The sequence below is a fragment of the Lygodium microphyllum genome, chromosome 16 (assembly GCF_053477565.2).
Source record: "Lygodium microphyllum isolate KBCC chromosome 16, Lygodium_microphyllum_v1.1.10, whole genome shotgun sequence".
NCBI classification, from domain to species: Eukaryota; Viridiplantae; Streptophyta; class Polypodiopsida; order Schizaeales; family Lygodiaceae; genus Lygodium; species Lygodium microphyllum.
In genome coordinates this window covers 95,624,780-95,696,868 of record NC_141150.1, presented here as the reverse complement: position 1 = coordinate 95,696,868, position 72,089 = coordinate 95,624,780, and the positions used below count along the sequence as shown (strand labels likewise).

Genomic DNA, 72,089 nt, shown 5'->3' with positions numbered 1-72,089 from the left:
TTATAAGCTTGAATAGGGGGATATATGTCTTACAAGCTTCATAAATATGACTGCACATACACACATATGCATATGTTCAATTCTATAAAAGAATGAGTATGCACCACATATATACACGTATGCATATATTAAATTCTATAAAAGCATGAGTATACACAAAATTACATATCAACACATATACATTGGGACACTCCATCATTTTCATATAGATACACAATTTCAAAGAAATGTATCGATGCTTATGTATGTGCACATATGTATCACGCATTTGCACATGCACGCGCGTGCGCACACACACAAAGGCATGGAACAAACACATAGGGTAATACAAAAGTAAATGCATAGATCACACAAGCTGCATACCATTGATATACATTAACTTTTTTACATGTGCTCCTTTTTAAATGGTAACTTTTACATACACTCATTACATTACAAAATACATTGTTATCTTTTTTATATGTGCTCCTTTTCAAATGGTAAATATCACATATATTATAAAATACATTCTAAGAATGTTAAGAGTAGATCCACTAACATTATTCACCACCTCCCACATCAAGAGAATAGGAAGTATCTATAGTAATAAATTTATCTAAATAGAATTCACAATTTTGTAAGTAATAAATATTCAAAACTCTAGTAGTAAAGCAATTGATTGTGTGTGTGTGTGTGTGTGTGTGTGTTTTTTAAAAAGTATGTCAAAAGAAAATGTGCATAGTTTTCAAGTAGAGCTACATAAGGAGGATAAGAAGGTGTTATGGTTTCTCCCTTGATTCATGCTAAAGGTGTTGAAGGATGTGCTATAATATAAATGCCTAGATGGATGTCTGAGAAGCATGAAGAGAACCTTGATTCATGCTAAAGGTGGTGAAGGATATGCTATAATATGAATGCCTAGATGGATCTCTAAGAAACATGAAGAGAACCTTGACACTAAGGTAATACTTACCTTCAACTTTGATGCATCAAGCCCAAATCACGAGGAGGTCAGTCATAAATATATGTATGTATCACGCGGGTTCAACATAAGGGATTTTTAAAATACAATTTTTACACATTTTTTACATACAAAAGAGTCCAATATAAAGGGGTTACTTACAGATTGAATAGAAAAGGGTTATGTTTTATTAAGGAAAATTTCACAGATAAGGATATTTATAAATAGGGCTTGAACATACGTGATATAGAGGGTATACATATAGTGAACTACTCGGGGCCTAAACACATAAGTTTATAAGAGCGCGTGCGCGCGCACACACATACACACACACCCCAATTGTGAGTAGATTGTGTGTGCATTTGTGCTGGGGTGGCGGGAGGGGTGTGTGTGTGTGTTTCTATGTGTATGAGATACAAATCTTTGATTGGAGTGAGAGAGCATGATCCATTGAGAGCTTCGGGTTTAAGAGAGCATAGTGGATGCATCTCCCATGCACGAATTAATGCTATTGCAAATTTATTAAACAACCAAGGATAAATTTAAATCTATTTTCCATTACTTGGTCATGATTTTAAATGCCATATTAAGCATCATAAGAGGTCTCCAACTAGTGAGCTAACTCCATTAAATGACTTTATATTAACTTCATAAGACCTTTGTTAAGCTCCTTTAGAAACTCCCCTCCAATTCTTATTTTATGGAGTAGTATGCATAAATCCTCACTACAACAAAAAGGCCTCTTAGACGCACTTCTAGATGCAATGTTTCAATTGAGAGAAAATGTTACGGGCGTGTCTACCCGCCCGTCTATTTGTGTGTCTACAAACTCGTGTCTATAGTCGCATGTATGAAGAAATTTACACGCAGAAATAGATGCGCATATACACGCGTGAATACAAGCGTATAAAAAAACCAAAATTGTAATTTATTTAATTTCTTTTGTGTGTCTACCAGCGCGTCTACATGGCAAATTAGAGGGACATATAGACACGCCCATAGACGCGCTCACTACAACAAAAAGGCTCCATAGACGCACTTGTAGAAGAAATATTTGAATTGTGAAAAAAAAATGTCAGGTGTGTTTATTAACGCGTCTATTTCTATGTCTACAAAATCGCGTCTAAAAGCGCGCTTATGATCAGAGTTATGCACACACTTAGACGCGTGTATAAACGCACTGCTTAAATATATAATCATATTTATAAAAAAGTGGATATATTCATATTGTGCGTCTATACACGCGTGTATCTTCGCGTCTAAAACCGTGTTTACTCTGAAAGTTTTTGACGAGAATAGACGCGCATTTATCCTGCAATTTAGACGCGCTGATAGACGTGCAAAACAGAGGTATGAAAAAAAAACCAGAGAGCATGTGGCTTTGCAAGCCACATGCTCTCTGCTTTTTTTCTCCCCATCAACATCAAATTGTATGCTTAGGGAAAATAAAGAAAGACTATTTCGAAGATTGGATACTGAAAACAAAACAATATATGTAGCACACGAAATTTCATATATATAGATGAAACATTTTTACATTATGAGTTCTAGTGCTTGTGACGTCATGGTCGCAAGCACTAGCTAAAAGAAATATATATCAAAAATGAAAATTACAAGCCAAGGGGAGGCATGCATGGATGGGGCTCCTCTATATCTCCTCAGAAGAGGCATCATCATCGCTACCACCACCGCTGCCTGTGCCGCTGCCATTGCCGCCACCGCTACTGCTAGTCCCCCTTTCGCTATCCTCAACTGCATCAGGGTTCGCCTACACAAAGGATTAAGGTATATAAATACCATTACAAACAATAAATTAGAGTTATCTATACTTTTCATGTAAAAAATAAAACATACCTCTTCTGGTGGTGGAATCCTCATGGCGCAATTATATTGCTCCTCCATGATGAGTCCCTCCTCGTAGAAATGTTGCCAAGTGGACACCCGGTTATGACCTCGATGGTAGCCTACCTCTCTAGGAGTAGACATCCTACCAACGATATGGAACTACAAAACAATTAGAACATGCAACGTATTAAAACACACTACATAATGAAGTGAAACAAATTACAAAATTTAAATTTTTTTAAAAAAATCAAATAATACTTACAAACTCAACCTCCCATGACTCCCTGCCACCCGATCCATAATGCGACGATCCCATGGTTGCCATTTGGATACGTCGCGCCTCTACATGCTGGCGACTTGTCATTTTCTCCGTTGCTCTCTTCTTGGCCTCTTTCCACTCCTTGCGGTGGCAATTGGGTGGTTGGCCATATCTAGGGTGCCCCTGCTCTTATCTCCGCAATGACTCCTTGGCGCGCGTCATAAGGTGAGACCTCTTGTTATGAAGCGCGTCTCTCACCTTTGACCGTCCCCAATCATCTGAGAATCGTGAATTCTCGAGATTAGGGTACCTTTTATGTACTGCCCGGCAACACCTCTTGCCACAAACCATTTTTTTGGTGCTTGAAGGGAATCATACAATCTTTGTATGTGGCATGCACGACACTCCTCAAGTAGGATATCACTTCCCTCCCCTCAAAGTCATGCAAGATACCACCAACAGTAGTGATAGAGTAGTACATTTGTGGAGGCTCACCTCTCTCATTTTTCGGTGAGGGTGATCGAGAGCCACCACCTAGGCAACCCCCACAAAGCCCTCGACCTCCTCATCCTCCCGCTCCACTCTCCCTCCTCCCTCGACGTGCACTACCCTCTATCTCACTCGATACACGTGCCTCTACAGATGTACGTGCTTCGGCCGATCCATGTACCTCAGCTGATCCCTGTATAGGCAAAGATGTGATAGGTGTCCCAGACATCACACTGAAAACCTCATCTGTAGTGGGAGGGCGACCAAGATAATTGGTCATCTCCCCCATGAATTGCTCCTTGTTGAATGGGGTGCTGGAGGATCCAGAATTCCACATCTACACAAGAAAAATCATATTACCTTGTGTAGATAAAACATATTACACACAGCGTCTATACCTGCGTCTCTGTGCGCGTCTATACCTGCGTCTCTATGGGCGTCTATCAACGCGTGTATCCTCGCGTGTATACTGCAGAGCACACGCGCCCCTAGAGAAACATTTTTCGTGTCTATATCTGCGTCTACACTGAGATGTAGATGCACTATCAGACACGCTCGGTCGGCTGATTTTAGCAGATGACTGCCATTATTGATTTACAAAATGCAATACATAATGGAATCACAAATCCTAAATACACAGACAGAGCAGAGAGAGGAAGAGAGAAACAAAGAGAAAGAGAGAGAGAGAGAGAGAGAGAGAGAGAGAGAGAGAGACTCACCTTGGGTATTTGGTGTGGCGGGTGGTGGTGCTTCTTCCTTCTCCTTGGTAAGTTACCCTCTCTTGATGCTTGCTTACTTGCTTGCTGCTTCTTCTTGTTCTCCTCTCTCTTGTTCTCTCTTTCTTCCTCTCCTTGGCTTTCCTTTTTCCCTTCTTGTGTGTTTGAAATGAAAGAAGAGGTGAGTCATGAGGAGGTGAGGCATGAAGAGACTGCATGTTCGCTAAACTCAAGCTTCAGAACTGCAAAAAATGTAGGAAAGGAAAGGCGTAGTTTGAAAAGAAATGATTTAAGTATGATTTGAATTTTGACGTGTGTGTCTATTTTTGCGTGTATAAGTACGTCTATTTGCTTGGATATATAGACGCAAAATTTGCGTCTATTTACACGCACGTTTACATGCGCTTATAGACACTGTGATATACGCGCCTGACTTTGCGCGTCTAACATGCGCGTCTATACCTCGTTTCTGTTGTAGTGGCTTTTACAAGCGCCCATAGACTCAAAGGCAAAACAAAAAAATCTCTTTTTTTAAAAAAAGATATCTAATTTCTTTTTTTAAATTTGAATTATGTAGTATGTGTACTCTGTAATTTTAGATGCATTTATAAACACGTGTTTTCTGCAATTTAGATACGCAGATAGACGCACAAAACAGAACTAGGAAAAAAAACCAGAGAGCATGTGCTCTCTGGTTTTTTTTTCCCCCCTCCCATACATCAAATTGTGCATTTGGGAAAAACACAATGGATCTGAAAGCACGAGAATTAAAAACAAAAATCCATGTATTCATTATAGATAAAACGCATTTACATGGGGAGTTTAAGTGCTTGCGACCTAAAGCGTGGCCACAAGCAGTAGGCTCAAAGATGGATAATAGATATACAAGAAAACAAGGCCATAGAGAAGGTATGGTGCTCCTCTACGAATCTGAAGAAGAAACATCTTCGCTAGCACCACCATGGTTATAGCATCACTATCCCTCTCCTCGCTATGCTCCACATCGGGGTTCACCTACACACACAAAAGATCAAGGTTGCTTACGTACAATTGCAAAGGAAAAGTTATAATTAGCTATACTTTTAATAGGAAAGTAAGAAAAACATACCTCCTCTGGCTGTCGAATCCTCATAGCCCGGTTGTATTGGTCCTCAGTGATGAGACCCTCCTCATAGAAGTGAAGCCATGTGGCTACGCAGTTATGGCCTTGATGGTAACCTACCTCTCTAGGAGTAGGTATCCTACCAACGATAGTAGTCTGCAAAACAATTATGATATATACAAACAATTATGAGACACAATGTATTAGAACAAATTATATAAAGAATTGAAAGAAATATAGTTTTTAAAAAACTAAAAATCAAAATATACTTACAAACTCTGCCTCCCACGACTCTCTGCCGCCCGATCCATAATGTGACGATCCCATGGTTTCCATTTGGATGCGTCACGCCTCTCCGTGTTGGCGACTCTTTGCTTTCTTTGCTGCTTTCTTCTTGACTTTTTTCCACTCTATGCGGTGGCACATAGGTGGTTGGCTATAGGCTCCACGCCCCTTCTCATGTCTCTGCAGTGACTCCCTGGCACATGTCATGAGATGGGATCTTTTGTTCTGAAGCAAATCCCTCACTTTTGTGCATCCCCAATCATCTGAGAATTGCTGACCCTCAGGATTTAGGTACCTCCTATGGACTACCCTCAACACCTCCTGCCACAAGCCGCTTTTCTGATTCTTAAAGTAAACGAAACAATCTTTACACATCGCATGCATGATGCTCCTCATGTACGCCATTACATCCCTTCCTTCATCATCATGGAAGATACCACCAGTATCTGTAACTCTATAATATTGGCGTATAGGCTCCTCTACGTGATCTTCTAGTGAGGGTGATCACTCGCCACCTCCTAGGCAACCCCCACACAAGCCTCGTTCTCCCCCTCGACTCTCCCTCCTCCCTTTCTGTCGACTACCCTCTGCCTTACTGGATGCATGTGCTTCTACAAATGCACGTGCGTCGACTAACACTTGTGCTTCAGCCGATGCATGTACAGGTGCTGAACATGGAGTACCTGCAATTGGAGTTTGGACATTTGGTGTTTGGGAAGCAGTGCCAAGCAAAGATGTCAGAGGCGTTCCAGACATGATGCTGAATACCTCATCTGCTGTGGGAGAGTGGCCAAGGTGTCTGGTCATCTCTCCCATGAAGTCTTTCTTACTAGGAAAACCTCCAAAAAATGCATTGACCCCTTTGTCGAACAAGCCCAATGTATCATTCATGCGATCCAAATCTCGGTCATTGCTAGATGAACCAAGATGCGGCATCTGCAAAAAAAACACAGAAAAAAGAAAAATTCGTACAATTTCAAAAATAAATATTTTTTTTATCAGAGCTGGTTAGCATGTATATAATCGCGTCTAAAATGCAGGATAGACGCGCTCTCAGACGCATCCCTGAAGTTAACCCTCTAATCAGAGCACGTGTATATCCGCATCTGAGATGCAGCATAGACGCGCTATCAGATACGATTCTAGAGTCAATGCTTCTGGGCACGCGTGTATCCTCACGTGTGGAATGCAGAATACACACACCTAGAGACGCGACTATGAAGTCAAAGCTTCTGGGCAGGGCGCGTGTATTCTCGCATCTCACATGCAGGATATACGTGCCTGGAGACGGGACTCTGAAGTTAAAGCTTCTTCTGTGCAAAGCGCATGTATTCTCGTATCTCAGACGCAGAATACACGCCCGATGAGACGTGGCCGCAAACGCAATGATAGCAAACATAGCTTTGCGTCTATCCCTGCGTCTGTACTGAAATGTAGACGCACTGGCAAACACGCTCCGTCGGCTGATTTCAGTCCGACGACTGCCATTCATGATTTATTTGTGCTATACAAAATGCAATCATAGATCCTAATACACAAAGAGAGAGAGAGAGAGAGAGAGAGAGAGAGAGAAAGAGGACTCACCTTGGGTGTTTGGTGTAGCGGGTGGTGGCACTTCTTCCTTCTTCTTCTTCCTCTCCTTGATGAGATACTCTCCCTTGATGCTTGCTTGTTGCTTGTTGTCTCCTCCCTTTGCTTCTTCTTCCTCTTGTTCTCCTCTCTCTTGTTCTCTCTTTTTTCCTCTCCTTGGCTTTCCTTTTTCCCCTCTTTTCTCTTTGAAGTGAAAGAAGAGGTGAGTCATGAGGAGGTGAGGCATGAAGAGACTGCATGTCGGCTAAACTTGAGCTTCAGAACGTGCAAAAAACATAGGAAAGGAAAGGCGCAGTTTGAAAAGAAATGATTCAAGTATCTTTTGAATTTTGACATTTGTGTCTATTTTCGCATATATATGCGCGTCTAAGTTTACGTAAATGCGCGTATAGAGGCGAAGTTAGATGCGCAAATAGACGCAGATTTAGATGCATAGGTAAATGTAGATATAGACGCGCATTTAGCTTTTATCATATATTTTTATTTTTAAGATAAGTTTTGATAGTAAGTTCTTATCATAAGTTTTTATGTATTTATGATAAGTTTTGTGTATTTAAAATTGAGATCTTAGAATAATTAATACGCCAGCTTGAAGTTTTTATGTAAACATATGAATAACAAATTTGATGTTGTCATAAATTAGGTTTAATCATGTCATCATCATCACCTAGTGCGGTGCATGCTGATGAGTCAACGAGCACATCCTCAAGTGAGGATGAAACATTACGTCTTCATAATCGAGATGCATGGCTATGACAAAAAATTAAATGCATGTGTGATCATTGTAGAGGGTGTATTTTTCGAGCACGTCGAATTGCAATATCACACCTCAGCTTGTACAGAGAATGGGACTGAGAAAAATCACCAGTATTCATTGTTTTTTTTTTACCACTAAGATTGCTATTCTATGTTACACAATATATATCAGCGTACATGAAACTCCCTTTTGTGGTTGAGCAAGATGTGGTGCCACATCCTCAGATGCTCCCTCCTGGGCGTCGAGAGGCTGAAAAACGTCGACGCGAGGACGCAAAGTCTTCAAGAAGAGTAGAGACTCATGACCATGATAGTAGCCCTCGTGAAATGTCCCATCAAGTCGTAGAGGATGAGATTTTGGACAACATGGTACACCATCTATTTTCGCAACCGGTTCAGGGAGAAGGTCACTCTACGAAGCCAGATGATCCACTATACATAGCATCATCTACTCCGTTGTATGAAGGTTTTACGTACTCCGTTCTTCGTGCATCCCTCGAGATACTTAACTTGCAAACAATTTATGGATGGAGTAATGTCAGTTTGGATGCATTATTGAAGTAGGTATCAATTCAGTTTGGCTTATGAATCATAATATTAATTGTTCCATTTTGAAATCAGACAGAAATATGTGTTGGTGGTTTTTTAACTCAATTTTAAAAATATATGTAGGTTATTATCACAAATGCTTCCAAAAGGAAACAAATTGCCAACTAAGAGAGAGCAAGCAAGACATTACTTGGCATCTCTGGGAGGCCTCGATTATGTCAAGATCCATGCATGTGTCAATGATTGTGTCTTATTTCATGGGATTCATGAGTTTGCACGAGAGTGTCCTATTTGTGGTGAATCAAGATATGAAGTGGAGATGAAGTCAATGGATGTGCCTCATAAGGTTGTGCGACATTTTCCGATTGTTCCATGTATAAAACTTATGTTCAAGTGTAAGTCTTTTGGAAAGCTCATATCATGGCATGCTAGTCATCGTTCAAGTGATGGAAAATGGAGGATGATCCTTGCAGACACACTGGCATGGCAACATATAGATAATTTGTGGCCCGTTTTCAAAGAAGAGCCAAGAAATTTGAGATTTGGTTTAGGTATGGATGGAATCAATCCATTTGGTATCAAAAGCACATCATACAGTGTATGGCCAGTGGTATTGGTAAACTATAATATTCCTCCATCCGTGGCAATTAAAAAGGGACATGTAATGTTGTCCCTTCTGATTCTTGGAAATCACAAGGTAAAAAACATAGACATTTACTTAGAGCCTTTGATTGAAGAGTTAGAAATGTTATGGGAAGGTATTGAGGTGCAAGATACAAGCGCATCTGCATCCTCTAGAGATTTCACGTTGAAGGCCATGTTGTTGTGGACCATGCATGACTTTCTAGGATACGGAGAGTGTTCAGGTACATGTATATAACTCTATATTTGAAATTCAAGACTTGAATCAATTGCATTTTATTAATTCACTTGTTTGTTCAGGTTTAACCATATCAGGATATCATGCATGTCCTATTTGCGGTCTCTCTCTAGTTTCCTCTAGACCGGCACGTTTAAAGAAGGTTATCTACGACAATCATCATCAATTTCTTCCTATTGACCATCCCAAATATGTTCTCCCTACTAATGGAATGACTCCACAATCTCTAACCATTCGAGATTGGAAGGAGAGATGGATTAACGCGGACAGCCACCCTCCACTTGGCATGAGTCGGTAAGAAGTGCATTTCTCTCGATTAACTTTAAAGTATTTAGCATGATGAATTGTTTACATAACATATTGTTTGTTTGTTAGGTTCTCTATATTTTTTCGTCTTTCCTATTGGACTGAACTCAAGATCAATCACCTGTTGGACCCCATGCACATATTCAAAAATGTTGTATCTACATTGTGGGATCACTTGATAGGGGCTCGTGATTCAGTTAATGTAAGGGAGGATTTACGTAACATTGGTCGCATGAGATGAGCATGGCCACGCATTGGACCCAGAGGAAAGTTTGAGCTACCCCATGCAACTTGGATGTTGTCAAAGAACAAGGGAAAAATAGTGAAGGAACCAATATGTAGTTTTTGAACACCCACAGGATGTATGAGATGTCTCAAGGGAGCCTTCATAAAGAAAAAGAAAAGAGGTGTGGAGCAACTATCTGGTTTGAAGTCCCACGATTGGCACAAAATGATTCAAGTAAGGGTATCTCTAACCATGAATATAGTAATTAGTGGAGCAACTATGTGTAAACTTTGGGGTATGATGACTTTTCCTCAACTAATCATTTGATCTATGAATATTGTTTACATTCAATTCATACTTCCTACTAGCATATCCCATTGTGTATCCAAAGATGTATGTGATATCATTTACAAGATGGGAGAGCTTGTGAGGTGTGTATACATTGTATTTTTTCATTATATATCTTGAATTTCTACACAAAAATAAACAACTATCAAATACTTCCTGACAGATACGTGCGCTCGAAGGAAATTGATCCAAACACATTGCAAGATGCTCGAGTATTATCTATTGAGGTGGTTTGTTTGGTGGAGGAAATTTTTCCTCGATCCATTTTGACTACTCAATTACATTTACTTGTACATTTGATTGATGAGATTGCACTTTGTGGGGCAGTTCATGCAAGGTGGATGTTTTTTCTTGAGTGCTTCATGAAAACCTTGAAAGATTTTGTGAGGCAAAAAGCACGGCCTGAGGAAAGCATGGCTGAGGGTTGGTTAGTACAATCATCCCTTGTTTATATCTCTGAATATCTTAGTGAAGTGGACCCCTCTCAACCACGACTATGGAAAGATGATGAAGACTTTAGAATGACCTCTAGAATACCTCAAGGAAAAGGAATGAGTAAAGTGGTAACAAAAGAAGAACTTCGTAAGTTAAATAGTTTTTGTGTGCTCAATAGTGATGTAATGAGCAAATGGGTGATACTATATAATGAAGCAAGGGCAATAAGAAAAAGTGAAAGACAAGAATTTCGCACCAGATATGGACGTAATGTCTCATTTCCAGATCATCTGAATGCGCTCCCACGTCATATTGATATATATTGGTTACATGAGGAAATGGAGAGAATGGAAAAAGAGGAGGAAATTAATATATCTCAAGAAGAGTGGGAATACGCACGAGGTTCCTTATCAAAGGTGAGACATACTATCAATTAATTTGTTTCTATAAGTTATATTTTATATAAAAAATTGACATGTTTGATCTTAATCTTTTACTACTAGTGCACATTATTCAATGCTATTTGGTGTGAGGGTAAACATCTTCGAACTCAACGTATAGATAAAAAGAGAAATACCCAAGATTGTGGTGTCCTTGCTCACTTCGAGGATGCCAATGTTACCATGGAAGGTTATTGTGGCTTGATCCAAGATCTTCTGAAGCTTGACTTCAAACGATTCTTTATATATGTACTGGATGTGAAGTGGTTTAAAGAAGTGGTAACAAATGGTGAGCATTGTACAATCAGATGTCATCCAAGTGGTTTTGTAATCATTGACTCTACAAAATTTCACCAAAACAAGAATGACACATTAGTACTACCTCAACAATGCGAGCAGGTATATATGCAAAAGCTAATTTTTTTATATGTATACATGTGATACATATACACAATATAATAAGTATTTAAGTTCCTTGCTTTTGTTTTTCAAATACAGGTTGTGTATTATCCAATGGTAAACAATAAGTGATGGTGGTATGTCATCCCTATATCTAATCGTTCAAAACCAATATATGGTAATATTACCGACATAGAGATAGCAGATGACAATCCAATAATTAATGATGATGTACATGATGACACCATAATGGATGATATGCGTGATATAGTACAAGATGAATCTCGCTAGGATGATTGATGATATTGATGAAGTTATTGAGCAATATAGCAACACATCTGATAATGGGATAGACTTATTTGTTTCATTACCTCTTGGTAACATAGACCTAGAAGTAGATAGTTTAGCAAGGGCTGATCTCATTGAAGATGAGATGGATCATTCACTGTAACATACTTAATTTGCTTAATGATTCAATGTGTATTCTTAATTCTATGGAAAATATCATGCGCACACATGCATACTCAAGAATCAATAGTCAAGTTTAAAGCTAAATTGAATTTTCCATAATAAAAAGGAAGTATTTTTTATCATCTTCAAGTAGAGAAATTACGAGATACATGCAATGCTTGCTACTAATTATATAATAAGGTTTTAGTCGCTTTTTGCTAATTACTTATATCAGGCTTTTGTCAACTGGAGGAACTGCCATTCATTAGAGAGCAATGCAAAAATAATTATTAACTCTTGTTTTTTTATTATATTAAGTCCAATTTCATGTGGTTAAATAATTATGCATCTGAAGATGCGTCTATATTCGCGTCTATTTACCCGGATATATAGACGTAAAATTCGTGTCTATTTACACGCTCTTTTACACGCACATTCAGACGCAATGATAGACGCGCCCGACTTTGCGCGTCTAACGTGCACGTCTATGTCTCATTTCTGTTGTAGTGCCCTTACTCTCCATCTCCTTCTCCCTCTCTCATTTCCCTATTATGTGTAATGTCTCCCTCTCCCTCTCCCTCTCATTTCCTCTCCCTCCCTCTCCCTCTCCCTCCCTCTTCCTCTCTCATTTCCTCCCCCTCCTTCTCCCATTTTCTCCCTCTCTCATTTCCTCTCCCTCCCTCTCTCTCTCCCTCTCTCTCTCTCTCATTTCCTCTCCCTCTCTCAATACACACAAATTATACCAAAAATAAGTAAAAGAGAGAGAAAACTCGCTCTCCCTCTCTCATTTCCTCTCCCTCTTTTTCTCTCTCATTTCCTCTCCCTCTCTCAATACATACAAATTATACCTCATTTCCTCCCCCTCCCTCTCCCTCTCCCTCTCTTTCTCTCTCATTTCCTCTCCCTCTCTCAATACACACGAATTATACCAAAAACAAGTAAAAGAGAGGGTGAAAACTCCCTCTCTCTCTCTCTCATTTTCTTTCCCTTTCCCTCTCCCTCTCCCTCTCTTTCTCTCTCTCTCCCTCCCTCTCCCTCTCTCATTTCCTCTCCCTCCCTCTCCCTCTCTTTCCCTCTCATTTCCTCTCCTTCTCTCAATACACACAAATTATACCTCATTTTCTCTCCCTCTCCCTCTCCCTCTCCCTCTCCCTCTCTTTCTCTCTCATTTCCTCTCCGTCTCTCAATACACACGAATTATACCAAAAATAAGTAAAAGAGAGAGAGAAAACTCCCTTTCCCTCTCTCATTTCCTCTCCCTCCCCCTCTCTTTCTCTCCCTCCCTCTCTCTCTCCCTCCCTCTCCCATTTCCTCCCTCTCTCATTTCCTCTCCCTCCCTCTCCCTCTCCCTCTCTTTCTCTCTCATTTCCTCTCCCTCTCTCAATACACACGAATTATACCAAAAACAAGTAAAACAAAGAGAGAAAACACAAAAGCAAAGCAAGAATGTACAATGCACTCACTATAAAGGCTCGAAGAAGGGTTTGACGGCTTCTCTTCGCGACGGCGACTCCTTTTCACCCTCCGTACACCTCCTCCTCTTCTTTGCGAACGGCGGTGGCGGTGGCGGTGGTGGTGGCGGTGAGAAGCCTTCTTTCTCCTTCTTTCTCTCCCTCTTAGCAAGATGCTCGCTCTCCCTCTCGCTTTGATCCCTTTCGCTCTCTCTTTTGTGAATGTGCAAAAAATGACGTGCTCGGGTTTCGGCCCTCGTTTTTTTTCTTTGGGACGTACCGTCGCTATTACCGTCGCAAATGCGATGCTAATAGCGATGCCGCTATTTCTTGTCGCTAATGGGCGTCACTATATCCTCATATCCTTGTAGTGAGTGTTGAGAAACACTCTATTGTTAAGTTAGCACCCATATTCTATGGACCTTTCAAAATAATTCACAAGATCAATGACAATGCATTCAAATTAGAACCACCCCCACATTGAAAAATCCATAATACTTTTCATATGAGTTTGTTACGACCTTTTAGAGGCCAATTACATGTCCAACCAATACCTTTGAATTGTAAGATGTACTTGAACAAATTAGTCACACTTGCATCACTCCATCGATACTTTGTCTGTATATCTAGGAATGCAAGGATTATCCTTAAGCAAGGTACTCGACACCCATTGTTTAATGGTATGCAGGTCTCCTCTCTTAATGGATTGAGTGACCCCATCCATGGGTAGTAATGCATTGATCATAGCCTTCATCTCAGGCTCCAACATTTGAGGAAGGCCCAAACTATCCTAAATGTCTTTTACTATCAATAGTGCAATTGGTGGACTACCCTCTAATGAGTTTATTGGCTCGAGTGCTCCTTTCATTATACGGCTAGGAACTCTTCTTATAGGCTATAAAAGATGCATTGCTTGAGATGGATCAGCACCTCTGTATGGACATTTGTAGAGCATATTTAATATTATTGAATTATATTTCAACTAGAGTTTGATTGCAAAGAATTAACAATACACACTTTGCTCACCGTTAACTCAAACTGCAAGATCACTTGAACATTGATTTTTGATTAAAACTCATCGATGCATCACGCGTGATTTATAGAAAAGTGACATTTTCATCAAATTGTAAGCTTTCATTGAGTATATGTATATGGGGCATGTTGATTGACATATACATCTTGATTTCAACCATCGTGGCTCTCATCATTATCTATTTTCTCTATGTCATGGGCGAACAATACACTTCTCTCTCCTTCTCTCTCACCCCCTTTCTCTCCATCTTTGTTTCTCTACCTCCCCACCCCTTTCTCTTTGTTTATCTTCCCCTCTCTCATTCTCTCTGTGCCCATCCCTTTCTCTTGGCTTCTCTCCCCTTCTCTTATTCTCTCTCTCTCTCTCCTCTCCCCTCTTTCTTTCTCTCTCTCCCCTCTCTCCTTCCCTTCCTCTCTTTGTCTCTCTCTCTCTCTCTCTCTCTCAATGCATCTCTTCACAAACAAGATGATAAAGAGAAGAGAAAAAATACAAAAACAAAGAGAGAAGAAACAATGCACTTACCTCAAGGGCTTGAAGAGGAAACCCTTCACTTTCTCTAATAGCAACACAAATAGCAACGTAAATTGCGATGGTTTTTGTGATGCTTTCAGCGACACTGCTTATTTTCATTAGAAATTATCATAGATACGTCTTCGTGCCCTTGTAGTGGTAGTTGGTTCTCAATCTTATAGTTGATCTCATGCGCCTAAACAACTCAGGCATAATCTAGTTCCATTGAATCAACATGAGTTCTCAGAGTTACTACCATATGAGTCTACTAATCCTCAGCACTATTTTTCTCTGGCTACATGCATGCAAATAGAACTTGCTGGGCAGAAGGGCTATAGATGTGGTCGATGGTATCAGATTAAGTAGGTACAAACTATGCATGCATTTGACACCCTATTCTTCACCCTCGTGCGTGCATGAGAGCCTCTTCTCCTTCACATTCCAAAACCAAGAGTTTTGTCATAGGTTTCACAAGGAGAATGGATCATTAAATAAAAAATTCTAGATAGTGTAAAGCTACAATTTATCTCCATACGATAAGAATAAAAGTTAATATTTCATGACTGGTTGTATATTATATGTTTAGAAATGGATATATAGATGTGGTATTGGTTTCTATTTTTCACAAATTTGATGCTCATAGATGTGTTTTAAACAAAGTTGTAATGTTTTGAAAACTAATTTTTATTAAGAACGCATATAGTCTCCTAAAGAAGAAGGATGTCAATGCTAATTGTTATTACATGGTGCCACCTCGACTTATCTATAAAGGGCCATCGAGATGCTTTGTCTTGTGTTCATGTGACTAATCCAACTCAAGCAAGCAATGATGGGTGTGAGTGGCCAATTTTTAGCATATCAAATGTAGCGAGATCCATTTGTAAAATGCGAATTGACTTTAATCCAGAGTATATAAAATGTTGTTAATATATAATTAGCACTATTAAAGAAATCGATATTTACTAGCTAGAGAGAAAGCCATATTTCGTGAGATTTTATTTATTGTAGAGGCGTTCCTCGTATGAAAAGGTAAATTGGAACGAAGGAGTGAGGACCAAGACCACGACTTGTTCTAGTACAGCAAGGGTCACCATGTGGGGTACCTTACTCACTATTGAATCCTTACACGTTGAACACGATTCTTACTCGCTTGGCCATAGTAACATGTTTTAGAGTGGAGCCAAACGGTTGAGAAGCTCTCGTATTGATAAAGATGAACACCGGCAATTACACATAGAAATGAATGTCTCCACTGCCAGCCGGCTAGAGATTCTTACACTCCTTCGTTACGATTAAAAATGGTTGGCAGCTTCGCTTCATGACAATCAAATGCTAAATGCTAACCAGCTTAATAGACTGCCGGTGGCTTATTAACTGTAACATAATAATCGTCCTACACAACCATAATATGAAAGTCTTGACATCCGATGATTTCACCGGACATTGATCTATGCGCTGCCGCCAGTGTGTCATAAATTGAGAATTTGGATGAATGTGCTGCCGGCCTTTATTAATAACCTAACGAAGCCGCATAGTGCACGGTGCGGCCGGCAAGCCGCTGCATGCACGCTTCAATGGAACTGTTCTGAGCCGTGGAAGGTCTGGCCGAACTGCCAGCTGCTAGGGACGACATCCTGGAAGACGAGGGACCTGCCGTCTTCGATGGTGACGCGGAAGGACAGGGATTGGCCGGTGAGGACCGTGTTGCACTGCCAGTTCTGGCCCCAGTTCCTGGTCATGGGTATCCAGCCGCTACGATCGCCCTTGACGGAGACGCCCACCACGTTCCCGCTGCCAGCCACGTTCGTGAGCAGGACCAGGTTGAAGTAGGGGTTGCCATTGATGGTGAACCTGACGCCTCCTTGGCGGACGCACGGCACTCTGCAGCAGATACAGACGATACAATACAAACTGATGGACATGCGAGTATTCCAGATAATTGAAATGATCATAATTAATTGGCTGCCTTATGTATATTCCAAAATTTCCTGGTGGCGGCTGGACTTTAACAGGAAATTATGTTATCGATAACGCAGCATGCAGCTGGTATAAGAAGTACTTTATAGCATATTCTCATCAGAAAGTCCGTACCTCCTATACTGAACGGGTACGATCCCTGCCTTGTACCGAGCTATCTTCTCGAAGGCCGGCTGTGAGAGATCGAAGTGATGGAGCGGGGGGTTGCACCAGCCGCCGTTATCGTTGGCAAGGGCATAATTGGGCGGGCACAAGTTGGTGGCCGTTACGAACAGACGTGGGCGACCTGGCAGGCACCACTGCGGATCATTGTGGCAGACGAGCTCAAAACACGCCCCGCAGCTGTCACCGCCGTTGAACATCGCAGTGCTTAGCGCTGCTGTGTCCAGCGCGTAACCTTGCTTGTGCAGGTCCCCGTAGCCACAGGCTCCCCCTGCACAGATACATGAGAATTGACAACAAAACGTGTGCACGTTATACGTGCATACGCACAATCGTTATATATATTAAGCCACAGACAATTCCATCACCCTGCGAATACGTATTTGCGTCGCAGGTACACAGGCATGCATGAATGCTCGTAAATGAATACTTGTTCTACATGAGCTAGCGAACGGCTCCGCGGTCATGACCACGACAATACTATTCTACTTAAATCAACTGTCGATGAGATAGTTTATACCCATGGTGCCCGATCCGTCCGACCCTCCATAGAATGTGGCGTGCCCTTCCTGCCAGGGTCCCGCGTCCTCATGAGCTTGATCTAGTATGCCAGGCAGCGGTGCGCCGATAGAGTTGCCCGGCCTTAATAACGACAAGAAGAGCAATTCGAGAAGTAACGAATGTACAGGCGAGAGCGTCATCGATCTTAGTCTTCGCCTCGGGCGATCAGTCAGCTCCCTGCGCAGCAAGACAAAGACCACGTGGAACTTATAAACCGAAACAAAAAACGCAGAATACTTCTTATACTACCGTCGACTGATCAGGCGTACTCCCGCGCACATGGTATATTCTATATTGATGGTGATGGATGATTGACTGCGGGATGACGAATTGCGTGCTGGATCAGCTGCCGTGATCAGTGCTTCATAAGCTTTATATCACTTCATCCGGAATCGCGAAAGTCCGCAAATTCCCATATTGCTGTGATATATCACCTTATCCGGATTCGCGAAAGTCCGCAAATTCCCATATTGATCACAATAGTAAACTGGCACGGTCGGCCCATGTCTGCCGGAAATCTCCACGCTTAAAGGAGAAAGGAGGAAGCAACAATATAGTTAGAAGAGGTGCTAAACACAGAGCTTAGTTTACGCATGGCTGATACAATATCTCAATTAGACGTTATGATATGATTATTGGCATTGCCTATGGAGCGGTGGTAAGGTGGTGCAGGTCCTAGCAAAATTACCGAGTGCTAACTTCAATTCAGTTCTCCATTTAATATTAAATATATATGGGCTCACTTAGTGTTAAATGTGTCTTTCTTTTTTAGAAAAAAGTTTATTTTAGAATATTTAAGAAAAAGGGTGTACACAGACACACAAAAGCCCAATGCTCTTGCGCGCAATTGTTCACCCTTGGTTAGTTCCAATTGTGTTGGATCAATGAATCTTATTCTTGCAAGTGAGTGAGACGTACACATCCTATGTTTTTGGAAATGTGTTGTTATTGTTGTTGTGTATGTATGTACATTTTCTTTTACATGTGTCTTTTGTCATTCAATTTTTATGTGAATTATTACTATGTATGTTTGTACATTTTATTATGGAGTTGATATATATGAGAGAGAGATAGAGAGATAGTATATACATGTGTGTTTGTATGTATAAGAGTGAGATTGAGAGACTAATGTATATTTTATGCTTTCAAGTGAGTACACATCTCGTATTGTTGAAAATGTTTTATTCTTATTGTTGTCGTGTATGTGTGCATATTTGTTTCAAATGTATGTTCCATTAACAAGTTTTTATGTGAATTATCATCCTATTGTAATTATAGGTTTTAAATTTGTATATTATTATCCATTTTGAAATTTGATTAATCATTCTTAAACTTTAACGTTGTTTGGACGTGTCCTTTTTCATATTAAAATGACCCTTATATTGCACATGCCCTCAAGAGTTGCTCTATACACTTTGTTGTTATAATATATGTTATTTATTGTTTATCTTGATACATTCTCTCCCACTTCTTTCTGAGATGCCTTCTTGATACATCTCCTTTAATAGTGAACCAAAATTTGAGTGCACACATAGCACCATCAAGTCTCCCCCTCAAGAAATAATGAACTTATATGGGCATGGCAATTGTGGTTCTACTTCACAAAGGAAACATAGGACTATTAACTCATAATACCAATCCAATGCTTGCCCCAAAAGATTCACTTTGCAACCAAGAAAGGGTGACAATTGACTAACACCGCACTTGGTTCAATGAGAGTGAGAAGGAAGGGGGAGTAGAATATCAAGCCCTTGCCCATACATCATAGTATCGCACCTGCCCTCTTAAAACAATATTAAGCCAATTATCTATTCAATCGAATTGTAGGGTCATATACAAACATCTCTATTTAGTATTTTTGAAAAACTATCCAATTTATCAAGTCCACTCAGGTGCGCTAGGCCATCAATTATCGAGACGAATGCTTTCTCAATGGATTTTTAAAAGCTATCTAATGAAGCAACACTACAAGGGAATGAGATAACCATGATGGCCAGTTATGAAGGAACATATCAGCGTCACTATTAGCGTCCCTATTTCCATTGTCACTCTGAGAAAACAACATCGAGAATCCGAGTACGACATTTATCAAAAGCATTTGTGAAAGAAAACAAAAGTGAGAGCGAGACACAAGGAACTTTTAATCATTCCCTACATAGAAAAAAGAAACACTACAAGAGAAAGGCCCTATAGACATGCAATGTACACGCAAAATAGCAGGCACGTTTATTAGCGCGTCTATTCACGCTAGTATATAGAACACGTATATATACCCGCGTTTTTAAACACGCTTATAGATGCGAAAATAAACGCACATATTTTTCATTTCTCATAAAGTCCCTAAATATGACCAAACATCTTAACAGCTAGTATTTTTTTGAATACATTACCAACTTTACTTCTTTCTGAGTATTACAAATGTACATCCAATCATTCAAAGCTAATTATATATGTTACAATGAAAGATCAATCTCATCTTCAATGAGATCGGCCCTTGCTAGACTAGCTACCTCTAGGTCTATGTTACCAATAGGCAATGAAACAAATAAGTCTATCCCACAGCTGTCATATGTATTGCTATGCTCAATTTCTTCATCATCATCTGCAACCATATTGTTATCCTCTTCTGCGCTTCCTTGAACATCCTCGCGGGGATCATCTTGCACTGCATCATGTATATCATCGATCATGGCATCATCATGTGCATCATCATTGATTGTTGGATTGTCATCAACTATCTCTATGTTGGTAGCATTTCCATATATTGGTTTTGAACGATTAGATATGGGAATGACATGCCACCATCGGTTATTGTTTACCATTGGGTGATACACAACCTGCATTTAAAAAATAAAAAATAAGCAACTTAGATATTTATTGTATTTTGAGAATGTATCAAGAAGTAATATATATGAAAATAAATAGCTTCTAATATACCTGCTCGCATTGTTGAGGTAGTATGAATGTGTCATTCTTGCCTTGGTGAAATTTTGTAGAGTCAATCACTACAAAACCACTTGGATGACGTCTAATTGTGCAATGCTCACCCGTTGTTACTACTTCTTTAAACCACTTCATATCTAGTACATATATAAAAAATCACCTAAAGTTAAGCTTCAAAATATCTTGGATCAAGCCACAATAACCTTCCATGGTGCCATTGGTATCTTGGAAGTTTGCAAGGATACCACAATCCTGGGTATTTCTCTTATCATCTATACTTTGAGTTCTAAAATGTTTGCCTTCACACAAAATAGCATTGAACAATGTGCACTAGTAGTACATTGTTGAGATCATATTAATGATTTAGTTAAAGATGAAACATGTGAAATTACTATATTATATATAACTAAAGATAATTTAATTATAAGTATGTCTCACCTTTGATAAGCAACCTTGTGCGTATTCTCACTCCCCTTGTGATATATCCATCGCCTCCTCTTTTTCCATCTTCTCCATTTCTTCATGTAGCCAATCTATATCGATATGACATGGAAGCACACTTAAATGTTCTGGATATGGGACATTACGTCCATGTCTAGTACGAAATTCTTATCTTTCGCTTACTCTTCTTGCCCTTGCTTCTTTATATAGTGTCACCCATTTGCTCATTACTTCACTGTTAAGCACACAAAATACATTTAACTTACGAAGTTCCTCTTTCATTAGCACTTTGCTCCTTCCTTTTCCTTGAGGTATTATAGAGGTCATCCTCAAATCTTCATCATCTTTCCATAGTCATGGTAAAGAGGGATCCACTTTAGTAAGATATTCAGAGATTTGTACAAGGGATGATTGCACTAACCAACTCTCAACCATGCTTCCCTCGGGCCGTGCATTTTGCCTTACAAAATCTTTTAGGGTTTTCATAAAGCACTCTAGAAAAAACATCCACCTTGCATGAACCACCCCACAAATTGCGATCTCATCAATCAGATGTACGAGGAAGTGTACTTAAGTAGTCAAAATCGAGTGAGGAAAAGTTTCCTCCACCAAACAAACCACCTCAATGGACAATACTCGAGCCTCTTGCAACGTATTTGGATCGATTTTCTTCAAACTCACAAATCTACCAACATGCAATTGAGAACGATGATTAGTTTTATCCATAAATTCAAGCGGGTTTACTACGTGATATACGTAATATGTAAACTAAAAAATAAGTATAAAGTATACATACCTTGGGAGCTCACTCATCTTGTAAATGATATCACGCACATCTTTCGAAACACAATGGGATATGCTAGTAGGAAGGATGAACTGTATGTAAATATTCATACATTGTTAATTAGTCTAGATAGTTAGTCCAGTAATTAATATATTCATAGCTATGAAAATCCTTACCTGAATCATTTTGTGCCAATCGTGAGACTTCAAACCAGATAGTTGCACATCTCTTTTCTTTTTCTTTATGAAGGCTCCCTTGAGGCATCTCATAGATGCGCACTGTACATGCGAAAAAGCGGGCGCGTTTATAAGCGCGTATATCAACACGTCTATTTACGCTAGTATACAGAACGCATCTATATATCCACGTTTATAAATGCGCCTATAGATGCGAAAATAAACGCACATATTTTTCATTTCTCATAAAGTCCCTAAATATGACCAAACCTCTTAACAGCTAGTATTTGTTTGAATACATTACCAAATTTACTTCTTTCTGAGTATTACAAATATACATCCAATCATTCAAAGCTAATTATATATATGTGATTTCATGCCCTATATACATCCAATCATGTCCTATAAAAATGTGATTGGATAGGGCATGATTGGATGCATATATGAAATAATTACACCTGGATCATAAGGACATGATATACATGTATAGGATCATAAGGACATGATATACATGTATATACGACATGATATACATGTATAGAGCATACATGTATAGGACATGATATACATTATCAACTTTAGTTCTTTCTGAGTATTACAAATATACATCCAATCATTCAAAGCTAATTATATATATGTGATTTCATGCCCTATATACATCCAATCATTCCCTATACAAATGTGATTGGATAGGGCATGATTGGATGTATATACGACATAATTATCAGAGAAGTGATTGATACATGCACATGTTGCATCTATTGTGCACTTAACCTAGCCATGCCTAACTTATAGATCAAAGGTTGACTTATGCATGTGCAATAGAGAGAGAGAGAGAGAGAGAGAGAGAGAGAGAGAGAGAGAGGGAAGGAGGGAGGGAGGGAAAGACATAGAGAGAGACAGAGAGGGAGAGAGAGAGAGAGAGAGAGAGAGAGAGAAGTGATCGATACATGCACATGTCGCATCTGTTGTGCACTTAACCTAGCCATGCATAAACTTATAGATCAAAGGTTAGTTGGTGATTTAAGAGAGTATCCTAACTTTTTAGGGTAGTCCCTTGAATCTCATTAGTCTCAACAACTATGCAGCACAATCAATACAATCAAAGCAAAAGCGACATGCATGCCAATTCATAGCGTGAGTAGAATGATGCAAATAAATTGACTTATGCATGTGCAATATATATATATATACATATATATATATATATATATATATATATATACATATATATATATATATATATAGAGAGAGAGAGAGAGAACTGATCAATACACTCGCATGTCTCATTTGTTGTGCACTTAACCTAGCCATGCATAAACTTATAGATCAAAGCTTAATCGGTGATTCAAGGGAGTACCATCACTTTTTAGGGTAGTCCCTTGATTATCATTATTCTCAAGGAATATACATCACAATCAATACAATCAAAGCAAAAGCAAGACATGCATGCCAATTCATAGCATGAGTAGATTGATGTAAATCAGTTGGCTTGTGCATGTGCAAGCTATTCCAATCATGTCAAGGTGCACTTATAGCTCACATATAATTTTAGATAAGGTGAACCACATGTAGCCAATGTGCACATGTCCTCTTTTCATAATCTTTAGCAAGTGTGTCCACTTGTTGGTGACTAAAATAGATCACTGTAAGGATACTTTGCAATACCAACAAGCCAACTACAAATCTCTTATCTATGAAATGTATAAGTAAATTAACTTGGTTAATTTGATGAGGTCAAGTTTTACTTCCATGGATAGTGTGGCTAGCTATCTACTTCAAGGTTATGGGAACTTGCAGAAGTCAATGGAGCATCCTAAAAATGACGATACTCTAATTACTATATCAAGTCACTTCATGTACATATCTTTGATTGATTGATGGATAATATGCCTTTCTCTATCTCTTTTGTATATACCTTCATTGCATTATCTCTCTCTAGCTAAAAACCATTTGTGCTTTATCCACCTATTGATACTTACATGCAATTGCAAGTGGGATGGTCTAGTAAGTCACCTCATATGTGCCAATTGACTTTAAGGTGCCAGTCTTGATTGCTTTGCGTGCATCTAATCATCTATGTGGCATGTATGCATGTATAGGGCATGATTTGATGTATAATTGTATGCATGTATAGGGCATTATTGGATGTATATACAACATAATTACACCTGGATCATAAGGACAAATGTGATTTCATTTGGTATATATGTCATATTCCCTAAATGCATGCATTGATACTTACAACATGGAGGCAAACATTTTGATATTGAAAGACTAGGAAAGTCATGTCATGTTGATCCAAAAACAACCAAAAGCTAGCATCTAATCAGTTTAATTGTTACTGCGCATCTGTCAGTGCATATAATAAGTATTATTTGTGCATATACACGCGCAATTACACGTGCTTACAGACGCGCTACGCAAATATTTAAAAAATTTAAAAAAATTGTGGCTTTCTTTTCAAACCAATGCTTTCCTGCATTTTTTGCGCCTTTTTTGCGCGTTTTCTGCAGTTCGAGCTCGACATCACTAATCATGTCTATTTATCTATCACTTCATGAAGACAATGAGGGAAGGAGATAAGAGTAAAAAGAGGACAGAAGGAAGGAAGAGCCAAAGAGTAAAGAACAAGAGCCAAACAGCAAGGAAGAGAAGAAGATTCAAGCAACTTACCAAGGGAAGGGAGAAGGAGGACAAGGAGCTTGCAACCTAGCCGCCACCCGTCGGAACAAGCAAAGAATGTGAGTTCTTCTTCTCTCTCTCAATCTTGTTTTCTTTCTCTATCTATTTGTCTCTCTCTCTCTCTCTCTCTCTCTCTCTCTACATGCTATAGATTGTCATCTATGGAGGTTTTTTTGCGCGTTTTTTAGCCAAGTTTGAAAAAAATGGTCCGACTGTGCGCGTCTGTTAGCGCGTCTAGACGACAATGTAGATGCAGGTATAGATGCGGAAATAGACACGCTGACAGACGCACACAGAGACGCAGATATAGACGTAGCATGTAATATGTTTTATCTACACAGGGTAATATGATTTTTCTTGTCTAGATGTGGAATCCTGGATTTTTTAGCACTGATCCTGAGTTGGAACGCATGAACAACACCTTAGCAGAGTTTTCTAGAGGTGTTAGTAGCTTTTTTGGAGGCTTTCCAAACAAGGAGCAATTCATGGGGGAGATGACCAATTATCTTGGTCGCCCTCCCACTGCAGAGGAGGTTTTCAGCGTGATGTCTGGGACACCTATCACATATTTCCCTAGCACTGCCGCACAAACACAAAACCTTGGCATACCTCTACTAACAGGTACTCCACGCACTATGCATACACACAGATCAGCTGATGCACAGGGATCAGCTGAAGTACATGGATCAACCGAAGCATGTGCATCTACAGAAGCACATGCATCGAGTGAGGTAGAGGGTAGTGCCCATCGAGGGAGGAGGGAGAGTCGTACGGAAGGATGAGGAGGTCGAGGGCTTTGTGGGGGTTGCCTAGGAGGTGGCTCTCGATCACCCTCACTAGAAAATGAGAGAGGTGAGCCTCCACAAATGTACTACTCTGTCACTGATGCTGGTGGTATCTTGCATGACTCTGAGGGGAGGGAAGTGATAGCCTACTTGAGGAGTGTCGTGCATGCCACATACAAAGATTGCATGATTCCCTTCAAGCACCAAAAAAATAGTTTGTGGCAAGACACTACAACAGAAACGAGGCATAGACGCGCATGTCAGACGCGCAAAGTCGGGCGCATCTATCACAGCGTCTATAAGTGTGTGTAAACGTGAGTGTAAATAGACGTGAATTTTGCGTCTATATATCCCCGCAAATAGATGCAATATAGACGTGCAAGCAGAAGCACAATTATTTAACCACCTAAAAATAGCAATTCAAATAACTAAAAAACCAAAGTTAATATTTATTTAACCACCTGAAATTGATTCTTGAGCATGCACATGTGCGCATGATAAAAACCATAGAATTAAGAATACACATTGAATCATTGAATTAAAAATATCGAGTTAATAATTAAGTTTTCATTGCTCTCTAATAAATGGCAGTTCCTCCAGTTGACAAGCCTGATATAAGTAATTAGCGGTAAGCGACAGAAACCTTACAATTAGTAGCAAGCATTGCAATATGTATCTCATAATTTCTCTACGTACTTGAAGATGATAAAAGATACTTCCTTTTTATTATGGAAAATTCAATTTAGCTTTAAAATTGACTATTGATTCTTGAGTATGCACGTGTGCGCATGATAAAAACCATAGAATTAGGAATACACATTGAATCAATAAGCAAATTACCTCATCGCTCTCTCTTTTTCTCTCTCCTCTCTCTCTCTCATTTCCTTTTCTCTCTCCTCTCCCTCTCATTTCTCTCCCTCCCTCTCTCTTTTTCTCTCTCCTCTCTCTCTCATTCCTCTCCCTCCCTTGCCCTCTCTCATTCCTTTTTCTCTCTCCTCTCTCTCTCATTCCTTTTTCTCTCTCCTCTTCCTCTCTCATTTCCTTTTCTCTCTCCTCTCCCTCTCCTTCTCTCTCTCTTTTTTCTCTCTCCTCTCTCTCTCATTCCTCTCCCTTCCTTGCCCTCTCTCATTCCTTTTTCTCTCTCCTCTCCCTCTCTCATTGGCATGGGAGGTTGGAATACACAAGGAGGGAGATTGGAATACACAAGGCTTACAATGCAAAGTCAAAACACTACAGGGTAGAGGAGTCTGTAAAAAGACAGCTATCAATCAGGTGACACTTTTTGGGTACTGGCATGGGCTAACAATATAAGCAACTTGGATCAAGACCATTTCACAAGTGATCTGGACAACCGGACTGGCATTAGGTCCAAGGATAATGATTAAAATGCAGATCATTCATTAGTTTTTAAGCCACAATAAGGTTGCATCTAACGTTGCAGCATCAGCCTCAGATTTTTGCAAATCCTCAACCACCAGCAAATCAATAGTGGCTCCGCCCACATCAACCACAACAAACTTTTCTCCTTCTCTGATGGATAGGAATCTAGCATTTTGGAGACAATGCAAAGATGCAGCCTCTGGCTCCAGAACTACTCTTAATAGATGAGGGCTAGCATCCTCTGAGCATGTTCTGCTTGACACTCCCTTGACCATACCAGCTTCCTGAGCACATTTCCTCATCTTTTGCTTGGCAGCTTCTGCCCATATTACTGGCGCAGAAAGACACCATTGAATATCCTTCATCATCAATTGCCCACCATACCTGTCCCTCAGGTAATGCAAGATAAATTGTGATACTTTCTTGAGGTAGTCAACGATGAGAGACTCAATTGAAAGGCCTTGAGGAAGAGCCTTGGATTTGGATTGACCTTTGTAAGGAGCTTGTTCTGCTAGATATAACTTGAAACCACTCATGAAAGTACTTCCACAAGGAAGCGATTGCGTGCATGCAACAATCGTCTTGATGGCAATCTGGTTTGTGTTTTGCAGTAGGGCACAGAGGAGGCCTCGTGCTATAGGGGCCAGTCGCGGTTGATGTTGTGCACAGATGTGGATGTCGTGCAGGGGCCATACCCTCTTTTGCTCTATTTGCCTATTATGTTTAACATCTTATCTCTTTTTCTCTCTCCTCTCATTCTCTCTTTTTTTCTCTCTCCTCTTCCTCTCTCATTTCCTTTGGCTCTCTTCCTCTCCTTCTCTCATTTCTTCTCCCTCCCCCTCTCTCTCCTTTCCATATTATGTTTTCTTCTCTCCCCCTCTCCCTCTCCCTCTCCCTCTCTCATTCCATGTCTATTTCCGCGTCTATCTTCGCGTCTATAATCGCGTCTACCTGAACAATAGACGCACATATACACGCAAAAATAGACGCACACGTCAAAATTCAAATCATACTTAAATCATTTCTTTTCAAACTACGCCTTTCCTTTCCTGTGTTTTTTGCGGTTCTGAAGCTTGAGTTTAGCCGACATGCAGTCTCTTCATGCATCACCTAGTCTCTTCATGCCTCACCTCCTCATGACTCACCTCTTCTTTCATTTCAAACACACAAGAAGGGAAAAGGAAAGCCAAGGAGAGGAAGAAAGAGAGAACAAGAGAGAGGAGAACAAGAAGAAGCAGCAAGCAAGCATCAAGGGAGGATAACTTACCAAGGAGAGGAAGAAGGAGAAGGAAGAAGCGCCACCACCCGCCACACCAAACACCCAAGGTGAGTTTCTCTCTCTCTCTCTCTCTCTCTCTCTCTCTCTCTCTCTCTCTCTCTCTCTTTGTTTCTCTCTTCCTCTCTCTGCTCTGTCTGTGTATTTAGGATTTGTGATTCCATTATGTATTGCATTTTGTAAATCATCAATGGCGGTCGTCGGCCTAAAATCAACCGACCGAGCGCGTCTGATAGCGCGTCTACATCTCAGTGTAGACGCAGATATAGACACGAAAAATGTTTCTCTGAGAGTGCATCTTTGAGCGCGTGTGCTCTGCAGTGTACACGCGATGATACACGTGTTGACAGACGCCCACAGAGACACAGGTATAGACGCGCACAGAGACGCAGGTATAGACGCTGTATGTAATATGTTTTATCTACACAGTGTAATATGATTTTTCTTATGTAGATGTGGAATCCTGGATTCTCCAGCACCCCATTCAACAAGGAGCAATTCATGGGGGAGATGACCAATTATCTTGGTCGCCCTCCCACTGCAGATGAGGTTTTCAGTGTGATGTGTGGGACACCTATCACATCTTTGTCTACACAGGGATCAGCTGAGGTACATGGATCGGCCAAAGCACGTACATCTACAGAAGAACGTGTATCGAGTGAGGTAGAGGGTAGTGCACATCGAGGGAGGAGGGAGAGTGGAGCGGGAGGACGAGGAGGTCGAGGGCTTTGTGGGGGTTGCCTAGATGGTGGCTCTCGATCACCCTCACCGGAAAATGAGAGAGGTGAGCCTCCACAAATATACTACTCTATCACTGATGTTGGAGGTATCTTGCATGACTTTGAGGGGAGGGAAGTGATAGCCTACTTGAGGAGTGTCATGCATGCCACATACAAAGATTGCATGATTTCCTTCAAGCACCAAAAAAATGGTTTGTGGCAAGAGGTGCTGCGGGCAGTACATAAAAGGTACCCTAATCTCGAGAATTCACGATTCTCAGATGATTGGGGACGGTCAAAGGTGAGAGACGCGCTTCATAACAAGAGGTATCACCTTATGACGCGCGCCAAGGAGTCATTGCGGAGACAAGAGCAGGGGCGCCCTGGATATGGCCAACCACCCAATTGCCACCGCAAGGAGTGGAAAGAGGCCAAGAAGAGAGCAACGGAGAAAATGACAAGTCGCCAACATGCAGAGACGCGACGTATCCAGATGGCAACCATGGGATCGTCGCATTATGGATCGGGTGGCAAGGAGTCATGGGAGGCTGACTTTGTAAGTATTATTTGATTTCTTTTTTTAAATTAAATTTTGTAATTTGTTTCACTTCATTATGTAGTGTGTTTTAATACGTTGTATGTTCAAATTGTTTTGTAGTATCATATCGTTGGTAGGATGCCTACTCCTAGAGAGGTAGGCTATCATCGAGGTCATAACCGGGCGTCCATTGGCAGCATTTCTACGAGGAGGGACTCATCATGGAGGAGCAATATAATCGCGCCATGAGGATTCCACCACCAGAAGAGGTATGTTTTATTTTTTATATGAAAAGTATAGATAACTCTAATTTATTGTTTGTAATGGTATTTATATACCTTAATCCTTTGTGTAGGCGAACCCTGATGCAGTTGAGGATAGCAAAGGGGAGACTAGCAGTAGCGGTGGCTGCAACGGCAGCAGCACGGGCAGCGGTGGTGGTAGCGATGATGATACCTCTTCTGAGGAGATATAGAGGAGCCCCATGCATGCATGCCTCCCCTTGGCTTGTAATTTTCATTTTTGATATGTATTACTTTCAGCTAGTTCTTGCGACCATGACGTCACAAGCACTAGAACTCATAATGTAAAAATATTTCATCTATATATATGAAATTTCATGTGCTACATACATTGTTTTGTTTTTAGTATCCAATCTTTGAAATAATCTTTCTCTGTTTTCCCTAACCATACAATTTGATGTTGATGGGGGGGGAAAAAAACCAGAGAGCATGTGGCTTGCAAAGCCACATGCTCTCTGATTTTTTTTCCATACCTCTTTTTTGCGTGTCTATCAGCGCATCTAAATTGCAGGATAAATGCGCGTCTATTTTCATCAAAAACTTTCAGAGTAAACGCGGTTTTAGACGCGTAGATACACGCTTGTATAGACGCACAATATGAATATGCCCACTTTTTAAAAATATGATTATATATTTACGTAGCGCATTTATACGTGCGTCTATAGGCGCGTCTAAGTGTGCGTGTAACTCTGATCATAAGCGCGCTTTTAGACGCGATTTTGTAGATGCGTTAATAAATGCACCTGATATTTTTTTCACAATTCAAATATTGCGTCTACAAGCGCGTCTATGAACCCTTTTTGTTGTAGTGAGAGGTGCTGCGGGTAGTATATAGAAGGTATCCTAATCCCGAGAATTCACAATTCTCAGATGATTGGGGACGGTCAAAGGTGAGAGACACGCTTCATAACAAGGGGTCTCACCTTATGATGCGCGCCAAGGAGTCACTACGGAGACAAGAGCAGGGGCGCCCTGGATATGGCCAATCACCCAATTGCCACCGCAGGGAGTGGAAAGAGGCCAAGAAGAGAGCAGTAAAGAAAATAACAAGTCGCCAGCATGCAGAGACGTGACGTATCCAGATGGCAACCATGGGATCGTCGCATTATGGATCGGGTGGCAAGGAGTCATGGCAGGTTGAGTTTGTAAGTATTATTTGATTTCTTCTTTTAAATTAAATTTTGTAATTTGTTTCACTTCATTATGTAGTGTGTTCTAATATTTTGTATGTTCAAATTGTTTTGTACTATCATATCGTTGGTAAGATGCCTACTCCTAGAGAGGTAGGCTACCATCGAGGTCATAACCGGGCATCCACTTCGCATTATTTCTACGAGGAGGGACTCATCACGGAGAAGCAATATAATCGTGCCATAAGGATTCCACAACCAGAAGAGGTATGTTTTATTTTTTACATGAAAAGTATAGATAACTCTAATTTATTGTTTGTAATGGTATTTATATACCTTAATCCTTTGTGTAGATGAACCCTGATGCAGTAGAGGATAGTGAAGGGGGGACTAGCAATAGCGGTGGCGGCAATAGCAGCGGCACAGGTAGCGATGATGGTAGCGATAATGATGCCTCTTCTGAGGAGATGTTGAGGAGCCCCATGCATGCATGCCTCCCCTTGGCTTGTAGTTTTCATTTTTGATATGTATTACTTTCAGCTGTGCTTGCGACCATGACCATGCTTGAGGTCACAAGCACTAGAACTCATCATGTAAAAATGTTTCATTTATATATATGAAATTTTGTGTTTTACATACATTGTTTTGTTTTTAGTACAAAAATCTTCGAAATAATCTTTCTATGTTTTCCCTAAGCATACAATTTGATATTGATGGGGGGAAGTTTTTTTTTCACACCTCTATTTTGCACGTCTATCAGCGCGTCTAAATTGCAAGATAAACGCACATCTATTATCGTCAAAAACTTGTAGAGTAAACACTTTTTTAGATGCGTAGATACACGCGTGTATAGACGCACAATATGAATATATTCAATTTTTTATAAATATGATTATATATTTGCGTAGCACATCAATATGCACGTCTATATGGGCATGTAACTCTGACTATAAGCGCGCTTTTAGACGCGAAATTGTAGACGCAGCAGTAGACGCGGTAATAAATGCACCCGACATTTTTTATCACAGTTGAAATATTGCATCTACAAGCATGTCTATGGAGCCTTTTTGTTATAATGGTAGTGGTAGTGGTAGTGGTAGTGGTAGTGGTAGTGGTAGTGGTAGTGGTGGTGGTAGTGATAGTGGTAGCGGTAGCAGTAGTGGTAGTTATTGTTTAATTTCTTATTTTCTTATTTCTTGTTGTTGTGGTAGTCATAGTAGTGGTAGTGGTAGTGGTAGTGATAGTAGTAGTTATTGTTTAATTTCTTCTCTTCTAGTTTGTCGTTGTTGTGGTAGCCCTAGTCGTGGTCATTCTTGGGATATGATATTTATTTTTTATAGTTACTTGGTTCAGGCCTCTATAATCGATGCAAAGGCAAAGTGTACCATTCTTCTTCTTTTGGAATAGGACTAGAGCTCCCTAAGGAGAAGTGCTTGGCCGTATGTACCCTTGGTCCAATAGTTGTTTCAGTTGTTCCTTTAACACAATAGCTTCATGAATGAACATCTTGTAGGGCCTTCTTGCGACCAGTGCAGCTCCTAGTGTTAGCTTAATCTCATGATCCACTTCCCTTGGTGGTTGTAATTCAATCACCTCTTTTGGAAACACATCCACATACTCTGTTAGCCAAGATGGTTTTTCATTGGTGTCAGCTACCTATTCTGGTTTGTTTAGCGTGATCAGGTAGATGGGTAATCCTTTTCTTATTCCTTAAACTATTTGCATCACCTTAGCTAGCTGGATTTTTGGTTTACCTGCTTCTCCCTGTGTTGTCACCTACTCACCTTTAGGATTACAAAAGGAGACTTGTCCTTTTCCACAATGAATGTGGGCATCATTGGGGATTAGCCAATCCATCCCGAGTAGGCACTCATGGACTCCTAGACTCATTACCCTAAATTTAACATATGTGGGCTCGTCTCCGAGTAGGAATTCCACAGTAGTTTGTCTAGTGCAAGTGATTTCTCACCCATTTTCTAGTTCAAAAAGCAAGGTAGGTGCAGCTATAGTGGCTATTCCTAACCTTCTAGCACAAGCTGGTGAAATCAAGAAATGTGTAAAATCCTTTGTTTAATGTGATCAGGTAGATGGGTAATCCTTTCCTTATTCCTTGAACTATTCGCATCACCTTAGCTAGCAGGATTTTTGGTTTACTTGCTTCTCCCTGTGTTGTCACCTGCTCACCTTTAGGATTACAAAAGGAGACGACCTTTTCCACAATGAATGTGGGCATCATTGGGGATTAGCCAATCCATCTCGAGTAAACACTCATGGACTCCTAGCCTCATTACCCTAAATTTAACATATGTGGGCTCGTCTCCGAGTAGGAATTCCACCTTAGCAGTTTGTCTAGTGCAAGTGATTTCTCACCCATTTTCTAGTTCAACAATCAAGGTAGGTGCAGCTATAGTGGCTATTCCTAACCTTCTAGCACTAGCATCACATTGGATGGTAAAATCCATTGAAAAGTTGGGGCATACGAGGATGGGGGCTGAAGTGAGAAAGTCTTTTAGCTATTGAAAATTACAATCAGCCAAAACATCCCTAGGAAAGCCTTTTTTTTCAGCCTGTTTGTTAATGGGGCTGCAATTGTGGCATAATGGCGAGTAAATCTCCGATAAAAAGAGGAGAGGCCAAGAAAACCATGCAAGGAGGTAGTGGTAGTGGGGGTGGGCCAATCCCAGACACATTGCACTTTCTTAGGAGGATCAACTTGGATGCCTTTTTCACTAACAATGTGTCCCAAGTACTCAACCTCTGTTTGCATGAAGACACATTTACTTTCTTTGGCAAATAACCGGTGCTCTCTTAGTACATCAAAAATTTATCTGACATGCTTCAAATGCTCATGCAATGACTTGCTATAAATGAGTATATCATCAAAGAATACCAACACAAACTGGAAAAGCTATGGCTGCAATATTTTGTTCATTAAGCTTTGAAACGTGGCAGGTGCATTAGTGAGCCCAAATGGCATGACAAGGAAATGGTACAAGCCACAGTCAATCCGAAAAGCTTTTTTGACTTCAACCCACCCTCATTCTGATTTGGTGGTAACGGGATCGCAAATCAATCTTGGTGAAGTAGCGTGCTCCCTTGAGTTCATCAAGCAAGTCATCAATTCGAGGGATGGGATATCTATTTTTTACGGTGATCTTATTGAGATCACAATAGTCAATGCACAACCGAAAGAATCTGTCCTTTTTCTTAACCAATAGAACCAGGGAGGCATAAGGCGAATAGCTAGGCTCTATGAATCCCATTTCAATGAGCTCCTTGACTTGCTTAGCTACTTCCTCTCTCACACATTTAGAGAGACGATATGGGGGTTTATTGATGGGCTTGGCATGGGGCTCCAAGTCAATCGGGTGATCCACCAATCTCTGAGAAGGGAGGGTGGTGGGGGGCTAAAATAGGTCCTCATATTCAGCCAAAAGCACTTTTAGTGCCGCATTTTGCTTTCCCAAGGTGGTGTGCTGGTCATCATTATCCTTATGCAAATGCAAGACAAAGATTTGGAAGCATTTCTTGAATTCCTTTTTCAGTTGTCTTGCAGTTATAAGCTGAAAATCTGCAATTTCTTTGATTCCCTCCAAATGTACAAGTTGCCCATGCATTACAAACTCCATATACAACTGAGAGAAGTCCATAGAGATTTTTCCCAAGTGTTGAAGCCAATCACATCCCAAAACAACATCCACGGGGCCCATATAAAGGGTAATTAAGTCCACCTTTGCTGTATAATTTTCGGCTAGCATAAGAGACACTTGTGTGCATACATGGGAGCTCACTTTCTCATTTCCATTGGCCACTGGAACCCTAAGAGGTTGTTGTAATTTAGTAGGAACAAATGTCAAACTGCCAAGAGTCGATTTATTCACAAAACTGTGCGTTCTGCCACTATCTATGAGAATGTATACACTCTTGCCATCAATGTTACCATGTACTCGTTGGGTGTTGAGGCTCCTAGAGCTGGTCCATGCATCCGGTGAGTCATAAAACTGATCGGTTTTAGTATCCTCTTCATATTCAACATTTTCAGCAAGTGTCATCATGGGAGAGTTGTCATGCAAGTCCTCTTCCAACTTGTCCCTATCTTCTAGCACATACATGCTATTAAACTTGATAATGGCATTCTTAAAGGGGCATTTGGATGCATGATCAGTTGTGTACTTATCCCCGTGTTTAAAGTACAAGCCTTTAGCCTTGCGATCCTTGACAACTTTAGGAGGAATGAATTTTTGACCGTTAGGACTCAAGCCATTCTGTGTCTTATTTTCAGCATACTTTGGGTCACTTTTGGAGGGGGTGTTGTCCCAAAACTGCCATATTTCCTTTCAGCATTAAAAGTGGGGTAAGTGGGGATTTTGGGGCTGCCATTCCCTGCATTGTTGCTACAATAATTACCGGCATATGGGGGTTGCCTGAAAGGGTACCTTTGCTATCCTGCAATGGGCTGCATGCCCTCATTGAGATGGTATTTTCGACCATAGCGTTCAGCCAATTCTATGGCTGCAAACAGGGTGGGTGGCTTTTGAGCCATTACATCAGCTAAGAGATGTGCATCTAGCCCATAAATGTATTTATGCAATTTGGTCTCATCACTGATTGCCTCAACATACATGGATAGGTTTATAAACTGGTTGGTGTACTCACTCACGGTGAGATTTCACTGATCAAACTGATACCATTGCCTAGCCAAGCATTCTTTTTCTAACCAGGAGACAAAAACTTGGATCATATGCATCTTGAACTCTTCCTAATCACAAAACTGCTGATTTTCTCTTTGAACGAATCTCCACCATGTGTGGGCAAAACCTTCTAAATGAAGGGAGGCAAAAATAATATTTGCCTCATCGATACAGGGGTAGATGAGAAAATAGGCTTCCAATTTAGAGGTCCATTCCTCTAATTCAGCTAGGGATGAGGACTGCCCATTAAATTTAGTAAACACAATCTTGTCATGCAGTTCTTTTGGGCCTTGCTATCCATGAATGCCATGTGCTACATGCTGCCCATACATGCCTTGATGTCCAATCCCTAGCTGTCCAAAATTTCCATGGGGACCATTCTCTCCATGCATTACATGAGGACCAAATTGCACATTAGGACCTTGCTGTCCAAAATGGCCATGCTGCCCAAAACTGCCATGTGCATGCTGCCCATTGCCATGTGCATGCTGCCCATTGTAATATGCATGCTTCCCATTGCCATATGCATGCTGCCCATTGTCATGTGCATGCTGCCCATGTACTCCTTGCATTCCATGCTGCCCAAGATTTTCTTTGGAGCCATTCCCATGAGTGTGCATATAGCTTCTGTTACAGGGGAGTTGTGGTGCCAAGGATGGGCTTGAAGGATTCGTAACGGGGGAGGGAAGGAAGGGTTCATCATATCAGGTGGAAGTATCACCCATCTCATAAGTGCTATGGGGAATGCCATGGGTACCACCAAGACCTTGTGGGCTACGCTCGGTCTCCAAGGGGGGAGGGCAGTTAGCCTCACGTGGAGGGACATACTCTTTGGTCAATCCGAGGGGGGGAAATGGTGGGGATGAGGGCACCCATGTGCTCTATGAGTAAGTCCATCTTGGCCATCATTTCTAAATGACGGTGATCTTGGCGGGTTTCCATCTCCCTATGGCATTGTTCCATCTCTCGATGTCATTCAGCATGATGGGTCTCATGTTGGCATAGGGTATGGTTGAGCATAGATAATCGGTCCATCTTGGGGGCACCCTCTTCAAACATGTCATCATAATACTCCTGGGCTGAGCTAGGATCGTTCATTAAGGCACGGGAGTCCCTTATTTCACGTTGGAAGTCCTCATGGGCCTTTGCTTTATCCTTGTGGCCTGCCATCCCAAGTGCAGTCCACTAGACCCCTTGTTATAGAAATGACAATATCTTGAGCTAGGAAGCTCTGATTGCCAAATTTTTTTATTCAAATTAAAGCCCTTGATACCATATACGAGGCTATATAAAAATATATGTGACAGCAAATGATCAGGGCTTTGCTGTAATCACTTTTTGTGGGATGACTGTGTAGGACTGCTGCCTGTCCTAGAGTACCTTTGAGCACAAATTTGAGCTTATCTCCCAAACCATAGGGAGGAATGGGGATATTTTTAGTTCAAATCAAAGGGGAGAATTACCTCTTTGAATTGAGCTATAAGGCCCGCACTCGATCATACAAGAATACTTTCCTGTAATATACTTTTGTGGGCTAACTATGTAGGACTACTGCCTGTCCCATAGTACCTCTTAGCACAAAACTAAGCATATCTCCCAAACGGTAGGGTAGAATGGGGAGTTTTTTAGTTTAAATCAAAGGGGGGATGCCCTCTTAGAATCAAGCTATAGAGCCTGTGCTTGGTCACACAAGAAGGCTTTGTTGTAATCAACTTTTGCAGGCTGACTGTGTGGGACTAACTGTCTGCAATACCCTGCAAAGACTCCCTCAAGGAGCATACCTTATCCCAATGGTGAGGAGCTTATTCCAAGACATCAAGGGCCTCAATGGTGGTTCTCAATGCCACATAGATCCATACATCCTTTTCATGTATAGTTCTATTTCTGAGATCATTTCCATGACTGCATACCTCACCCTTCTTACATGCATCCACCATACATTTCCAAGTGATACATGACATTACCAATGCATGTAGAGGGCTATAGACTCAAATGATCAGGGCTCGGGCTATTCCATCAAATATACCTGCACTTGCAATAATCTTTGGGCTCCGGATCACCGGGAGGTGGGCAAAGTTCCCCCCGGGCCGGGTTGTGCACCCCTTCAGGGTCTTTGATGGCAAGGGGGGGTCACCCCTCTTTTGTCTTGCCACCTCGCCTGGCATCCGGCTTTTCCTCACCCGGAATATATATGACAGGCAGTTATTATTAAGCAACCAGCATGATATGCATTTACAAATTGAGGATTGGGCCTTTCATGATATGCATGATCAATAAGGAAATGGGATGGGGAAGGGGTTACCTCTGCAATTCAGTGATTCACTGATTGCATGACTTACCCTTCTTACAAATTTTTTATCAATAGGAATCAAACAAGAGCACGGTTAAGGATTAGAGTAAAATATTGATCAATGGGAAAGAAATTGAAGATTATCCAGCTATGCATGCATTCCCAGGGTGTGGGCTGAGGGTGGGAATCCCATTGGCAATCTCAACCCACGCATTTCTTCCATCTCTCTCATCAAGTGGCTGAGCTCAACAATTGGATGTAAAAGAGAGAGGAAGAACTGATTGACATATCTTGTTCAAGCCTGAAGAAGAGTTATTGGCTGCCTCCTTCAAGAGCTTTGTGTTTGCCCATCTTCTTGCTACCCATGGTTGTATGGGGGGTCTTCAATGTCGTATATCTTCATTTTTTGAAGCTTGTGGCTGCTCCCAAGGCTCCAGTGTCGTATTGCTGCGCATTCGAGGTGTGAAAACCACCCAAAAGTTGTGCGTGTGATTTGATACTTTGTACATACTTAGTTGTGATGTTTGCTCTTTCATTCTATGCTGAAGACGGAGAAAAACAGGGAGTTTTGGTAGACTGGTAACTCGAGATGCAATCTCATGTGCTACACTTATTTCAAGATATGTCAATTATGGGCTTTGTGAGGAAGTACTAAACTAATTCCAAGAGATGCAAGTCGAAGTACATTGGTGGATATGTATGGCAAATGTGGCTTGCTTGTAAAAGCACAATATGTGTTTGACAAGCTTCCTTTCCGGAATGTGGTCTCTTGGAGTGCACTAATTGAAGGTTATACACAACACGGGCATGGTGAAGAAGCACTGAAGCGTTTTGAGTGGATGAAACTTGATGGGGTATCTCCAAATGCAGTAACCTTTCGTTGCATTTTGAAAGCTTGTGGCAGCATAGGAGCCACAGAAAAGGTTGGGGAAATTCATACTGAGATTGCTATGAAGGGGTTGCTAGAAAAAGATGTGGCTGTTGGCACGGCATTGGTTGATGTATATGTCAAATGTGGCTTGCTTGTAAGAGCACAAGATGTGTTTGACAAGCTTCCACTTCGTAATGTAGTGTTGTGGAGTGTATTAATTGCAGGCTATAGCCAATATGGACATGGTAGCCAAGCACTTAAATGTTTTGAGTGAATGCAACTAGAGGGTGTCTCTCCGGACGGTGTCACCTTTGTTAGCATCTTGAAAGCTTGTGCTAGCATAGGAGCTAAAGAAAAGGGCCACTAATCCTGTCGAAAGGGAAAGAAAAGGGTGGCTAAAAACAAGGGAGGGAAAAAGCAGATTAAAAAGAAAAGCAGGGAAGATTCGACAGATTACGAAAAGGAAGAAAGGCGATGCTAATTGGGGGAGAAGGGAAGGAAACACGGAGAAACAGGCATTCGGGGATCTCGGTAATCAGAGGGAAGGAGAGGACGTCCTCGGAGATCCAGAGACATAGACGGAGAAGGGCTAAAGTTGACGAAGGAGGGACGAAGCCGAACGGACAAATAAGATGACGATAAGATGAGGGAAGGCAGGTATATACAACGTGCTGGAGATCAGCAACAAAGGGGAGAGAGAAGTAGCTAAGAAGCTCTGACAACGTGCTGTAGATGGTGACGAGAGAGGAGACAATGCAGCTGGTGACGAGGGAAAAGACGATGGGAAAAAAGGGAGCGATGAAGACTGGGACTTGAGTGACTCTGGGAGGGAGAGAGCAGCCCAGATAGAATCGCCAATTGAGCCAAAGCAAGTGCAGGAATTTTGACATATCGATTCCATTGCAATATCACAAAGGCTTCCGTCATTCCATAAGGATTGAATTCAGCTATTGATGCCACAGTGAGCAAGACACCTGATATCGATGATCTAAATTTGTATTACAGTTCGTGCATACAGCACCGATGTCACGGCCTCAAGGTTTCATTCTAAATAGGTGGGCAAAACGCTGACTCAGAAGAAGTGGAGAGCTGTTATTAACAGGTTTTTGATACGGATACAAGGGGGAGGAATGTGCTATAGGAAATTGAAACTGTCGACAGGTCACAGAGTTCTTGTGTCTTTATGGCCTTCAGAACAGTCTACGATTGCGGAGTTTGCAGGACTGGATGATCTTCCGCGTCAGAAGGTGGAAAAGCTTATTTGTGTATGTAGTTCATATACTCAATGTGTGATGTGGAGCGAGAGGTAGCACAGTTATGCGCTTATTGTGGTGTTAGAATGGGAGAATATTTCTGTGTCAAATGCAATTTCTGGGACGATGACGTCTCGAAAGGGCAGTTTCATTGTGATAGCTGTGGAACAAGGGATGCGGTTTGCACTTAAGGGCCGTAACTTATGTATTTGGAGGTGCCAGCGAGGATGTGTAGAGTTGAACTCGGAGTCCATGAGGAATTCATCATCAGGCTGCAATGACTGACCTTTTGAGGTGGATGTTTGCATCAGAAGGTGGTGAATCAAGCTGATTAGGGACGTGTCCATCCCTGTTATATTTATAAGCGTAATAAAACAACTATTATGCAGAGAAGGGAAACTTTAGTGGCAATAAGCTCCTTGAAAACAATCATATGTGTAGACGGATTTGGTACTGAAACAGAAGCAGGAAAGATTCTCAAGGATGTAAAAGTCAGAATGCAGAATTACATGACTGGTTAGGTGGGAAAAGTTTAAATATATGAGACTGAAATTACGGTGTCTTGCAGAAAAGATGACATGACACATGCAGGAAATTCTGTTAAGAAGAACAACTCTCTTATGCATTGCAATCTATGGACTGCATGGTCCATGAGAACTTTCAAGAGGGAGTTTTACCCAACAAAGCCATCTTCAGTGGTGCCTGTCATAGAACAGGTGGTTTCTAAAAGTTGTATTTTCTCACCTGATCATCATCACAGGAGACAATTGCAGTCATATCAAGCTTGGAACTAAAACTAAGTATTACTGGGCATGATTGTTAAAATATTCTTTTGCTCAATGCACATTAAGCCAGAGTTGCTGTTGCTGATTTGTATTTATTCACTTGATTGAACTTCCATCTTGAAATTAATCAAGGACCTCTGTGGTTGCGACTTTGTTTTCACAAACCCCTCGACATATTTGGTGAACCCGACATGAAAGCGTCGCAGAAATTTCAGGATGGGAGATACTTCACCTCTATTTCAGCTTCTTCTACAATTCCAGCTGCGCCTACTTCAGCTCCATCAATGGCTGCTGCATCAAGTACTTCAACAGAGGATCTAAAGCAGATTTTGCAGAATATGTCCATGTATATGCAGCTCCAAAATCAGCAAACACAATTGTATATGCAGCAGCAGCAACAATTGCATCAACAGTAGTTGTCTCAGCAAAGGCAACTCTATTCGGAGCAGGAGAATGCAAACAGTGCGAGTAAGGCTATTGAAGCAGTTGAGAATGAGAAGAAGCTATTTGACGGGAGTAATGTTTCAGCATATTTGAAGACATATGAGATCAAGATGTGGTTTTTTGGAGTTCCTGCTGGACTTATGAGTAAGTACTTCCTTCGTCTTGTCACACCCGCTTTGAGGACAAAAGTGACTGATCTTTTTATTCAAAATACACATTGGCAAGATTTTAAGAAGGCCTTGAAAGAAGAATACTTCCTTGAGGACTTTGGTATGGCTACTCGGCGGTCATTCCGAGAGTGGGTCACAAACAAAGGTCTAGCTGCTTCGGAGTTGATTCGAGAATTTGAGGAGAGGTATACTCAGCTTGATGCCATTGAACAAAGAGCATTGGATGTTGAAAAAGTTGAGCTTTTCTTGCAAGCTGCAGATCCTACTCTTCAAGAAGAATTGGGTGAGCTTCTTGAGGATCGCACGAAGCCTATGGGTCTTAAAACGGATTGGCAGGATGCTCAGGATGCAGTCTCGACTTTGACCAAGAGGAGGATATGGAAGTCTCGCCTACAGAATGGTTCCATGACACCTACACCATCATCTGCTCCTATGCCTACTTCTATCCCTGTTATTTCTTCTCCTTGGTCTATGCCAGTTCCTACTGTTTCCACTCCACCTATTCCTCCTGTTCCACGACCGATGCCTACACCTTCTGCTCCAAAACCATCCGCTCCATCGGTGCCTACCTCTCTTGATGACATAATCAAAGGCATAACAGATTTGACACTGGAGTCAGTCAAAGCGGAGTTGGTGGGAAAGTTGAAGGAGCAGTTTGCTTCGACTGCGCCTACTACTTCTTCTAGTGCTCCTACTGCACCTAGGAGTGCTCCTAGTGCACCTAGGAGAGATCGGAGATGTATTTGGTGCGATAGTACGGACCATCAGCATTGCAGGGATTGTGAATCTTTTCAGGATGCAAGGAGGAAGAATTTGGTATATTGGGGGCAAGGTGGTAAGATTTGGTTGACTGAGACAGGAGCTCCACTTGCTACCAACTTTGGTAAAGGTGGAATGAAGAAGTTAGTGGATGACATGGCTGCGCGTACTTCTTATGTGACAGCTAGAGGTGATGCTTCTGCATATGGAGTCCAGATTGAGAAGGGATCAGAGACTCAGTCAACACTATGGACTTATGCTATGGAGACTACAAACAAGGGGAAAATTCAGCAAACTAATTTGACTAGTGCAGGCTCTAGCATCAGATCAGAGACAGGTTGGGACTCGCCTGTTGACAGGTACTCTATTTATGCTTATTTGGCTAAGTCTCATGGTGCAGATGTATTTGTTGAGGAGAAGCGTAAGAGAGATGATGAAAATCCAAGTGCAGCTAAGAAGACTAGAGGGGGTGAGTTTGTTACTCCACCTACTGCAGGACCGTCTTCAAGACCAGGGCCAGATCGACAAATGGAGGATGCTCAAAAGAGAGAAAAGAGGTAAGAGCCTAGAGAGAGAAAGCAGCCAGGGTTTAGATTGATGTCCGATATTGAGACATCTACAGACATGAAGAAAATCTTTAATGATAAGATACTTAGCAGTGAGGTGACTTTCACTATTTCTGAGATTTTGGGCATCTCAAAAAGAGAGTTTCAGGATCAGTTTCAGGAGGTTTTGAAGAGGAAAAGACATGCATTGTCTACCACTGATACACAGGGAGTTTTGATTGGGGAGTTGGATGAGGATGAGGATGAGGTTATGGTTGAAAATGCTTCTGTTTTTCCGCAGGTAGAGAAGAGGGTTCAGCCTATGCATTATGCTGAAATTGATGAGCCTGTCATGATACCGCGTAGTCACTTTTCGCGGAGCCATTGGGCTAGGGCAACTACAGAGACGATGGTAAAGATTGGAGAGAAACAGGTGCCTTATGTTGCATTGGTGGATCATGGTTCAGAGATTAATCTCATAGTTCGTGGAGTTTATGAGAGTAATAGATGGCCTATGGATGTAGAGCATGGGTGGCATATGAGAGCCGCCAATAACACTGCAGGTGATTTGTATGCTGCCTGTCCTAGTGTCAGGGTTTCTATTGGTGATGTAGAGGAGGATTTTCATTTCTTTGTGCAGGATTCATGCTCTTATCCCATAATTCTTGGTCAGCCATTCATCACATAGATGCGCATGGAAACAAAGGTCATGGATGATGGATCTGCTTATGCACGGATTCGCAGTAAAGATGGTATGAGAGTAGTTCAGTTTATGACTATGTGTGTGAACCATGTTAGAAATAGGGATACTCTCAGAGATGCACCTTTGCCCACTGTGAGAGATTCGGGTTTTCATTAGGTACCGCCGTTTCGCGAGACGACGGTGGTACAGAGCAGAGGAGATTGGAGTTCTCGCCTCCTGGCAACAGTGTTTTCTCCTCCGGTTTTGTTGGGATTTCAGCAAACAGTTCAATGAGTTATCAGAAGACTTCTTGGTTGCCTAGAGCTGCCAGGCAGTATATATGCAGGAAGGAGAAAAATTTGAAAAATGTAGGAATTTTGGAGGATGATGAGCACATAGATGGGATGTATGACAGTGTGATTTGTGCAGATACGATGACAGAGATGGGAGATATGCTGAAAACTGATATGCAGAATGGTCACAGTAATGTATTAGTGCAGTCCATGGACATGTTTCATGAAATTGCAGATTTTATGTCACAGATTGAGTCAGAGGCTGAGGTAACTCAGCAAAGAGTATTGAGTGCTGAAGAAATTCAGCAAACAGAGTTTCCAGCTGGTTATGATCAGCTTTCAGAGAGACAGAGGGCTGAAAACTTTCAGCCAACAGAGTTTACTGCTGAAATATTTCAGCATTCAGAGTTTGGGGCTGTTTCTATGCAGTCCATAGAGCAGAGGGCTGAGAATATTCAGTCATTGGTGTGCAGAATTGCTGATTTACAGCAAGATTTGTGTAATGCAGAAGAGCATAATGAAGCCAGGGTTGACACGAAATACAAAACTATGGATAAGAAGGTGAAGTCGGTTGCTGTACCGCTTCCACCTGACAGTGATCAGCAAATAGAGAGGGCTGCTAAACAGCAAATTTTGAGGAATCCGGAGCATATTGGTCATAAATTTTCAGCAGAGACTCTTGCTGAATTGAAAATTGGAAATGGTGATTTCTTGCTACCCATAGAGAAGCAATGCTTTCAGGAGATGCTTGAGCGTCATGGAAGGGGATTTGCTTTTTTCCCGCATGAGATTGGATGTGTGAATCCTGATATTGTTGCTCCTATGGTCATTTTTACTATTCCTCATATTCCATGGAATCTCCGACCTATTCCAGTGCCTAAGGCACACCTGCCAAAGCTGATTTATTTATTGAATGAGAAAATCAGGATGGGAATTCTTGAGCCTTCATCTACACCATACTCAAACAGGTGGTTTACAGTTCCAAAGAAGAATGGTACTCTCCGATTTATTCAAGACATGCAGCCAGTGAACAGAGTTACTATCAGGAATGTTGATATAGGTCCAGTTGTGGATGAGTTTGCAGAGGCATTTGCTGGACGTGCCATCTATTCTTTAGGTGATTTGTATTCAGGATATGATCAGTTTCAGCTGGCTTTGGAAAGCAGGGACATAACCACCATGAGAACTCCTATTGGGCTTGTTAGGATGTGTACCTTGCCTCAAGGAGCCACTAATTCTGTTGCGCATATGATGAATGCCATGAATAAGGTCCTTCGTGATTACATACCTCAGCTTACCATGCCTTTCTTGGATGATGTGCCCATTAAGGGGTGTGCAGAAGAAGAGAAGAATGAGAGTCTAAATGAGCAGGGATGCAGATACTTTGTGTCTGATCATATTTCAGCATGTGAGAAGATTTTGGCCAAGTTAGAAGAAGTGAACTTGACACTTTCAGGGCAAAAATCTGTTTTTGGAGTGAATGAGGTTGTCATTGTTGGGCATATGTGTGGATATTATGGCAGGAAACCCTCACCTGATAAGGTGAATGCTATAGGCAACATTGGGGAGTATTGTTCTACCACTTCAGAGGTACGGAGATTTATTGGAGCTTGTGTGTTTTATATGATTTGGATACCTCATTTTGCACACATAGCAGATTGTTTGTATGAGCTGCTTCGAAAGGGGCAAAAATTCTATTGGGTTGAGAGCCACACTAGAGCCATGAGGAAATTGAAGAAGTTATTGCAAAATGCTCCTACTCTCAGGAAAGCGGATTATAATTGTGGAAAGCCTGTTGTATTGACAGTTGACACTAGTCCAATTGGCATAGGTTGGGCTGTGGGTCAAGATGATGCAGATGGAAATAGGTATGCTATTCGGTTTGGGGCGAAAGTCCTAAACGAAAGACAGAGGAGATATCCGCAAATCAAAAGGGAGCTACTGGGAATTGTCACGGCTCTCAAATGTGACAAGGAGTACTTTATTGGAGCTTCAGTTGTGGTAGAGACAGATTGCTTGCCATTGATTGGTATGATCACGAGTTGCTCTACTCTGGATATAGCTATGTTGAGATGGATTGCATACATCAAGTCATTAAATCTGGAATTTAAACACATAGCAGGGAAGGATAATCCACTGGCAGATATGTTGTCTAGAGCCAGATATGATGATGAGGAGACTCTACTTGCAGAAGAGGATGATGCAGAAATTTCAGCCACTATGGTTGATCATGTTTGTCATGTCTATGATATTGTGGCTTTCACAGAAGAACTCTATGTTGGAGATTGGTTGCAGATTGGCAGGCACCTTAGTACACTAAGCAAAAGAGATGAATGGACAGATGAAGAGTTCAAGAAGATCAGAAGGAAAGCCTATGGTTATTTTCTCAAGGACGGATTTCTTTGGAAGCATCCGAAGAAAAGAGGCGGATTACCTTTGCGGGTTGTCTGCGATAGAGAGACACAGTTACAGGTGATGAGGGAGTTTCATGAGAGTCCTTGGGCTGGTCATAGAGGAGTTTGGGCTACTTATGAGAAAATCAAGGAGAAATATTGGTGGAAAGGCATGTATAGAGATGTTTCTCACTTTGTTGAGACTTGCAGAGACTGCCAGATGTATTCAGTAGTGCGTCATCGAGATGAGCTTCATCCGACCTATCCACTATGCATTCATTATAAGTGGGTAGTTGATTTGGTTACCATGCCTATGGGTCTATGGCAGATGAGATACATTGTCTTGGCTAGAGAGGATCTTACCAATCATGTTGAGGGCAGATCTTTGAGAACGAAGACCACTAGTGCAGTGTGTAAGTTCTTATTGGAGGAAATTTTCTACAGGTATGGTTGTGTGGGTAAGATCACTGCGGATCGTGGTGAATTGGATGCAGATGAAGCTAGGGAGTTTTTCTCTCAGCTAGGAATCAAGTTGGCTCTAACTACAGCATATAATCCAGAGGGAAATGGGAAGAGTGAAAGAGGGCATCCGCCGATAGTGAAAGCATTAGCCAAAGCATGCCGAGGACGGATTGGAGAATGGCCGAGACTTCTACCATTTGCTTTGTGGGCTGATCGTACGACTCATAGTGTTACCACAGAATATATGCCTGCAGAGTTGATGTATGGTCAGAAACCGGTTATGCCGACTGAGACTTGTGCTTTAACTTGGTCAGTTTTACCTTGGCAGGAGGATTTGACGAGAGAGGAGCTCTTAGCTCTTTGGATTCGACAGTTGGAGAGGAGACCAGAGGATATTCAGCTAGCTATTGACAGGTTGAAGGTTGCTAGACTAAGGAATAAGGACAGGTTTGACAGCAGGCATCGCTTGCGGCCTAGAGCAATAGAAGAGGGAGATTGGGTATTGGTCTTTGATAGCAGCCTTGAAAATCAGCATACTGCACTTCGGAAGATGGTGAAAAGATGGTTTGGGCCGTACATAGTCAGGCATGTCTTTGATAATGCAACATATGAGCTGACAGAATTGGATGGGACAGTGCTTAGAGTGCCTATTGCTGGAAAAAGAATCAAGCTTTTCAAGAAAAGAGATGATGAGGATTATGTATTGGAAGAATTTTCAAGAGAAGAGCAACGAGAAGAAACCTCAATGGAAGAGACAGATGATATGACAGATAATCTTGTTGATCTACCGGAAATGCATAATGATGAGATTGATCTGTTTGTGGATCTTGATGATAACGATCATGGGTAGTTGGACCATCCAGAGGATGTGCAGGATTAGAGGGGGTGGATGTCGTATTGCTGCGCATTCGGGGTGTGAAAACCACCCAAAAGTTGTGCGTGTGATTTGATACTTTGTACATACTTAGTTGTTATGTTTGCTCTTTCATTCTATGCTGAAGACGGAGAAAAACAGGGAGTTTTGGTAGACTGGTAACTCGAGATGCAATCTCATGGGCTACACTTATTTCAAGATATGTCGATTATGGGCTTTGTGAGGAAGTACTAAACTAATTCCAAGAGATGCAAGTCGAAGTACATTGGTGGATATGTATGGCAAATGTGGCTTGCTTGTAAAAGCACAATATTTGTTTGACAAGCTTCCTTTCCGGAATGTGGTCTCTTGGAGTGCACTAATTGAAGGTTATACACAACACGGGCATGGTGAAGAAGCACTGAAGCGTTTTGAGTGGATGAAACTTGATGGGGTATCTCCAAATGCAGTAACCTTTCGTTGCATTTTGAAAGCTTGTGGCAGCATAGGAGCCACAGAAAAGGTTGGGGAAATTCATACTGAGATTGCTATGAAGGGGTTGCTAGAAAAAGATGTGGCTGTTGGCACGGCATTGGTTGATGTATATGTCAAATGTGGCTTGCTTGTAAGAGCACAAGATGTGTTTGACAAGCTTCCACTTCGTAATGTAGTGTTGTGGAGTGTATTAATTGCAGGCTATAGCCAATATGGACATGGTAGCCAAGCACTTAAATGTTTTGAGCGAATGCAACTGGAGGGTGTCTCTCCGGACGGTGTCACCTTTGTTAGCATCTTGAAACCTTGTGCTAGCATAGGAGCTAAAGAAAAGGGCCACTAATCCTATCGAAAGGGAAAGAAAAGGGTGGCTAAAAACAAGGGAGGGAAAAAGCAGATTTAAAAAAAAGCAGGGAAGATTCGACAGATTACGAAAAGGAAGGAAGGCGATGCTAACTGGTGGAGAAGAGAAGGAAACGCGGAGAAACAGGCATTCGGGGATCTCCGTAATCAGAGGGAAGGAGAGGACGTCCTCGGAGATCCAGAGACACAGACAGAGAAGGGCTAAAGTTGACGAAGGAGGGACGAAGCCGAACGGACAAATAAGATGACGATAAGATGAGGGAAGGCAGGTATATACAATGTGCTAGAGATCAGCAACAAAGGGGAGAGAGAAGTAGCTGAGAAGCTCTGACAACGTGCTGTAGATGGTGACGAGAGAGGAGACAATGCAGCTGGTGACGAGGGAAAAGACGATGGGAAAAAAGGGAGCGATGAAGACTGGGACTTGAGTGACTCTGGGAGGGAGAGAGCAGCCCAGATAGAATCGCCAATTGAGCCAAAGCAAGTGCAGGAATTTTGACATATCGATTCCATTGCAATATCACAAAGGCTTCTGTCATTCCATAAGGATTGAATTCAACTATTGATGCCACATTGAGCAAGGTGCCTGATATCGATGATCTAAATTTGTATTACAGTTCTGACTGAGAAGAAGTGGAGAGCTATTATTAACAGGTTTTTGATACGGATACAAGGGGGGGGAATGTGCTATAGGAAATTGAAACTGTCGATAGGTCACAGAGTTCTTGTGTCTTTATGGCCTTCAGAACAGTCTACGATTGCGGAGTTTGCAGGACTGGATGATCTTCCGCGACAGAAGGTGGAAAAGCTTATTTGTGTATGTAGTTCATATACTCACTGTGTGATGTGGAGCAAGAGGTAGCACAGTTATGTGCTTATTGTGGTGTTAGAATGGGAGAATATTTCTGTGTCAAATGCAATTTCTGGGACAATGACGTCTCGAAAGGGTAGTTTCATTGTGATAGTTGTGGAACAAGGGATGCGGTTTGCACTTAAGGGCCGTAACTTATGTATTTGGAGGTGCCAACGAGGATGTGTAGAGTTGAACTCGGAGTCCATGAGGAATTCATCATCAGGCTGCAATGACTGACCTTTTGAGGTGGATGTTTGCATCAGAAGGTGGTGAATCAAGCTGATTAGGGACGTGTCCATCCCTATTATATTTATAAGCGTAATAAAACAACTATTATGCAGAGAAGGGAAACTTTAGTGGCAATAAGCTCCTTGAAAACAATCATATGTGTAGACGGATTTGGTGCTGAAACAGAAGCAGGAAAGATTCTCAAGGATGTAAAAGTCAGAATGTAGAATTACATGACTGGTTAGGTGGGAAAAGTTTAAATATATCAGACTGAAATTACGGTGTCTTGCAGAAAAGATGACATGACATGCAGGAAATTCTGTTAAGAAGAACAACTCTCTTATGCATTGCAATCTATGGACTGCATGGTCCATGAGAACTTGCAAGAGGGAGTTTTACCCAACAAAGCCATCTTCAGTGGTGCCTGTCATAGAACAGGTGGTTTCTAAAAGTTGTATTTTCTCAACTGATCATCATCACAGGAGACAATTGCAGTCATATCAAGCTTGGAACTAAAACTAAGTATTACTGGGCATGATTGTTAAAAATATTCTTTTGCTCAATGCACATTAAGCCAGAGTTGTTGTTGCTGATTTGTATTTATTCGCTTGATTGAACTTCCATCTTGAAATTAATCAAGGACCTCTGTGGTTGCGACTTTGTTTTCACAAACCCCTCGACACCGAGAAGAGTAAATTGAAGGGGATTTAGTGTGTTATGAGCTGTCCACAGTAGGGTTTGAGGTGCTACCAAGAATTGGTAAGGGGGGTCAATACCAGTGCTCAAGCTTGTCCAGGGGTGTGCTAAAGCTGAGAAGTGAAGAAAGGGAGGGCTGGGAATGAGCTGGAGCAGAGGGAGTAGGCCAGGAAGACCAGCGCAAAATGCATCGCATTTTTCGGGCTGCTCCGTGGAGGCTCTAGACAAGGTAAGCAAGGCTCAATGCTGCTCTAGATGCTGAGCAAGATGAAGGGGAAGCACTAGGACAAACCATTTCTACTGAGAAAGAGGAGGGAGCAAGATCTTTGAGGTTCTTAGGCTAAAGCTTACATCCATGGCAGCTTGAAGGAAGGAGGAGAGAGAAGGTCCTCTTGAAAAGTAACTGATCTTTTGGTCTTCTCTAACTGTGCTACACTCCTTTTTGCCCAAAACCCTCAAGAAACTTACATGAAAATTAAGAAGACTTGTCAAATTTGTCTGGCCACCTCCAGATGTGTCCATGGTTCTTGGGAAAGCTCCAAGAAAGGCTGCCATAGTCTTCAAGAGGGCTGACAGCCTGCCTGGCTACTCCTGTGTACCTATGAGAGAGATGTAACTAGGGTTTTCTGACTATGGAAAAACTGTGAGAGTTCTAAATCTATGGGAAAAGAGAAGGATCAAGGACAAAGCTCTAATACCACTTGTAATGAAGGAGACCTAGGAGAGAGAAGGAGAGAAGGGAGAGACTGCAGAGAGAAGAGAGAAAGAGGAAGAAGATGAGAGAAGAAGAGAGAGAAAGAGGAGAAAGGGAAGAAGAAGAAGAAGAAGACGAAGAAGAAGCCATGAAGCTTGAGAATGTGAAAATAGAGTTTCTTGATTATTTCTGTGATGCCTCAAAATACCCTCTTACACCTTATATACCGTTAGTGTGACTGGTATGTTCCCATGCCATGTTCCTGTAATCCCCGCTCATTACACTAGTGCTTAAAACCTATATATTTTTTGGTATCCCAACCTAATTTAGGTTGGTTAAAGCACATAGTAGGAGGTGATTTGTTGAGTAGAATCCAACCTACATATTCAAGTTGTATGTATAAGAGCTAGACTCGATAGCCAAGAAATACAAGAAATGGACTTAAGAAAATAGAGAATCCATGATCAAGATTATCCTAGCCTATAAACTAAATACTGATCTCAAATATTACACCATGAAATTACTAGTGGTAGTAAGGAACTCACCCCTTGCAATGTTGGAGCAAAATACTCAACCCTTAGCTACTGTGAGAGGTTCAAGAATAGGAATCCTCAAGAAGAAAATTTGATTAATGGAAAAAAGATAATGGATATGAGTTTGTCCTTGCTTTATATACCCCCCCTTCTCCTACAACTAAGTAGTATGCTTTATTACAAGCCTACCTGGCCTTAACAAGCTTTGTACTCCAAGCTTAGAATGAAATTGAAATTTATAATGAATATATAGAAGAGCTTGTGAGGAATATGTCCATGCAAATAGAGTCAAATACCATAATACAAAAGAAGATTCTACATAAAGCATAATGCTAAAAGAGATGAAGTAGGTACAACTACTATAATTATCCAAACAGAGTCGATACAAAATCTGCCATAGCTTGGTGTAGACATGTCCAAATCCTTCAAATGATGTGTCATTAGAAAATAGACACCAAGTAGAAGTTGGTTTGTTTATAAAGGAGACATGTTGGCCAAGTTAGTCTATTTAATTTCACAATATAATTTTAATACAACAAGTTGTCCTTTTTTGAAATTCAATATTCCCTATGTACAACTTTCTCCCTCTTTTCAATGACATTTTTCGGCTCATAAATGATGAGACCATTTTCATCAATTGAAGGGAATTCTTCCAAAACTCTAATGGCTGGACCCACATAGTTTTTTAATTGAGAGACATGAAAGATATAGTCAATGTACATTATGTACGTTGAAGAAGGTAATTCAAGCTTATATGTAACGTATCCACCTGTTCCCGTCAGGACACGTCTTAGCAGTCCATCAGAAAGGAGGTCTAGAAAGCTCCGCCCGGCACTCCCATGGAATGTTATGGGGTTTGCGATCTAGGACTTTCTGCATATGCCACGTAGCGGAAGTATTCTAGCTGTTCCCACTTAGGACCGACCTGAATCAGGGTTTCCCCTAATGATCATTTCCTAAACGAAAACTAGCGTCGAACCTCGAGCAAACTACTTTACGCAGAAACGCCAGGGCCGAAGCGGATTCATGCTGCACTTGGTTCAAGGAGAATGGGAAACAAGAGGGATGCAAGGCTCGGTCTCTCTGCCATAAGGTATAGTCCCATTTCGTTCCCCTAAAATAGCATAAACTGGGATTATTGCAACCTAGACTCTAGGTCAGCGCCCTTGATATTTTCCTTTGAGAAGATCCCCTTGCTATCTATTATGATTGAGAAAAGTTCCCAACCAATCGAGACCACCCATCCGTAGGACGGACCCATGGTCACATCCACCGCACTTTCCTCAGGTTGTTTTAGTTTTCTAATTACCTACCACATTTAGTTGGACATGCATCAAGCAGCTTCCTTAATTAGCCTGTTAGACACCAGTTCCTTCACGTAATCTTAGCACTTGACATAGAAAAGAAGTGTCAACAAGTTCCTGTTCAACAGGTTATCATATTTATCTTTAGAATACATTCATAAATTCCAGCCTGTAGGCTTATCCATAATCCGCCCGAAGGCTATCCAGCAATCCACAGGGACTACTAATCCAAGATTCCGCCCGTAGACTAGTATGTGGGCCTCGAGATCCAATCCCGAGTCACGTTGGCCTCTTATGCAAGGCCGGGAAGGCAAGGGATTTACGGCTAGAGCCCCCCCTAGCACCCAAGCGTCCTCTTGCTCCAAGTAGCGCTCAACGGAGAGACCTCATGCAGCGGGTTCGGTCCACCTTCCCAGCGCGGCTAACAACCCCCTTGGTTAGGGTTAGATAGATAGTCAGGGGTAACTGAGGCTGCCTCTCCCTTCAAGCCTTCAATCTAAAGCATTAGATATCTTTTCATCCTTTAGTTTCTTGAGCAAACAAAGCAAACAGTGCTCTCTAAACTGTTACAAGCACAATCATATCCAGTGGTCATTATTTGGCCAACATCTAAGGAGTGAATCCTTCTCTCCGAATGCATCCAGCATTCGATCCGAGATCAATTACGACCAGGAAAGTTCCCCAAGGGTTTATTTGTTAATCCCTTATGTCCTTGGGTTAGGGCCATACCCTATTAACCCAACTTAACCCAACTTAACCAATACTTTAAGTTCTATTAACAGTAAATCATGGCGAACATGTTGCTCCAAATTATTGATTGGTCCTTTGCTTCCAAGACAATATCTAATTCCCTTATCTTGGAAATTTTATAACAGGATGACTACTCATCCTCTTGTGAGTTAAACTTGCACAAGAATCTACCAATCTCATTCCGAGGAATTGGCCATTCTCTTGTGATTAAACCACAAGATCAGCGACGTTGCAACTTGTTGCACAAGTGTCTATCTAATCTATGGGACTATTTCACCCATCGAACGGCATCTTCTAATCACGGAATCATGATTAGATAAGAAGTAGAGTTTAGGGTGTCTTCATGTCCAACCCATTCCCAATTTCACTAGGCCGACAACGTTCAGTCCTGGGGTTCCAACTCAATCCGAGTTCCATTTTTGAACGAGTGATCCTTAGGGTAGAAACCCTAGATCGTTTCTTGCAAGCATGTCCAACTGCCCCTACATTCTGTGAATGTGGGTAGTACTTTAGAGTATAAGGGCTTCGACTTGGCAACAAGTACGACTAGGTCAAGTCCTTAACGTGCTAAACCCTAGTTAGCACTTGGGGTATATTGTATCGATTTATCCATCCTTTGCAGTTTAGGTATTTCGGGTAATCCAATTTACTTGTCTTACAAAAAGGACAAACCAATCCTAGTGATGTTAAATTGATCTAAAAGGGGAACTAATTAGTTGCATTACGATACAATTCTCGTAAGCACACAATTCATTGTCTCTACGTATGACTAGATTCACAAACCCTAACTCTTCTTGTTAAGACCAAAATCAAGTTAAGTTATGGCATAATGTCCATTGATCCTACTAGGACATGCATTCACGATTTATGCCACTAAGCTTTTAAGGTTTTATGTTAAAATGAACCATGCAGCCTTTCCCAAACTACATTTCTAAATGAAAGCCTGTAGCTTTTGGTCCTGTTCTTTGATAGGGATCTGCCTTAGCATCTTTTGCTTTAGCCATGAAGGTTCTTCACTAGACTCCTGCTTCTGATCTAACTTATTGAGCTTAATCAAGTAGACAAGTAGTCCCTTTCTAACTCCCTTTATAATCTCAGATGCTTCGGCCAATTGAATTTTCAACTTTTCAGCCTCACCTTGAGTTATGACCAATTCCCCTTCAAAGTTTCGAAAGGAAATTTCGCCCTTTCCACAATGAATGTGGGCATCATTAGGTTTAAGCCAATCCATTCCGAGTACACACTCATGGATACCTAGGTTCATGACTCTGAATTTGATCGAAGTCGTCTTTCCTCCCAGAAAGAATTCCACAGCAGTTTGCCTAGTACAAGTGACCTCACGACCATTTGCTAATTCCACAAGTAAGGTAGATGCTTCTACTGTGGCTATTTCTAATCTTCTTGCACAAGCTGGTGAGATAAAGGAACGTGTACTGCCACAGTCAATCAAGGTTTTGAAACTTTTACCTTGATAGGCCGATGGTGTCTAAATCACCGAAAACTGGCAATTCAGGCCTTTCTTGTGAAGAGCGGCATGGACTATATCACCCTTTCAAACTCTGCTTCCATGGTCAGATCTTCTCCTTCGCACATTTTCCTATTGGCAACACAGGCGGTTCTCCATCTGCCTCCGGTAGCGACTCCCTAGCCACGGCCAGTTCTTTGGAAAGGTGCTTGACGATGTCCTTTGCCAAGCTTGGGACATTGCCTCTTGAAATGACCAAGCTCGTTGCAGTGGAAGCTTGTTGCAGTGGAAACAACAGAGTTTTCGGCCATTGCTTTGGGTAGGGACAAAGTTGTTGACATTATTAGTCCTTGCTTTCTTTCTTTGTCCCTGGTTTTGACCTTGAAGTCTCTTCACTTGGGGCCTATATACTCCTGTGTTCTGGTCATTATAAGACCAAGTTTTGTTACCTCTTGGCCTAGCCTACACCTCTTGAATTATGGGCGTAGCTCAAATGAGTGCGTCTTGTAGATCTGTTGGGCGCATCGATTCGAGAGAGGTACTCACTGGTGGGTTTAGACCAGCATAAAATTTTGACACCTGCTGTGTCATGTCCATTTGTGGCGCATACTTAAGAAGTGAGAGGAATTTTGAGTAGTATGTGTCAAGAGTGAGACCGAAGTGTTTCAGCTCGTAGTATGCGTCAAGAGTGAGACCGAGCTATTTCAACTCATAGAATTCATTCATTTTCTGCATGCGATACAGAAGTGGTAAGTATCTTCCTTGCACAGTTTTCTTCAGCTTTTCCCAAGTAACGGATCCCTCTGAGATCCCTTGATCTCTGCACCATTGCTTTCACCAAAGCTTGGCTTCGGCAGTGAGCTTCAGCTTGATGAGCATGGCCTGGTTGGCGGATGCAGTATCAGCTGCTTCAAAGTAATCTTCCATGGACGCTATCCAAATCTCAACATCCGCTTGGGCAGTCCTTCATTTTCCATCAAACTCTGGCGGCTTGATCTGCTTGAGAAGAAACTTCTTCTCCTGGATCACAGCCGTACTTGATGTAGGGGGCGAACTGGGAATCTATACCTGGGGTTGTGCCTGGATAGAGGATTCTTACCGTTATAAATCGCTAATCGTTATGATTTATATTACATACCCAATTCATCTATCATCCAAGAAGTCTTATTTCATTTATATGGGCATAGTCCTTTCAGAGTACAATATTTCCTGGGATGATAGAGCAACTATTACATTTAGTTCGGGGAGAAAAATGTTGTATTACATTTAGCTACGGGTAGTGGATAATAGTATGGTTTCGGGTCATGGATCTTCAGGAATCGGTAAGTCATCGAAAGATTAGGGTATCCTTTCCTTTGGTACCCATTCTTCTCGTAGTGTCCCAACACCTTGATCCTGTTGGCGGGGATTACGCAGGTCAGTTCCTCGTACACATATGAGTTCAGCTCAACCCTTCGACCTTTGATACGTAAAGTTGAGTTTACGTGAGCCTCCACAAAAATGAACAGCTTCACGATCTTCAGATCCTCCAACCACTTGATCCTCTTTAGGTTGGTTTGAAGGTACGCAAACGAGTGGGCAGCTATGTAGTAGATTCCTGAGTCACCCATCCACCTCCGTTCCACATACAAATGCAATGGATTATAAATACAGTCTAGGATGTTCATCATATCGATCCTTTGTCGATAATTCGGGAAATGCATGGTTTCGGAACACTAAGAACCTGTTCCTTGCTTCATAATTCTGCAAGATAGCATCAAAAGTAAGGAAATGTTCTGAACGGCAACATTTGCTTTACTTCTTCTTATTAAGATTTCTTATAAAAACAAATCCTTCGTTGGCTCACTCCGATACCAACTGTAACGTGTCCACCTGTTCCCCTCAGGACACATCTTAGCAGTCCATTGAAAAGGAGGTCTAGAAAGCTCCGCCCAGCACTCCCATCAAATGTTACGGGGTTTGCGATCTAGGACTTTCCACATCTGCCACGTAGCAAAAGTATTCTAGCTATTCCCACTTAGGACCGACTTGAATCAGGGTTTCCCCTAATGGTCATTTCCTAAACGGCAACTAGCATCGACCCCGAGTGAACTACTTTATGCAGAAACGCTAGGGCCGAAGTGGATTCATGCTGAACTTGGTTTAAGGAGAATGGAAAACGAGAGGTATGCAAGGATCGACCTCTCTGTCATAAGGCATAGTCCCATTCCGTTCCCCTAAAAGAGCATAAACTAGGATTATTGTAACCTAGACTCTAGGTCAGTGTCCTTGCTATTTTCCTTTGAGAATATCCCCTTGCTGTCCATTATGATTGAGAAAAGTTCCTAGCCAACCGGGACCACCCATCCGTAGGACGGACCCATGGCCACATCCACCGCACTTTCCTCAGGTTGTTTAAGTTTTCCAATTACCTACCACATTTAGTTGGACATGCATCAAGCAGCTTTCTTAATTAGCCTGTTACACAACGGTTCCTTCATGTAATCTTAGCACTTGACATAGAAAAGCAATGTCAACAAGTTTCTTTTCAACAGGTTATCATATTGATCTTTGGAATATATTTATAAAGTCCAGCCTGTAGGCTTATCGATAATCCGCCCAAAGGCTATCCAGCAATCCACAGGGACTACTAATCCAAGATTTCGCCCGTAGACTAGTATGTGGGCCTCGAGATCCAATCCCGAGTCACATTGGCCTCTTGTGTAGGGCCCAGAAGGTGAGGGATTTACGGCCAGAGACCCCCCTCGCACCCAAGCGTCCTCCTGCTCCAACTACCGCTCAATGGAGAGACCTCACATGGTGGATTCAGTCCATCTTCCCGGCGCAGCTAAGAACCCCCTTGGTTAGGGTCAAGTAGACAGTCGGGGGTAACTGAGGTTGCCTCTCCCTTCAGGCCTTCAACCTGAAGTATTAGATATCTTTTCATCCTTTAGTTCCTTGAGCAAACAAAGCAAACAGTGCTCTCTAAACTGTTACAAGCACAATCATATCGAGTGGTCGTTATTTGGCCAACTGCTAAGGAGTGAATCCTTCTCTCCGAATGCATCCAGCATTCGATCCAGGATCAATTGCGACCATGCAAGATCCCCAAGGGTTTGTTTGTTAATCCCTTATGTCCTTGGGTTAGGGCCATACCCTATTAACCCAACTTAACCAATACCTTAAGTTCTATTAACAGTAAATCATGGCGAATATGTTGCTCCAAATTATTGATTGGTCCTTTGCTTCCAAGAAAATACCTAATTCCCTTATCTTGGAAATTTTATAACAAGATGACTACTCATCCTCTTGCGAGTTAAACTTGTGCAAGATTCTGCCAATCTCATTTCGAGGAATTGGCCATTCTCTTGTGATCAAACAACAAGATCAGTGACGTTGCAACTTGTTGCACAAGTGTCGTATCTAATCCATTGAACTATTTCACCCACCATCGAACGGTGTCTTCTAATCATGGAATCATGATTAGATAAGAAGCACGGTTTAGGGTGTCTTCATGTCCAACCCATTCCCAATTTCACTAGGCCGACAATGTTCGGTCCTAGGGTTCCAACTCAATCCGAGTTTCATCTTTTGAACGAGTGATCCTTAGGGTAGAAACCCTAGATCATTTCTTGCAAGCGTGTCCAACTGCCCCTACATTCCGTAAATGTGGATAGGACTTTAGAGTATAAGGGTTTCGACTTGGCAACAAGTGCGACTAGGTCAAGTCCTTAACGTGCTAAACCCTAGTTAGCACTTGGGGTATATTGTATCAATTTATCCATCCTATGCGAATCCTTTGCGGTTTAGGTATTTTGGGTAATCCAATTTACTTGTCTTACGACAAGGACGAACCAATCCTAGGGATGTTAAATTGATCTAAAAGGGGGAACTAATTAGTTGCATTACGATACAATTCTCGTAAGCACAAAATTCATTGTCTCTACGTATGACTAGATTCACAAATTCTAACTCTTCTTGTTAAGACTAAAACCAAGTTAAGTTACGACATAATTTCCATTGATCCTACTAGGACATGCATTCACGATTTATGCCACTAAGCTTTTAAGGTTTTATGTTAAAACGAACCATGCAGCCTTTCCCCAACTACATTTCTAAATGAAATTATTCGTACGACGAATGTCCATTATGCAACCCTTAGAATCATTTCCATGCCTTGCAATTTCCTACGGTTATTAGCAACTTTCTTAATGAATCATTACAAAAAAAGATTTGTCTAATAATGCGACATGTGATTTAATCTTTCCATGCATAATCGAAGGTGTACTACAAGAATTTTTACTTTGTAATGGTAGTCATTAGTTGTTTTAGATTCGTTGCTTTGCAATGCACAAAGGCAACTTGCTGAAAATGCTTAGACACCTTACGTTCTTTTTCGTTCATTCCCTTGAAAGTACAAATGACCAATCTTCAATCGTGAGTTACTTCTAGTAAATTTAAAATAGCCAATTTATTTCAATCGCATCTAACTAGGTGGATTTGACAAGCATAAGTGCATCCTAATTCCATGAAATAACAATGCATAACTGCAATACTTCTATGTAAATGAAAAATAGGAAGAAAATTTGGACTTGTGGGCTCGATGAGATATCCACATGAATGTTAGGAGATGATCCTCCTACAGGTGCGCCTTGCAACTTTTTAGGGGCCATCATGAATTCTACTTCTGGTTTGCCTTCGTGGATTCAAACTTCTTGCCTTGGCTCGCAGTCTTATGATCTTTGGCCATCTCCCTTGTATGCACAAATCCCTTTGAGGTACAGCTCCTTGACGGAAGTACCGACTTGCGGAATGTGGCTTTGGAAGGCCTTAGGGTTCGAAGCTTGGGCCTTCTTTCTTTCGGGAAAAGAGGGATTTTGTGAAGGCCTTGCGGAAAAGGGGACTTTAAATCCCAAGCCTAGGGGCTTGTGGATGATGGGTGGGAAGGGCTTTACACTTATTTTCTTCAAAATCCCGGGGTAAAGATCTGGTGGAAAGGGGGTTTAAGGAAACCCTCTTCTTCTCTACAAGACCCGAGGCGTTGAGGGCTTGTGAGGGATTTTGTAGGAAGGCCTTGTAGGCTTCCTCTTCGAAGCTCGGGGGGGGGGGGGGGGGGGGGGTTTTGGGCTTTTGGAGGGTTTGATGGGAAGGGGCTTTAAACTCGGCTAGAAAATGGGCTTGTGGTGGATCCAATAGGAAGGGGGCTTTAAATCCCGCGGGTAATATGGACTTATGGAGATCCAATGGGAAGGGGGCTTAGAGAAGCCTCCTTAGAAGCTTGTAAGATGGGTGTAGGGCCACATAGGAAAAAGGGGGGAAATAATAGCTTCATGGAAGACGTGGATTTACAAAGCCTTGATGGCGTCCGTCAGGTGGAGTTGGCGGCAGCAAATTCTATGGGAGCTGGCGGCGTTTCAGCAATGCTTCGACGTCTCTTCAGCCTCCTCCTTATTCCACACCCCCCCCCCCCCTAAGGTGGTGTTTTTATAGTCTGGGGGAGAGGGGACCTCCCCTCCCCCCCACGTCATACCTTGCATGGCCTTCTCCCTTCCTTTCCTCATGGAGCTCCTACTAGCCCATCCCCTTCCCTCAGCCACGCATCGGTTGGGGAAGATAAATAAATTAAAAAATTTAAAATTTATCTCAACATTATCCTCTTAACCTCCTCCCAAGAGGGAGTTCACCTAGGGTTTTGAACCCCGGTCTCGATTTGCCAATGCAGAGGTCATGATTCCTCGAGTACAGTTTACAGATTGCACTGCTGGTAACTCCAATGCCGAAAATAACCTTTGCATGTGTTTCATGCGGGGTGTGGAAATTCGGTCTAGTAATATTTTTCAAATGGAAATTTTACATTCTCTCCCCCTTTGGAGGAATCGAGATGTCCTCATCTCGAGATAAACTGGGGATATTGTTGGTTGAGAGTGCTTTCATCCATCCAAGTGGCATCCTCCTCCGGATAATCTTTCCACTAGACGAGGCATTTTCTCAAGGTTCTGGATCTCAATTGTCTCTCCCTAATTGATGGAACCTAAAGCGGGCCGGCACTGGCTCGTGCACTAGCCGGACCTCTATCTCACGCGCTCAACAACCCCACGGCCTCACGGTCAGGAGCATTGATGACACATACATTGCCTTCCTAAATGTCTTGCGTTTGTATTACGTCGTTTGTAGTCCACTCTTCTCTCACCCACTACTCCTCAAAGGGAGTTCCTTACACATTGCCTAACGGCACGAAGCACAGACATAGGGGGTCCTCCAACGGCTGAGTGCCGCCACCCCTCTGCGACTCTCCTACACCTTGGGGATTGGCCCCTCGATGTGTCGCTCAACATATAAACATTTCGCACAGAATCCACTCAAGGTACCATTTAATCGTATACAGGAATGTACCATTGTCCTCACTTCTCTTTTCCCTAGACCCCACGACTAGCCTATGGCTTAGGGTGTCATGTCTCTCACTCAACGTGGGTCAAGGTCCTAATGAAAGCAATTGCTGTACATCCAGGATTTCTGATACCTTTAAATATTTCCATGATTTATGCATATTGTGGATGCTAAGTGCTCAAACAATTATAAAATCAATATTTTGCACATGTGGAAAACATCCTTTCAATGATTTTCAACTACCGTTCTTATGCGGCGTTGCACGAACCTAGCACCAAGGAAACCCTCGTGCTACTAGGCTCTTATTTTATAATTATTCACCGACCTATATGGCATGCAAACAAAAACAACAATCTTTTCATCATGTTACTCCACATTTAGACACACTTTAACCACTCTACCCTTCCATCGATCAAATGTTGCATTGTGGTATGGATTTATAGGGCATTTTGCCATCATTTTATGTGTAAAAAGCGGGAAAAACACACTAGAACAAGAAGGTGGGGTTGAACTGAGGCAAATCCTCATGCTTCAATCCCCACAAACATTCACAAACATTGTTCTTAATTTTCATTAATTTTCCGCACCCAAAATGCATTTTTTCCCTATTTTTAGTGATTTTCCTTGTATTTTTCCTTATTTCCTGCATTATTTAATTACTGGAAATTCAAGACAGGTTATGGGCTGTGGCCCTTAGTTCCTTCTTGTAGCAAAAATGAAAATTTAGTTGGTGTTTCTATTCATTTTTCCATTTTTATGCCCAAAAACATCATTTTCCCTTGATTTTCCATATTTTACATGTTTTAGTGTATTATTTTGAGCCACAAGATGCATATTTTTCTGATTTTCTGATTATGATCAACAAGTACTCATGGAAAACAGCAACATAAACAATTTTTAGCCCACACGAACAACATTTTATCAATCAAAAGCCATGAAATCTCAAATTTCCTTTGAAAAAAATTGAATTACTGCTTATTTGCGTGTTTCGGGTTTCATGTCCATGGCTGCAAATCTGAAAATCAGCAGCACTTCATGTCCAGCACGATCACAAATCACCATTTCCAGCCCGTGGATGCCATGCCGGACAAGCCTCCACCATTCTTTCTTCTTCCTTCTTCTTCCCACATGAACTCCCTCTTAGAGGAGAGAGAGGGAGGAGAGAGAAAGACTGATTTTCTCTCTCGCTCTACAGGCTGCCATTGACTGCGTAAACCGGAGCGATGCAGAGCGGAGATCGAGTGTGGTTGCCTTCTGTGATTAGATCCATGGCTTACTTGCAGCCTACATATCGATTTGGGGGGGGGGGGGGGGGCGTTTTTTTCGCGGCGCTGATCAGCCGGCGCCCCCCTCCTAAATCACAATTTTTTTATGGGGGGTGCCCCTTCACAAAGGCACCCCCTCATTTCTCAATTTTTGGGCACCCTCCCAATTCTTGACCGGCCGTTTGGCCTTTTCACTACCTCTCGCGCATACAATGTCCAAATCGCAGTCTGAAAATTTCTGTGAGCTCATCTCGGCATCCCGCACTGAGTAATAGCTCCATTGACTGGCACAGGCGCATGGAAAAATTACTAAAAATCCGCAAGTGTTGCCCGGGCATCCTTAGAGCACTTTGACGCTTAAAATCGTCCTAGGTCGAGCCGCCGCCTTTGACATTGGATATTTTTCCCTTGATATTCATATTTTTTAGCTATTTTTAAGCAATTGCCGGTACCAAAATTTCGCTCTCACTAATATCTAAGATCCTGTCAGGTCGTAGCTCAAGGACACCTTGGCTAGGCATTACAACTTGTTGGTCATCAAGTACATGGCTAGGATTAGGTACATACTTCTTCAATAGGCTAATATGGAATACATTATGAACCTTTAGGTTCTCAGGGAGTTGCAGTCTATAAGCACGGGTCCTAGGCACTTGAGGATCTTGTATGGTCCACAATACCTTGGACTTAGCTTCTTGCAATCTCCTAAGGATAGGGAACTCTTCTTTGGACGTACGCAAATGAAGACCATGTCACCTTCCTCGAAGGTTCTATCTTGATGCTTCAAATCTGCGTATGCCTTCTGTCTATCCTTGGTGGCTTGGATGTCCTGTCTTATTGACTTTACTTGGTCATCCATCTCTTCCAGCATCTGGCTTGAGGCTTCAACCCTCAAGGTTGGATCTGAGAAGTTTAGGATACTTCGACAGTCAGGCCCATACAATCCTTGAAAAGGGGTCATCTGAATTCTTTGTTGGTAAGAAGCATTGTAGGAAAACTCAACCAATGGCAAGTATTGAATCCACCTTTCTGGTTTACGGCAGTAGTGTGCCCTTAGCATATCCTCGATGACTTGATTGACTCGCTCCGTTTTACCATCGGTTTGGGGATGGTAAGCTGTACTAAAACAAAGTTGAGTCCCAATGGCTTCAAAGATAGCTCTCCAGAAGTGTGATGTGAAGAGATAATCATGATTACTAATGATTCTTCTGGGAAACCCATGTAGCTTGAATATCTCCTTGATAAACAACCTTGCAATGTCTGAGGATTTATAGTTTGTCTTAACAGGAATAAGGTGTGCAAACTTAGTAAGCATGTCAACCACAACCATGATGGAGTTGTATCCTCCCTGAACTTGGGGTAGGCCAACAACAAAGTCCATACTGATGAATTCCCATTTCATTTGGGGAATGTCAAGTGGTTGCAACTTTCCTGGCATTTTGACATGTTCAGCCTTGATAGTTGACAAGACAAACACTTAGTGACATATTTGAGAACGTCACCTTTAAGCATCTCCCAATAGTAGCTCTTCCTAACTGCATTGAGAGTCTTGGCATAGCCAGGATGTCCTGAGAAAGGGGAATCATGAGCTTCCCACAGTATCTTTTGCTTGAGTGACTGGTTTGCCGATATACATAATCTCGTTCTATAGTAGACAAGTCTACTATTGATAGAGAATTCATGATACTTAGCCTGTAACTTTTGGTCCTGTTCTTTGATAGGGATCTCCTTTAGTATTTTTTGATAGGCTGGATCATGGCATGCTTCTTCTCTAGCTAGCTCAAGTATTGGGTTGTTTAGCATGGATACCTTTGTGGCTAGAGATCTAGCTATTGATGGATTTTGCAGGATTAGAGAATTAAGGAATGCCTTGCAAAACTGAGTGCATCGGCAACTACATTCTCCTTCCCAAGTCGGTATTTGATTTCAAAATCATATTCCTCTAGCACTTCAATCCACCGACGTTGCCTCATGTTGAGCTCATTTTGGGTAAAGATCCACTTGATACTTTTATGATCCGTCCTCACTAGTGTAGACTTGTTACCCAACAAGTAGTGTTTCCAAAGCTTTAGAGCATGGATGACAGCTAATAGTTCTAGATCATGGGTAGTATAATTCTTCTCATGGCTGTTCAGTTTTCTTGAAGAGTATGATACAGGATGACCTTCTTGCATGAGCACACATCCTAAGGCAAGCGTGCTAGCGTCACTTACTACTTCGAACTCCTTACTGAGGTCCGAAAGTTTGAGTATAGGTGATGATACCAAACTTTGCTTTAATCTATCAAAGCTAGATTGTTCAGCAGTTGACCATGCAATGGATGTTTGCTTCTTAAGTAAATCCATCAGAGGTGCTGCAATCAAAGCATAGTTTTTTATAAAGACCCTATACAATCCTATCAATCCAAGAAAACTGCGTATTTCTTTGATAGTTGTTGGTATTGGCCATTCAAGAACATCTCTGACTTTGGCCGGATCCATTGAGATTTCTTCCGCTGATACGATGAATCCCAAATATTCAATCTGACATTTGAAGAATGCACACTTTTTTATCTTAGCGTAGAGCTTGTGTGCCCTCATTGTCTCAAGGAAAATGCGAAGCTGGGGTTCATGATCTTCTTCCTGTTTAGAATAGACTAGGATATCGTCAAAGAAAATGAGTATGAAGTCATCAAGATATGGCCTAAAAATATCCTGCATTAACCTATTGAAGGTGGCAAGTGCATTCATAAGCCCGAATGACATAACTAGAAACTCAAAGCGTCCATATCTTGTGTTGAAGGCCGTCTTTGGGATATCTTCTTCCTTGATCCTTATCTGATAGTAACGAGACCTGAGATCAATCTTGGAGAAGATCTTTGCACCCTGAAGATGATCAAGAAGCTCATCTATTCTAGGAATAGGGTACTTGTTCTTAACAGTTGATTGATTCAAACCTTTGTAATCAATACACAGTCGAAGCGTTCCATCTTTCTTTTTCTAGAACAGCATTGGAGCTCCCCATGGTGAATTGCTAGGATGGATGTAGCCCTGATCTAGCAGTTGCTTGAGTTGCTCCTTCAGCTCAATTGCTTTCGGGATAGACATCCTATAAGGTCTATTTGCAATTGGTGCAGCTCCGGGCACTAGCTTGATCTCATGATCCACTTCTCTTTGAGGCGGGAGTTCTGTCAACTCTTCAGGAAATACGTCCGCGTACTCCTTTAGCCATGAAGGCTCTTCACTAGACTCCTGCTTCTGTTCTAACTTATTGAGCTTAATCAAGTAGACAGGTAGTCCCTTTTTAACTCCCTTTATAATCCGAGATGCTTTGGCCAATTGAATTTTCGGCTTTCCAGCCTCACCTTGAGTTTTGACCAATTCCCCTTCAAAGTTTCGAAAGGAAATTTTGCCCTTTCCACAATGAATGTTGGCGTCATTAGGTTTAAGGCAATCCATTCCGAGTAAACACTCATGGATACCTGTTCATGACTGTGAATTTGACCAAAGTCGTCTTTCCTCCCAGAAAGAATTCCACCTTAGCAGTTTTCCTGGTACAAGTGACCTCACGACCATTTGCTAATTCCACAAGTAAGGTAGGTGCTTCTACTATGGCTATTCCTAATCTTCTTGCACAAGTTGGTGAGATAAAGGAATGTGTACTGTCATAGTCAATCAAGGTTTTGAAACTTTTACCTTGATAGTCCCATGGTGTCTGAATCACCAAAAACTGGTGATTTGTGCATTTCTTGTGAAGAGCGGCATGGACTGTCGCCCTTTCAAACTCTGCTTCCATGGTCGGATGTTCTTCTTTGCACATTTCCCTGTTCACAACATAGGCGGTTCTCCCTCTGCCGCCTCACGTGGCGGCTCCCTGGCCACGGCCAGTTCCTTGGAAAGGTGCTTGACGATGTTCTCCGCCAAGCTTGGGACATTGCCTCTTGAAATGACCAAGCTCATTGCAGTGGAAACAACGGAGATTTCGGCCATTCACTACAATAGAAACGAGTCATAGACACGCATGTTAGACGCGCAAAGTCGGGTGCGTCTATCATCGCGTCTGTATGTGCGTGTAAAAGAGCGTGTAAATAGATGCGAATTTTACGTCTATATATCTGCACAAATAGACGTGAATATAGACACGTTTTCAGACGCGTCACTACAACAAGCAGCAGTTATAGATGCACGCACAGATGTGCACTAAAATTTTAAAAAAAATTGAAAAATATAGACATGCAATTGCGGCTATATTTGCGTCTAATTTGCAGGTGAAATCGCATCTATGTGTGCATATATATGCGTATCTATAAGCTGATTTGTGCTCTATATACACACGCTTATAGACGCGTGCACAGATGCGCACTAAAATTTTAAAAAATATTGCTGGTGTGTCATTCTTTTCAAAGTAGTCCCGTCTTGCATTTCTTTTGGGTTTTTTTGACAGGCGCATGACACAAAGAGAGGAGAAAGGAAGAGGCAAAGAAGAAAGGGTAAAGAGAGGAGGAAGCAAGAGGCAAAGAGAAAGGAAAGGGAGGAGAAGGAGTTTGTAGCCCTGTCGCCGCCCATCACAATACCGATTCAAGGTGAGTCCTTCTTCTTGTCTCTCTCACTCACTCTCTCTCTCTCTCTCTCTCCCTCTCCCTCCCTCCCTCCCTCCCTCTCTCTCTCTTTCTCTCTCTATCTTTGCTTTGAGTTGTATTTTGCTACCTTCTTAGCTTTTGGTATGTTTGTTGCGACGAGGAGAATAGCCAAAGAGCAAGGAGATGGAGGAGAAGAAGGAGTTTGTAGTTGTGCCACTGCCCATCACAACAAATATTTAAGGTGAGTCCTTCCTCTCTTATCTCTCTCTCTCTCTCTCTCTCTCTCTCTCTCTCTCTCTCTGTTTACTTTGAGTTGTATTTTGGTTCCTTCTTAACTTTGGGTATGTTAGTTGTTGCTTGCTTTTCCTAGTTTTATTTTGTGCTTCACTGCTAATTCGCGTCTATAAGCGTGTCTGATATACACAGTAGACGCTCTCGTAGACGCGCAAGTGTTGAAGATCCATAAAACCTCCTAGTTTTTTTTGAGTTTTGTGGACCTCGCATGTGTAAGAGCGCGTCTGCTCCACAGAGTAGATGCGCCTGTAGACACGCTCGCATTAAACAACCATATCTCCTTTGAGATTTTTTTTCATACACTGTTTTCCGCATCTATAATCGCATCTATGTGCGCATGTATATGCGCGTGTATATGCGCATGTATGTGCGCATGTATATGCGTGTGTATATGCATATCTATAAGTGCGTCTATAGGAGCATCTATCTTCGGGTGTATATGCGCATCTATATGTACGTGTAGTTTTCACTATAAGCGCGCTTGTAGACGCGAAATTTTAGACACGCTAGTAGACGCGGTAATAAACGCGCTCGAAATTTTTAAACACAATTCAAATATTGTGTCTACAAGCACGTCTATGGAGCCTTTTTGTTGTAGTGATTTCTTTGGGTAGGGACAAAGTTATTGACATTAATAGTCCTTGCTTTCTTTCTTTGTCCTCGGTTTTGACCTTGAACTCTCTTCACTTGGGGCCTATATGCTCCTCTGTTCTGGTCATTATAAGACCAAGTTTTGTTACCTCTTGGCCTAGCCTGCACCTCCTGAATTATGGGCGCAGCTCAAATGAGTGCATCCTGTAGATCTGTTGGGTGCATCGATTCGAGACGGGTATTCACTGGTGGGTTTAAACCAGCACAAAATTTTGACACCTGCTGTGTCATGTCCATCTATGGCTCATACTTAAGAAGTGAGACGAATTTTAAGTAGTATGCGTCAAGAGTGGGACCCAGTTATTTCAGCTCATAGAATTCATTCATTTTCTATGTGCGATATGCAGGTGGTAAGTATCTTCCTTGCACAGCTTTCTTCAGCTTTTCCCAGGTAATGGATCCCTCCGACATCCCTTGATCTCTGCACCATTGCTTCCAGCAAGACTTGGCTTCACCGGTGAGATTTAGCTTGGCGAGCATAGCCTGGTTGGTAGGTGCAGTACTAGCGGCTACTTCAAAGTAATCTTCCATGGACTCTGTCCAAATCTCAGCATCCGCTTGGACAGTCCTTCATTTTTATTCAAACTCTGGCGGCTTGATCTGCTTGAGAAGAAACTTCTTCTCCTGGATCACGGCCGTACTTGATGGAGGGGGTGAACTGGGAATCTGTACCTGGGGTTGTGCCTGGATAGAGGATTCTTAACGTTATAACTCACTAATCGTTATGATTTATATTACATACCCAATTCAGCTATCATCCAAGAAACCTAGCCACTTAACTTTTTATCAATTCTCATAGACAAGACAGACATTGATAAAAAGAAGTCTTATTTCATTTATATGGGCATAGTCCTTTCAGAGTACAATGATTCCTGGGATGATAGAGCAACTGTTACATTTAGTTCAGGGAGAAAAATGTTGTATTACATTTAGCTACAGGTAGTGGATAATAGTATGGTTTTGGGTCATGGATCTTCAGGAATCGGTAAGTCATCGGAAGATTAGGGTATCCTTTCCTCTGGTACCCATTCTTCTCATAGTGTCCCAACACCTTGATCCTGTCGACGGGGATTACGCAGGTCAGTTTCTCATATACATATGAGTTCAGGTCAACCCTTCAACCTTTGATATGTAAAGTTGAGTTTACGTGAGCCTCCACAAAAATGGACAGCTTCACGATCTTCAGATCCTCCAACCACTTGATCCTCTTTAAGATTGTTTTGAAGGTACGCAAACCGATGGGCAGCTATGTAGTAGATTCCTAAGTCACCTGTCCACCTCCGTTCCACGTAGAAAGGCGATGGATTATAAATACGGTCTAGGATGTTCATCATATCGATCCTTTGTCGATAATCCGGGGAATGCATGGCGGTCATAAACATGACTCGGAACACTAAGAACCTGTTCCATGCTTCATAATTCTGCAAGACAGCATCGAAAGTAGGGAAATGTTTTGAACAACAACATTTGCTTTACTTCTTCTTATTAATATTTCTTATAAAAATAAATCCTTTGTTGGTTCACTCTAATATCAACTGTAACGTGTCCACCTGTTTCCGTCAGGACACGTCTTAGTAGTCCATCGAAAAGGAGGTCTAGAAAGCTCCGTCCGGCAATCCCATGGAATGTTCAAAGTTCCCCTAAAACAGTATAAACTGGGATTATTATAACCTAGACTCTAGGTCAACGCCCTTGCTATTTTCCTTTGAGTAAGATCCCCTTGCTGTCCATTATGATTGAGAAAAGTTCCCGGCCAACCGGGACCACCCATCTGTAGGATGGACCCATGGCCACATCCATTGCACTTTCCTCAGGTTGTTTTAGTTTTCTAATTATCTACCACATTTAGTTGGACATGCATTAAACAGTTTCCTTAATTAGCGCGTTACACACCGGTTCCTTCACGTAATCTTAGCACAAGTTCCTTTTCAATAGCTTATCATATTTATCTTTGGAATACATTCATAAAGTATAGCCGGTAGGCTTATCCATAATCCGCCCGAAGGCTATCCAGCAATCCACAGGGACTACTAATCCAAGATTCCGCCCATAGACTAGTATGTGGGCCTCAAGATCCAATCCCGAGCCACATTGGCCTCTTGCGCAGGGCCCGGAAGGCGAGGGATTTATGGCCAGAGCCCTCTTGGCACCCAAGTGTCCTCTTGCTCCAAGTAGTGCTCAACGGAGAGACCACACGTGGCGGGTTCAGTCCACCTTCCCGGCACAGCTAACAACCCCCTTGGTTAGAGTCAGGCAGACAGTCGGGGGTAAGTGAGGCTGCCTCTCCCTTCAGGCCTTCAACCTGAAGCATTAGATATCTTTTCATCCTTTAGTTCCTTGAGCAAACAAAGCAAACAGTGCTCTCTAAACTGTTACAAGCACAATCATATCGAGTGGTCATTATTTGGCCAACTGCTAAGGAGTGAATCCTTCTCTCCGAATGCATCCAGCATTCGATCCGGGATTAATTGCGACTAGGCAAGATCCCCAAGGGTTTGTTTGTTAATCCCTTATGTCCTTGGGTTAGGGCCGTACCCTATTAACCCAACTTAACCAATACCTTAAGTTCTATTAACAGTAAATCATGGCGAATATGTTGCTCCAAATTATTGATTGGTCCTTTGCTTCCAAGAAAATACCTAATTCCCTTATCTTGGAAATTTTATAACAAGATGACTACTCATCCTCTTGCGAGTTAAACTTGCGCAAGAATCTACCAATCTCATTTCGGGGAATTGGCCATTCTCTTGTGATCAAACCACAAGATCAGCGACGTTGCAACTTGTTGCACAAGTGTTGCATCTAATCCATGGGACTATTTCACCCATTGAACGACATCTTCTAATCACGGAATCATGATTAGATAAGAAGCAGGGTTTAGGGTGTTTTCATGTCCAACCCATTCCCTATTTCATTAGGTCGACAACGTTCGGTCCTGAGGTTCCAACTCAATCCGAGTTTCATCTTTTGAACGAGTGATCCTTAGGGTAGAAACCCTAGATCGTTTCTTGCAAGCATTTCCAATTGCCCCTACATTCTGTGAATGTGGGTAGGACTTTAGAGTATAAGGGTTTCGACTTGGCAACAAGTGCGACTAGGTCAAGTCCTTAACATGCTAAACCCTAGTTAGCACTTGGGGTATACTGTATCGATTTATCCATCCTATGCGAATCCTTTGCGGTTTAGGTATTTTGGGTAATCCAATTTACTTGTCTTACGACAAGGACGAACCAATCCTAGGGATGTTAAATTGATCTAAAAGGGGAACTAATTAGTTGCATTACGATACAATTCTCGTAAGCACACAATTCATTGTCTCTACGTATGACTAGATTCACAAACTCTAACTCTTCTTGTTAAGACCAAAACCAAGTTAAGTTACGACATAATTTCCATTGATCCTACTAGGACATGCATTCACGATTTATGCCACTAAGCTTTTAAGGTTTTATGTTAAAACGAACCATGCAGCCTTTCCCCAACTACATTTCTAAATGAAATTATTCGTACGACGAATGTCCATTATGCAACCCTTAGAATCATTTCCATGCCTTGCAATTTCCTACGGTTGTTAGCAACTTTCTTAATGAATCAATACAAAAAAAGATTTGTCTACTAATGCGACATGTGATTTAATCTTTCCATGCATAATCGAAGGTGTACTACAAGAATTTTTACTTTGTAATGGTAGTCATTAGTTGTGTTAGATTCGTTGCTTTGCAATGCACAAAGGCAACTTGCTGAAAATGCTTAGACACCTTACGTTCTTTTTCGTTCATTCCCTTGAAAGTACAAATGACCAATCTTCAATCGTGAGTTACTTCTAGTAAATTTAAAATAGCCAATTTATTTCAATTGCATCTAACTAGGTGGATTTGACAAGCATAAGTGCATCCTAATTCCATGAAATAACAATGCATAACTGCAATACTTCTACGTAAATGAAAAATAGGAATCATGAATTCTGCTTCTGGTTTGCCTTCGTGGATTCAAACTTCTTGCCTTGGCTCGCAGTCTTATGATCTTTGGCCATCTCCCTCCTACGTGCAAATCCCTTTGAGGTACAGCTCCTTGACAGAAGTACCGACTTGCGGAATTTGGCTTTGGAAGGCCTTAGGGTTCAGAGCTTGGGCCTTCTTTGTTTCGGGAAAAGAGGGATTTTGTGAAGGCCTTGCAGAAAAGGGGACTTTAAATCCCAAGCCTAGGGGCTTGTGGATG

General features: G+C 41.7%; 1 protein-coding gene and 3 pseudogenes across 1 annotated transcript; 2 read left to right on the top strand and 2 right to left on the bottom strand.

Moving 5' to 3' along the window:
* Positions 1-16,580: 16,580 nt before the first annotated feature.
* Positions 16,581-17,735, bottom strand: LOC148023152 (expansin-A2 pseudogene; annotated as a pseudogene).
* A 9,188-nt stretch (positions 17,736-26,923) lies between these two features.
* LOC148023151 (uncharacterized) lies at positions 26,924-27,439 on the bottom strand. The gene has a single exon (XM_087695328.1). The coding sequence runs from the start codon at positions 27,437-27,439 to the stop codon at positions 26,924-26,926; it is 516 nt and encodes a 171-aa protein (XP_087551454.1).
* An 11,105-nt stretch (positions 27,440-38,544) lies between these two features.
* LOC148023150 (putative pentatricopeptide repeat-containing protein At3g28640 pseudogene) lies at positions 38,545-38,994 on the top strand (annotated as a pseudogene).
* An 8,660-nt stretch (positions 38,995-47,654) lies between these two features.
* Positions 47,655-48,197, top strand: LOC148023149 (putative pentatricopeptide repeat-containing protein At3g28640 pseudogene; annotated as a pseudogene).
* Positions 48,198-72,089: the final 23,892 nt, after the last annotated feature.

Bases quoted from the DNA above. Each gene is read 5' to 3' on its own strand.
- LOC148023151 (XM_087695328.1), bottom strand. From the start codon at position 27,439: ATGAGTGGTTTCAAGTTATATCTAGCAGAACAAGCTCCTTACAAAGGT.